This window comes from Lissotriton helveticus, chromosome 7, assembly GCF_964261635.1.
Source record: "Lissotriton helveticus chromosome 7, aLisHel1.1, whole genome shotgun sequence".
NCBI classification, from domain to species: domain Eukaryota; kingdom Metazoa; phylum Chordata; class Amphibia; order Caudata; family Salamandridae; genus Lissotriton; species Lissotriton helveticus.
In genome coordinates this window covers 638,131,566-638,203,654 of record NC_136068.1, presented here as the reverse complement: position 1 = coordinate 638,203,654, position 72,089 = coordinate 638,131,566, and the positions used below count along the sequence as shown (strand labels likewise).

General features: G+C 46.1%; 1 protein-coding gene across 1 annotated transcript; it reads right to left on the bottom strand.

The window, feature by feature from the left end:
* Positions 1-24,211: 24,211 nt before the first annotated feature.
* Positions 24,212-68,696, bottom strand: LOC144766940 (cytochrome c oxidase subunit 6A, mitochondrial-like). Its single transcript, XM_078650628.1, has 3 exons — positions 68,469-68,696; positions 30,029-30,171; positions 24,212-24,553 (listed from the first exon to the last, which is right to left on the bottom strand). The coding sequence occupies exons 1-3, from the start codon at positions 68,560-68,562 to the stop codon at positions 24,458-24,460; spliced, it is 333 nt and encodes a 110-aa protein (XP_078506754.1). The 5' UTR covers positions 68,563-68,696; the 3' UTR covers positions 24,212-24,457.
* Positions 68,697-72,089: the final 3,393 nt, after the last annotated feature.

The window sequence follows — 72,089 nt, the reverse complement described above, 5'->3', positions numbered from 1 at the left end:
TAGTGACCGCCTCTCATTTGGTAGGACGACACTACAGATGTGATGATGAAGTATTTGTAAATGCTTTCAGTAAATACTCTGAGTCTGAAGAACTGGACAGTTTACCTCAAAACTGTAAAAAGTTGAATACGAGGCTAAAAGAACACCGTATATAGTCCCCAACAAAGATGGCCCCCAAAAGAAATGACGTATCGCTTCAGGCGAAGCAGTGCATGTCAGCCACTTGTGTGCCTGTCTCCATGACAGTGCGTCATGACTGCATCCCAATGGCAATGCAGATTTCCCGCAGGGAGATTTCCTTAGCAACATTTTGTGACCGAACATCACGAATAGGGGGCATGTTCGAAAACATGCAAATATGGCTCCAGAAACAAATCAGGAAACACCCTTGTTAAAACGAATGCCAGCGACCAAAGCACTGCAGCAATCCAGAAACAATGCATCTATACCAATCCACTGGGGCAGAGCAAGGCTGGATACGAACGAAGAAGTAAATGGGTCAAGATAGCCAAAATGAGGGTGGGCTCCTGAAACGACCCCTGCTCATCGCCAAATATCTAGTGAGGCCTAATGAAGAAAAAAGGAGCCTCCAGTTTATACCAAACGTAAGTTTATTACTCCAAATACAGGACCCCATATTCAAAATGTCCTGCTGCCAAGGAATCAAAGCTGTAAGTGGTTTAACTGCAGTTGAATACCATGGAGAAGGATTGCAGCACACGAGACAGTATGAAAGTAAATATATACAAACATTAACAAGTGAATGTGCTTGCACTCTGAACAGATACATTGTAACTGTAATGTGATGGACATAAATAAAGGACAAAGTGTCACACTACGTCATACACTACTAAGAGGCAGAGTTACGTACCTGTCACACAATGCAGTGCAGCACCCATAGTTGCTGGGCGGCTTTGAGTGACTGGGAGAGAGGAGGAAAGCGCTGTGTCTACAGAGGTAGGACACTCTCCTCTCTCTCAAGCGCCAGCGACCTATCAGGCTACTGAGAGCCACACACACACCTTTTCAAAATAGTGCAAGGCAGTGTACATAAGTCTAGCAAATACTATGTCTAGACAAGCTTTAAAACTTTACCCACTTTGTATTTGTAATGTACAGTGCAGCACACTTGCAAAGTCGAAAAAGAAAGGAGAAATTACAGTATTTCTCCTTTAGCACCTGCTTCAAGGTGGCACTATTTTTTTGGCACAAAACTTTATTTACTATTGTTAGTAGATATGATTTTGCCTCAAACAGCATGGGTGGTTGCATGGGTATGCCCATGTAGCACACATGTAACGTCCCACTGACACAGAGTAATGCCAGTTTCAGACAACTTTGCAGTGCAAAACAAGATTTGCGCTGGAAAGTAAATCCAAAAAGAAACGTTTTGCGCAGGTACGCGTCACAACCCAGCGCAAAAGGTTTGGAAATCTGAGCCAAAGTGAGCGCTTCATGCAGCTGGTTGCAATGAAAATCAAAATGACTCCTCAGCAGTTACTCACCAGGAAGCTCACTGGGTGTGCACGCACAGCGCGCACACACCACAGCCTCTGCCCCAGTGTTAGCACACTAAACCATGAAACAGGACCATTTGCAGAATGTACAAAAGTAGATGTTGGAAACAGAATTTGTATTGTTCCCACTCGGTTATTCCTGTACTGACCTCTATATTTTGAACTTAACCTCACTGTTAGCACTTTCCTGTCTGCTGGACAATCCCTGTTTTAGTGACTCTGAAGGGAAAGTATGCTCAAGTTTATTCTTCGACCCTAAATATGTCAGTCCGCCACCATCATCAGATGCAACTGAATTCTCTAAATTGAATTGCATTTTACATTCTAAACTGACACTTGAGTCCAGAATTTTAAAACAGTCATGGAACGCAGGGCAGCAGCCAAAAATGCTGTGCTGCTTTGCAGTACAGGGAGGGAGCAGGAGAGCGCCGTATATACAGAGATATGACTCTCTACTCCCTTCTCCCTAGTGCCAGCTCAGAATTTAGCTGCTATGCACCAGGTATACACCTTAGCATCATAGAGCAGGGATGTGAGCCTGAGTCTATCCTAGGTTTTGTACTGAAAGGGTTTCCTTCCTGTACAAAATACTATGCTTAGACACACTTTAAAACTTTTCTTACTTTATATGTGTGCTGCACAGTGCAGCACGCATGCAAAGTTGGAAAAGAAAGGAGAAATAAAAACAATTCTCCTTTGAACTCCTCATAGCAAATGGCGTTAAGTTGTGCCTTTAAACCCTGTCTACTATGGTTTGTAGATAGGGTTTTGTGTCAAAGGGCATGGGTGGTTATATAGGAACACCCATGCACAAGCCATGTAAAGCTTCTTGGCGCTAAGTAATGCAAAGCAGTGCTTCATGCAGCTTTGCGTTACTTTCAAGGTACTTTCCAGTGCAAAACAGGTTTTGTACTGAAAGTAAATTAGGAAAAAAACATGTTTGTGCTAGTTAGCATCAGCGCAAAGGTTTTGTAAATCTACCCCCACGATTGTGAGCTCTCGCGCACACCATGTCTGTGACGCTAGTGCATTCTACATTCCAAGCTTTCACTCTACAGCCATTTCTTAGCCTTGTGTATGAAAGGTGTTAGAATTGCACATTTTATGTGACTCTATTTAGTTGCCTTGAAAAGCCAAGATTCAACCTCACGATTTACAGGGCACAAACGTATGTCCGCAAACATTGTTTAACCCACTCATCCATGTTGGTGGTTTTAAAAGCCGTCTTTCATTCGAGCATCCTTTCCACCGTCTCCTGCAGATAACCTGCTCTATGACAGAGTGTAACTAAATAAAGGAAGAATAAACATACATTCTGCAATCGTGTCAAATTATGAATATAAATAGCACCTCTCCTGTGTGAGGGAACTGTGCCACTGGATATTCAGGGACAAATATCTGTATGCCCCGGAACCATTAGACTTTACCACCATCCTGAAGGTTTGCTATTTAGCCCAGGACTGTGGGGCATATTCAGATGCCACTTTTAAAGATGTTCCTGTGGCGAGACGTGCTTCGCCTTATTTACAAGGCAGCGTTAAGCCACTTAACGTGACTTAACGTTTTACTTAGTGTGAAAGGGGTAGGCATTGGGTGTTGAGGTGGGTGTTCTGCCGCAACACCCATTGATTTTGACACTGCCCTATTTACAAGGGTGGCATAAATATGGGGCTGCGCCAAAAGGAAAAGACCAAAAAAAAACTGGTCTTAAAATGGCGCAACGAGGAGAAATGCTTTCTTTCTCCTCATGGTTGTTGTTTCTAAGTTTTCTTCATTGTGCAGCACACATAGAAACAGCAAAACACCATGCAGGATTGTTTATGTGCAGGAAGGTGTCTCTTCCTGACATAAACAATCATTTTCAAAATGACAAGTTGCAACTTCTATGTGTGCTGCACAAAGCAGCACACATAGAAGTTACAGATCGCCACTTAAGATTGTTTATGTGCAGCTGTAATTAGCATCAGCACGGGGAAACGCATGGCTGAATGTATTGTTGTAAATACTGTGCAGCCCTGCTTTTCAGAAAAGGCAGTGAGTGATGTTAAGCCAAGGAGGCTAACGCTGTGCTCCATCACTTCTTTGCAAATATTCCCCGATTAATCTATTCCTTACTCTTGCAAACCAAAGTCTTTTTTCTGCCTTCATTCTAAGACAGTCTTCTATATTGTTGCATTCTGGAGGCCATGTCTGTCTTTTATGTTTCTCCTTATAGTGTAACAAGTATTGCATTTGTGTTCTAAAGGAGAATGGCCTTCAGGCACCAAAGTGACATATTGTGTCAGATAGGTTTGCCTCGCTGTTTCATGCCTTCTTAAATAGTTTTTTCAGTGCTGGGCATCTTGATGCACTGGGAGTGGCGTGGAGACGGCATGGGGATCATCTTGTTGGAGAGGTGGGCTTGTTTCTTATTTTTTTTTTTTTGTCCTCATTTGCCCCTCCTCACCCTTTTCTCTTATGATGGCTCCCTAGGGTGGTTTCATCTCATATAATAGGACATTTTGCTCTCTTGAGAGGGAGTACACTCCCTTAAACCGGCCTACGTGAGAGATATTTCCACCAAGATTTCGGAGAGACTTAATCATAGGACTTTCTCCCACCCTTGCCTTCACCAGTTTCCCATAACCTTCACCCATAACAATTTAGAAAAGGAATCCAGAATCTATATCTCTTCTTATGCTGGCCGACCATATCCAACTTTGCTACAGCCCTCATAGATCTTATCCAGGACAAATCTGACGGAGGATCAGCAGAGACCCAAAGCTTGCAAATTTCCCTACGGGCCAACAATGTAGCATAGAACACCAATTTTACTTTATCATCGATGCTCTTACCTTGTAGATCTGCTCTTCCCGTGATAACAAGTTCGGGGCTTACCTCGATATGTTGGGCCAGTGCAGTTGACAAGCATTTACTCACATCACCCCAGAAAACTTTTATATAACGAACATATGCATATCATCCCCGTTTGGGCTGCTGCATTTAGGGCATTTCACAATTCCACCATCTTTGAATTTCGCCAATTTTTTGGGAGACCAATACGCCCTGTGGAGAGTAAACAAGTGGCTCCTTCTTAAATTCGCAGGTTTTACCACCTTGTATAGAATCAACATAGTTACTTGCCATTGGTCTTTTGTGGCGATCCTCGGCAAGCACTCTCCCCACGGCTCTCCGGCAATGTAAACAGTCCATCCTCCATTTCGACTATTGCCCAGTACCACATCGCCACTTCTTTTTTGATCGGAACCTCCGATGCCAGTTTCTCTTCAAACTCGTTATATAGCCCAATTAAATGTTCTTTGCCAGCTGCCCAGCTTTGTATCTGAAGATATTTGAATTTCGAAAAAATACAGCCCCACTCTTGTTCACAATATCTCCATGGCAGTAGACTGCGATCTGAAAACAGATCTCCCCATTTCTGAGGTTCCTCTGATTTTAATGTTTTTGCCAACGCATCTTCAGCCCAACTGGTGATTCCCATATCGGTGCTCTTATACTAAAATATGGTATTTTTGTGGCCCTCCTGATTCTATACCAGACCATCGCCAGATCTTTCAAAACTTTTAATCTTACTTTTTTAAAGTACTTTGGGTCAGAAAATGTATACATAAACCCATTCTGTCTTGTATTCTCAACTCTTAGCAATGCAGACAAAAGTTCACCAATAACCGAGCTCCCTGGTGTGCCCAAAAGCATTCTACAATTTTTAAGCAAAAAAGCCCAAGAGTATATCTGGAAATCTGGTGCTGCCAAACCTCCTTTCAAAAGTCTTCTACTGATTTTCTTCCAAGATAGGCGCGATCCCTTAGATGCCCAAATAAAAGACCCAATTTCACTCTGGAGTCTCGAAAAACCCTCTTTCTCAAACATAAGAGGAAGCACATCAAATAAAAAACCAAAGGGGAAAACATGGCGGCCAGCTAGGGAGTCGATCGCGAGTGCCTAAGGGAGTGGTGGCGTGTAGTATGCTAGACGGACCTATACATCGCGGTGCTAGATTAAAGAGTATCGCGGGTAAATCTTAAATTGAAAACAGAGTGTTTATCTACCTATTTTTGGGTTTCCGTGTTCCTGGATTATTGCAGCGGCGGCGACGGTTGTGTATGGCGGCAGAGGACGAGGACGCAGTGCAGGATCTCGGGCAGAGGGCGGTGGAGGAGGAGCCTCCTGTGGAGCCGCCAGAGGATCTGAAACTCGGAGGAGAGCTCTGGAGCAGAGCGGCGGTAGAGCGAGGCAGAGGAAGACGAGCCGTCACTAGAATACAATTCAGTGCAGGCGGGCGGTTGGAAGAGGCGCCGGGAGTACGAAGGAGAAAAGCACTGAGGTAGGACAAGCCCCCAGTCGGCAAACACGTCAAGCTCTGGATATTACACCGGGAAGTGTGGTTAGCAAGGGCACTGAAGATAGGGAGGAAGGAGCTCGGTCAAAAAACCTTTTAAACAGTGCAAACGATAAGAAAAAAGAAATTGCACGCATTAAGAGGGAGATACATAAAAAAAATACAGGGTATGCCTTGAGAAGTGCTGTAAAGGTGGCTAAGGAGGAACAATTTACTGTACAAAAGGGCTTTAGAAGGAATAAAGAAGTAAGTTTGAACAATGCATAAAAATATATGAGACAAGGCAATAGGATAGGCATACTGGAAAAAAAAGTAGTAGTCAATCCCTCGTTGAATGATTATTTTAAGCCCATTCCCAAGACTCTAGTACTCTCAAACGGTGGTGTCCTGGATAGCGCTCTACCAGGAATCCCTGAGGATTTAATAAAAGAGCAGGAAACCGGGGAAGAAACACAGGCTGAGGACAGAATTAATGGGGTAAAGGCGACCGGGCTGGAAAACAGTTGGGTGGACTGGGCAGATCACGAGAGCCCAAATAGGTACAAAGTTCTGGAGATGGAAGAAGAAAATCAAGAGGCAGCGAGGCAGGAGGATCCGGGACCAGGTCCCAGTAGTGTGCTCGGGAGTAGAGGAGAAGACGGCCCCCCCATCTTGTTAGTGGCGCTAAGTGGAGCTGAAAAACAAGGGGGTAGTGCAGAGAGTGAGGAGGATCTCTTGGGTGCTGAGAACTCTGATAGTGCGATTATAGCCTTATTAAAAAAGCTGGACTTAGATGTACATAGAGGCTTTGAGGAATCAAAGGCCAATCAAGAAGGGATCAGGGAGGCATGTGGACTGTTGGACTGTTGGAGGCAAAGTTCGAGGCGTTGAATACCCGCACAGAAGCACTTGAGGAAGAGATTAAGGAAATTCAGGGTAAGGTTGAGGAACAGAGCAGAGATCTAGAGGAGGTTAGACATAAAGAAAGAATGTATGAGGAGCGCTTAGAAAAATTGGAAAATATGCAGCGTAGGAACAATCTAAAAATTTTGAAGCTTCCGGAGGGGAAAGAAGGGGAAAATATAAAAGGGTACATAGTTCATCTACTAAAAACAGAACTGCAGATAGAGGAAACAGAAAAGGAGATCTCTTTGGATATTCAGAAGATACATCGAGACCCCTTCAGACTGAATCCAAACCACCCAAAACCCAGAAGGATTCTGATAAATTTCTTAACTTACAGTTTAAAGGAAAAGATCCTTGCCGCAGCTTTAAAGAAGGGTGCAATAATGGTGGAGGGCACGAGAGTAGAGGTCAGGTCAGACCTTTCTGTGGTTACTGCAAATAGACAGTGGGAGCTGGGCAAAAGAATGGAAGCATTAAAGAGTTTGGGGGCCACTGTACACCTGAAGTTCCCAGCCTTCTTAAATGTCATGTGGAAGAATAAAATGTATACTTTTAGGTTTGTGGAAGATGTAGATGGTTTCTTGGAACAGTGTCAGAGCGGAGCACTTTAAAAGTCTAGCAGGAAAGATAGATTAAACCGATATAAAGTTTTGAAAAAAAGCGTTAGTTTTGTTTTGTATAGGTCTTTTTATGTTAAAAACGCCATGTAGAGATAGACACGACCACCCAATAGGCACTCGAAGGGCCTAGGTTGGGCCTAAGGAAGCTGGTTGGGTTTTCCAGGGAGGGGGGGGGGGGGGAAAGGTAGGACTGTAGGGAAGGGGGATGAGTTAGGACCGGAGGGACAGGGGTGGGGGGGGGGACACAACATTTTTTCTCATAAGCCACCTTCTCACCTGGGGGATGGAAAGAAATTAGAGGCTCTGGGATGGAGGGTAGTGCAACGGTGGTAACTTGGATGTCTTGGAATGTAAATGGTCTACGGGTTAAATCCAGAAGAGACAGGATTATGAAATATCTGAGAGATCTCTCTGTGCATATTATGATTTTGCAGGAGACCCATTTAACAGAAGAGGAGGGTAAGAAATTTATTGGATCACAACGATGGTTAAAACATGTTTTTTATACACCACAAGTGGCGGTAACCAAAGGTATTGCAGTATTGGTTAGACAAGGCTTCGATTGTGTTGTTGTCGGTAAGGTGGCAGATGTTAAAGGTAGGTGGTTAATCGTGATTTTGAAGATAAACGGTCTTATGTATAATGTTATAGGTTATTATGGCCCTAATCAAGATGATGTGGGCCCCCTTGATGAGTTAATTAAGGAAATGATGGGTCTTACAGGTTTGTTTATTCTTGCTGGCGATTTTAATACAGTGCTTGACAAAAAATTAGATAGGTCAGACAACAGTAGGGCTCTGGCTAACAGTAAAATATCATCGAGAGTCAAGGGTTTGCTAGACCAGTTTGGTCTTTACGATGTATGGAGACAGAGGTCGGGGCAGGTATTAGGGTACACGTATTATAATAAAAAGTACAACCATAGATCTCAAATTGACTACTTTTTAATAGACCTTAGACTTAAAGATAGAGTGAAACAGATCATGCACGTGGGGGTCCATCTATCAGATCATTCAGCAGTTATTTTGGAACTCAAGATAGGAACAATTGGTTTGGGTTCAGTCTGGAGGCTGGATCGTACTGTTCTGTACGATCATGAGGTTATGGAGATCCTCAGGCAGGAAGTTGACGTATTTGTTGAGCACAATGTGGGTTCAGCAAGAATAGATATTGTATGGGAGGTGGCAAAGGCATTTCTTCGGGGGAGGTTGGGAGCAATGAGTGCTAGGAGAAGAAGAGCGTATTATAATACAGTAGAGTTTTTAGAGAAGGAAATCCGGCAGAAGGAGGCAGTAGTGGTAAACACGGAGAATATCTTGATAAAGGAAAAAAACGTTCAAGAATTGGAACATTTGAAAGAGGAGATAGCTACAGTTGTTAATAACAGGGTGAAAGAAAGATGGGAGGCCGTTAATTTGGCGCACTTTGAGTATGGAGAAGGCTCGAGTAAATTATTAGCTTGGAAAGCAAGGAAAGACCGGATCAGAAACACGATTAAAGAGGTGAAAGAGAGAGAGTCAGGCCGTTTAGTAACAGATACTAAAGATATTGTTGACGCCTTTCATAGCTATTTTGAGGAGGTTTATAGGGAAGATTTAGTCCTAGACAAGTATGAGGTAGAAAAGTGGATAAAAGCGCTAGACCCATTGACAGAAGAGCTCCAAGAGTTCTTGAATCAGGAGATCAGACAGGTTGAAGTAGAGGAGGTTATTAAGCAGGCCAAGAAAGGGAAAGCACCAGGTCCGGACGGGCTTCCTGTTGAGGTCTATAAGGTTTTGGGTGGGAGTCTGGCACCATTAATAACAAGGCTCTTTAGTGAGATTTTTGTTGGGAAGGCGCCTCTTCCCACATCATGGAATGAGGCGAACATTATAGTTATTCCTAAACCTGGGAAATCACAAAAAAACATGGATTCGTACAGGCCTATATCGCTGTTAAACAGCGACTATAAGTTGTTTGCTACAATTATGGCAGATAGGCTTGGCAGAGTAATTCCCTATTTCATTTATGAAGACCAGAAAGGGTTTATCAAGGGCAGATACTTAAAAGAGCTAACCTTCTCTTTAATAGCTGGCATTGATGTGGCTGTTACACATAATCTCCCATTGGCGGTAGTTGCTCTCAACGCCGCTAAAGCGTTCGATCGTGTCAATTGGGAGTTCCTAAGGCCTTAATAACACACTTGCAGCTGGGGGTTAATTATGGTCCGGTTTTGGCTCAAATATACCAATCACCTATCTCGAGAGTTCTAGGAAATGGGGTATTAACTGAGCCAATAAAGGTAATGAGAGGTACTAGGCAGGGATGCCCTTTATCCCCTCTCCTATTTGATTTATATATTGAACCGTTAGCTTGCAGAATTAGAGAGGCAGACATGATTTCCCCCTTTGAGTTTCAGGGATGGGCCAGAAAGATCGGGCTGTATGCAGACGACATAGTTATTTTATCATCAAATTTGCATCAAACCTTGGACTCCATAACGAGGAAATTTGGCAAAGTTTCAGGATATCAGTTAATTGTAGATAAAACAGAAATTATGTCCTGGAACTTGGCAACAGAAGATATAGTTTGCAAAAAAGAAATAAGATATCTAGGGGTTCAAATTACTCAAGACATAAAGGACCTAACTAAAGTAAATTTTGCTAAAGTTAGGAAGGAAATTTCCTCGGATATGAAGGGCTGGGCCCATCTGCCTTTAACATTGTATGGTCGTGTAGGTTTGGTGAAGATGATGGCGCTACCTAAGGTGGGCTTGTTTCTTGTACTCCTGTGTTCCATTGGCTCTGAGGGTTGCCACCTCAGAAGGGAGGAGGCAGTCATGCCTGAATCATACTACCAGACCTCCAGTCCTTTGAGAGGTACACCTTGTCATGCATACCTCACCTTTATTTAAGGTGTGTTCTTCCCCAGAGATCGGGTGCGGTGACTTCAACAACATGCTTACATGAGGGAAGCCTGAATTGCTTCTACCCATACCGTATCTGTTCTATTTGTGAGGGGAGCTTAGACTGCACTTTATGTATCTATGTATATAGTATTTCTATAGCGTAAACCTAACCAAAAGTCAGCAGAATGCTGTATATGGTCAAAGACAAAGATAAAGCCAATGAGTAATAGGAGAGGATTGGGTTGTGAACAGTGAATGTCTTGTGATGTAGTGTTCTTTAAAGACGGGAGCTTTCAAATCTTTCCTAAATTGGAGCATCTTTGGAGAGGTTGTGATGGACATGGGGATGCTGCTCCAGATCATGGGCACATAGATAGTCTGATGGGGACCTGGCTGTGGGTGGGTTGAGAACTATCAGAGATGGTAAGCTTGTCTGTAAGAAAAGGGAGGCTGCTGGTCATGATGGCATTGTATATGCTGCTGCTGGTTTTGAAGATGGTGTGGACCGACAAAGGGAGCCAATGGAGTTCTATCAGTTTTCTTTAGGCCCTGTTTGAGAAGTGATGTAGTGTGTATGATAAACCTAAGGGGTCTCACTGAGGAGTCTGGAAGGCCACTATCCAGATGAAAGAGCTGGTACCAGGACATCCTTATCTCTTTTTGCCGCTATGTTCCTCGAGGGTTATGTTGGTCTCCAGGGTGAATCCACGTAACTTGGCATTCAGTGAAAGTTGTGGTTCAAAGCTTTCAAGATACACATCATGGAACCAGGTTTGTATTGTATCTTGTTTGTTATAACAGGGATTCTTCCTTGGTTGGATTGAGCATCAGTTAGATACTGGCCACATCTAGGTCTGAATAATAAGCAAGCAGCGTTTGAGGGGTTGGCTGTCTAAAGGAGGGGAGACTTTCAAATAGAGTTGTGTATTGTTGTCATATTGGTGAATCTTGATACTGTCATCTGTGAGTAGAGCACTAAGTGGCAGGTGTGGAGACAAAATGGAACCTTGGGGGACTGCACAGATGATAGGGATATTTTATGATCTAGAGGTGCCCATATTAACAAACTTGTGTTGGTTGGAAAGGTAGGAGGAGAACAACTGACAGACATTGTCGGTGAATCTCATTTAAGACCTCACGGTGCTTATGAGGGTTGGATGGTCGACTGTGTCCAAGTCAGCTGAGGGGTCAAGCAAAATCAGGACACTGATGATCTTCATCTGTGGTCAGTCAGCATCATGTACGACATGTAAGGTAGCAGTATCTGTGCTGCAGGGTGATCTGAAGCCAGACTGGTAGTTGTGCAGATGGATAGCACTGATGCTGTCTTGGAGTGTGAGCGCCATCTTCTTTGTGGTCTTCAATGTCAGCCTGTACGGGAAATTGATTAGGTGAGAGTAGCATGCTGTACGAATAGCTCTCCATGTGTTAAAGTAGGTTGAACATTATTATCTGTCCTTTGATGCCTTTCACGGAAGTTTGCCCTGATACAGTGTGTGTTGGGCTTGTTATGTGGTAAAGTTTACATTTTTGCAGCCATTGAGTGCACAAGAGGGAGGATTGCACTACTACTGCTGCATATGGCATACAAGTTCCGTGTGCAATGGGATATTTAATGCTACTGCAAAGTGTGTGTGTGTGTGCTTGCGTTTTCACTGCTGCTGTTTGTGGTGTTCATCTCCTTTGTTCGTGAAACCTACACAACTACTGCTAAAGCTCACAATTCTAAACAGATTCTAACATTATCATGGAGCCCTCTCAGAGGGCTACAGGGTTACTCTGAATTTTACCACATTTGCACCACTGTGACATCATAAGTATCAGATAAAAGAATCAGTGCCCACCACTTTGACATTGATATGATGTCATCACACTTGTGCACAATGTGCACCACCATGACATTGCACATGCAGAATGAAACTGAGGGGCTTATTTACAAGCCTCTTGAGCTGCCGGTGCGTCTCTTTTAATATGGCAAAAAGTGACGCACCGGCGGCGCCACTAAGCGTGCACATTCTCCAATGATCGACCGTGTCCACCACTTTGGCACCTTTATGATGTTACATATGTGTGCAAAGGAAATCATTGTGCACAACTATGGTGTAACATGTGTGCAATGAAAACAGTTTTTAGCACTGTCACGTCAAGGTGCAGATAAACTAAGGTTTCTCACATTGTGTTGTGTGAAATGGCGAGAGCAGAAATGCCCCTTATCTACTAAGATATGGTACTCTGCTGCTCCCCCCATGTGCTGGCGCATTGTGTGCAGCCTAGCGCAATTGAAGGCACCCTTGCAACTTGATGCCTGGGGATAGGATGTGGCCAAATGGGTAGAGCGTTCAACTTCCAAGCTGGGGAGCCGGGTTCAGCCTCGGCAAGAATGTTCAAAATCCTGTGATTCTGTGCAAATCACTTAATCTCCTGTGCCTAATAAAAATGAATGTGTCCATCTGTAACATAACTGGTACTCATGTAAAGTGCTCTGATACCTTTCGGTCGAGTTTGCGCTATATAAAACTAAAAAATGAAAAAAAGGGTGCCTGCGTTATATACAGGAAGGTTTTTATGAAGAAAGGGGTACCTTCCTTTCACACATAGAAAAAGGAAGTAACAAGAAGAAATACAGATATTTCTCCTCGTCACGCCTGTGTCAGGGAGATGCACTATTTTGGAGCAATCCCAAATTTACTCATTTTAGTAGATATGGGATTGCGTCAAAATCCATAGGTGGATGCATAGGACGCCAATGTTCCACTCATGGAATGCCTCCTCGATGCAATATGACAAAAGACAGTGCTATGAGCTGCCTTGTGTTACTATTCTTTTTAACAAAGCTATGCAAGGCGCCATAAATCTGCTCTTGCATAGCGTTGTAAAATATTTCTCACATTTTGTGTGGTGCAGCCACAACGCGAAATTGTAGTACATTTGCTCCCAAATGCATTTTAGTGAAAGGAACACTCACAACTGACCTTACACTCTGACATCACACCTATAATAAATGATTCAGTTGCTATATAAATGCCAATATAATATGATACAATGGAAGTTCTGCCCCCCTTGGGCATCTTTAAGCATCCCACATGTGTACAGTGAAAGTCAGCGTGCACCAGTGTGACATCATATCGTTTCATACCATGCAGGATCACTGTCGTAACTCATTTGTGTACAATGAAGGCAATTTGCACCACTCTGCCTCACCATGCATATGAAGCCGACACTGTGTGCCTCTATGATATCACCTATACACAAAGAAAGTCAGTGTACATCATATTGTCAACAAAAGGGTGCACAATTGAAGTCACTGTACACATCTGTGAAATCACACGTCTACAATTAATTCAGTGGGGCAGATTTAGAAGAAAGTGATGCATCTGTAGAGATGGTCACTTTCCCTACGCCACCCTGAGAAACCCTTGCGCCACCATGGATGCACCATATTTAGAATACAGCGCACCATGGCGCAAGGATTGTTGGGGCAAAAGCCACGCCTTACTGGAATCATGTCACAAGCACAACGCAACTCCAGCCATGCATGGGGAGGTCTATTCCCACTAGACTGTGCCACTTCTTACGCCTGCTTCAAGCAGGCGTAAGGTTTTGACGCTGTGGCGTCCTAGAAGTGATGCAGTGAAATCTTGTAGATTTCACTACATCACTTTTACGAGGCTTTCCTGCATGGGAACGCCCACCCTGCATACATTATACTTGACTGAGGTATAATGTGACGAAGGGCTTTACATCGTGGTGCATCTCCCTAGATACGTCATGTTGTAAATTGACTGCATTTTTTACGCTGTCGCTGCGTCACAAAAGTGACGCAACGGCGGCACAAAAGTGTGGCAACAAGCTTGTAAATCTGACTCAGTATGCACCACTTAGACATTACACACGTGCAATGAAAGTCAGTCATACTACTGTGACAACACGTACACTTGCGAGCACTAATAGATGGAGTATGTTAGTTTGAATATTATTAGCAAGGGCAGCATTATTCATAATAATACTCGGAGTGCCAGCAATAGTATCAGTAATACACTTACAAGTGTAACAACTAGTGGGGTAGTAATAGTGTTTTTCACTTATAGTAGAAGCAGACTAGCCACTAAAGGCCGGAGCCTAGTTTGAGGCAGATGGTTGTCTCTGGCTCGGCTTGCGACCCTCTTGGACCCTGAGTGAAAAGACAGCCGAACCTTCATGTGACATGTGCATCCCTGTTGCATGCTGACTACACCCACCCTGGGGCATAGAGGAAGGGGGGCTGGGCATCAAGTGGAAGAAACACCACAAAGAAGAGCCATAGCTCTGTGTAAGGTGGGAAACATTGTTTACAACGCATGCAATACATCCCATGCCATTACAAAGCAAGTTGTTACAACGACGCGTTGTTACATCGCATACCATTACAACGCAAGTCATTACAACGACTTGCTGTAGGGGGCTAAAGGTGTTGGATTTGTTGGATTTTCAGTCCAACACCTTCCCTACTGCTGCACACTGAAGTTGGAATAGTAAATTATACTATTCCAAACTCCAGCGCCCCCCTACAGCAAGCCGTTGTAACAACTTGCTTTGTAATGGCATGCGATGTAACAATGCGCTCTTGTAACGACTTACATTGTAATGGCTTGTGTAGAAAACGCATGCGTTGTAATGAGTGCTATTCATGTAAGGGGGTCTGTGAGAGTGTGCTACAGACCCAGGACTCGCATTGAAGTCGTTGGGCACACAGTTTATTTGCTCACGAGTCACAGAAATGTATTTACCAGCCCATAGATATTTGTAGCCTTAACTGGTGATTTGGCTCTACGAGCCAAGCTGGGGCTTTGGCTCGGCACTCGCTCTCCCTATACATTCGCTCCCCCGCCATACACATTGCAGACTGTCTTGAATGTACCAATTTGAACCCACTCTCCCTTTTCTGGGTCCTACAAGAACTTTAATGTGCTGGAATTAACACAGTTTCAAGACGGCCTCTGCCTGCTGGTGCTTGCCTCCATCTTCCCAGGATTGCCTTCGCTCCCTCATGGTGCTTAAGTTGAGCTGGTGTTTTTCCTCTTCCTGTCTAATTTAGAAATAACAAAAACAACAGTTATTTAATATTCAATCTATATTGAAAATGAATAATACCTGCCGCCCAAGCCATGCTAATAGCGTTGGGGGCCTGTAATAGTCTGAACAGTCACACTTTTGTAGTGTGATGGTTAGTAGTTGTGTTGGTACTGGCAGGCTGGCAGGGGCAATGGGTGGTGCAGTCTGTAGTGACCTGAAGAAGGCCCTGGCAGTTGTTGTTTTACAAATTAAGACTGCTTCCCCATAACTGCCTGCATATCTGCCCCTTCCCCGCTCCCACCCATTATCACTTCAAAGCTGTGCCAGCATCGGAGAACTGCAGAATAGAGGCAACGTCCTGCAGTTTCAGTGCTTAATCTGAACTGGTGGCCAGAGCGGCCTCTAGGGCGGTGGGATCAGTGCCACTGCACCAGGCATGGACTTCGGAAGGGGGTGCCATGTTTGTGGTTTTAAAAGCACCTGATGACACCATTCCTTGACCCTAGCAATTTTCAGGCATCAATAAAAGTGTCAAGATAACTCCAGTGATTAATGTTTTTCCCAGAGAGAGACCTGAGTTTTGTCTGGTGGAAAGATTTGACTCATCCTAAGATAGTGCAGAGGGGTAATATGCCTGCTGCAAAGAATGTGTACCATGCAGCTAACAACGTGAATATAAAATAAATAGGTCAGTGGGTTACTGCTTTTGTCAGAGAGATCATTTTGTTACTTTCAGTTTATAAATTAAAATCCTAATGTAGAACAATGAGCTAATAATTAAGTGTCATCAAAGAGCTGCATGCAAACTGCAAGGACTATGTTAGAGCTATATGTTTTTTGCCTAGTCTTTCCTTATCCTAATTTTGCAAAAAGGGTTAATTTGGGTAGAAATCAATTAATATTATTGAAGAAAACCCCAAACAATGGTGTTACATTTTAAATTCAGAATTTGTACTTTTCCAGACCAAGTACTCTTAAACTATACTGCCTACCAGTATGGATGACATGTGACTCCTACACCTTGTAGGCTTCTGTCTTATGTAACATTTGCTATACACTGATTTACACATGTATGTTTGTCTTTGTGCAGTATGTGTGTGATGTAAAGCGTTCTGACACCTTAAACTGGTATTAGTGGTGCTACATAACTAAATGAATCGAGGAGATAGTGGTTATGGAGCATTGCGGCATCATTTGTTCCTTTTTCATTTTTCGCCCTAAGTGGGAAGGGTATGCCCAGATGTGGGTCCTGTGGTCACTGTGCCACTGGATTCAAGATAGCCTGGCTGATGAGTGATGTTTCCCCGAAACCGGTCCTAGGATGCTTGTTTCCGGTCCAGGGGGGACCTGGCCTGGCAGGTCAGGCTGAACTGTTCCCATAAGGAACAGGTTCAAGGCTGATTTGCATATGGCTGGGTCCACACTGGGGTGGTGTGGTGAGCAAAAGAGCTAAGGATTAAACCCAGATTTTGGTGACTGGGGTGATTGTTTGCATTGTTCAGCATTCTGTCCATCATCTGTTCCTTTTGGACTTGAGGGGCACTGTCAAATGGTGGTAGTGAAGGAATCCATGGTGGAGGTGTTCATTCGGGTGCACCAAAAGACATTGTCGCAAAGGGCACAACTAGTGTTCAGGCCGGTCTAGCCAGTGGTTGCCGGTGTGGGGGCCACCAGCACTCTTTTTGGGCACCAGCACTTATTTTCCCTCATCAGGTATTGACAACGAGCAAGAGAGGACAAAACATAGAAGAGGGAAAGAAGGAGGACGAGAAGATGGAGAAAAAAAACAAATGGAGAAATAGGAAGCTGCAAGAGTGGGGTAGAGGGGCAACAGAGTCTGGTAGTGGGTTAAGGAGGACTCCAGCAAATTATAGACTGTGCAGCCTTGGTACGCTGGTTTTTAATAGCACTTTGGAGTAGAGCTTTGGGCACCGGCACTCATACCTTTACAAATTAAGCACTCTCTATTCCTAAATTAACACCAGGCATTTGGCACGGAATTCTGGTTCGCCGACATGTAGATGAACAGAACCAGCAGGACAAGGGCTGGGTTTCCCAGTGTATGAATTTATTGTTTTTTTATCAATGGATTGATCTAAGGTTGAACGAAGAAGAACTGCAAAATATGGGCCATGCTGCTGTCCTAGATTCAACAATGGAAGTGGCGTTAGTCTCCTTCCGCTACATTGTCTCTTTTTTACCCTGTAATGCCAGCAGTGTAACAAGTAGCATGACGATTCTCTCCTGTGCAGGTAACAACGTACCAAGTGATTCATCCCTCACCCTATTGTGTGCTGGGTGCCAGTCTGGCTAGGGTGTGCGGTATTACCCTAAATAGGGCTCACTTGACTTGTCTTCCTTTGTCTTTGGGAACCTTCGGTAGCATGCTGGTTTTCTCCGGTCTGGCAGGAGGAGGTGGAACTTGGGCCTTTTAAAGGATTTTGTAGTTTTGCCTCAAATTTGCCAACCTTGGGCCTCATTTACAAACTTTTGACACACTGCAACAGGTATTCCTGCGGTGTTGCCGTGCGTCAAAAGAAAAGTGCAGGAATGCACCTTATCTACAAGATATGGCGCATTCCTGTCCTTCTCACCTGCACTGGTGCACAAACAGCAGCCATGCGCCATGTTGCAAGGGTGTGTGCGTTGGGGGTATGATTGTTTTAGTGCAGGAAGGGACACCTTCGTGTACAAAAATAATAATTGATGCAGGGGAATAACACAGGCCTCCGCATCCCCCATGGTGCGGGCGCTCCCCAGCTGTCCCCTCAGCACAGTACTTAGACCTGAGCGCTCCGTATTAAATCCGTAGCGGTGGGCCCTCCATGTACATTGCAGGGGGGCCCTTAAACCTTCGTTACACCACTGAATTGATGGCATTTTACTCTTTCTATGTGTGCTGCGGAATGCAGCATGCACAAAAAGAGGAAACAATGAGGAGAAATAAAAGCATTTCTCCTCATTGTGTCACTCCTATGCCTCCCTTGGGGAGGCGAAGGAATCTGGTGCATTCCCAGGTTTACGATTCCTCGTAAATCTCGGAATGCTTCAGATTCCATGGGTGTTGCAGGGAACACTCACAGCAACATCCAGTGTTCTGCATGAAAAGGGCACATATTTCCAATGCCATGAAAAGCCACTTAAAGTGGCTTTGCGTGACATTGTAAATATGCTGCGGCACAGCGAAAGTGACGCTCCGGCTGCGCAAAAGTGCCGCTAGGGCCAGGTAAATGAGGAGCCTTGATTGCTTTTCCACGTCTTTCCTCATTCATGACAGTAGCCAGTATCCCTACCTTCAAAAGGGAAGCATGGGTACTGCTCCCTGCCTATTAAGCCCCAACTTCCTTCCTATTTAGCACCATTTACTTGCTTGACAGCATCTCTGCACTGTGCATGTTGCTGCATGGATTACTAGGCCTTCTCTGATTGCACCACTTTTCAGTGTACATGCAAATAACATTCTGCTGCTCTTCTCCCTGGTACTGTGTAGATGACTATATCTTTTGGTCCTAATTATAATTCAGGCTTCCAGTTTTCTGTTTTTACTGATTTTAATAGATAAATAGAGAGAGAAACCAATCTATTTTCTGTTTGTATTTATTTTTAAAAGCTGAAAAATACAGAAAATTGTGCTTCTTGTAAGTGACTCTCCTTGCTGTCCTTCATGAATGTCAGACACCATGGGGAATTAAAAACAGGATCGGATTCCCTATAGATACAGGCATATGTTAACCTATGTTTATATCTAATGGTTATTTCTCCCTGTCGTGTAGTTTTTTTTTCATATGTGGCTGCTTAATTTGCTAAAATGCAACAGGTATGAGTGCATATTTAGCAGTTAAATAAATGATGAAATATACCATTTTACAATTCCATTTATTCTCAAAACATAAAATAATTCATGGATAAATGCCAATAAAAGGGCCATGAAAAAAATATGGATAAATCCAGACGGAAATGTAAAAAAAAAAATACCATAAAACCGGTAGCCCTAATTATAATTTGCACAGGGATCCCTCACACCTCCTCTTCCAGCACACTGCTACACAGTGTGTCTCAGGAGAAGGTAAGAGCACAGCCTCTGCTCGATCTGGCATGATACCAAAGCACTTCTCACATTTATTTTTTTTTTTATTTTAGCGATTTCTAAAGCGCCTGGTGACCCAAGGGCATCCCCGCGCTATGTAGCTTGAAGTCCTATTGAGAGGGAAGGCGGTCGAAGGGAGTTATTTGGGAAACAGATGGGTCTTTAGTTTTTTGCGGAAAGCAAGGTAGTTGGATTCCAGTCTGAGGGCGCGAGGGAGTGCGTTCCAGCCCTTAGCCGCCTGAACGGAGAATTGTCGACCTCCTGTGCGGGCTTTTTTGAATCTGGGGATGCAGACTAGATTCTCATTTTGAGATCGTAGTGATCTAGTTGCTGTATAAGGTGTGATCATTTTACTGAGGATCGCTGGACCAGATCCGTTGTAAAGCTTGTGTGTTGTACACATTGCTTTAAAGTGCACCCTTTGGCGCACGGGGAGCCAATGCAGGGTTTTGAGGGCTGGCTTGGCAGATATTCTGGAGGGGGTGTTGGTAATCAGGCGTGCTGCCGCGTTCTGTGTCCGCTGGAGTTTCGTGATGGTAGCCTCGGGGGCTCCCAGATAGACCAGATTGCTGTAGTCCAGACGGGACAACACTAGACCCTGGATAAGAAGCTTTCTGGACATAGGTGGGAGTAAGGGCAGAATTTTACGGGTCGTGCGCATGAATCCAAAACATATGCCCGAGGTTTTGGTTGCATGGGTTTTCATCGTAAGCTGTGGCTCAAGCCACACCCCGAGTGTCTTGATTTCAGATTTAGGGGGGGGAATTTCTCCGAACACATCGGGCCATAGTGTAGGAGGGATAGTTGTCCATTGCTTGCCGAGTAGCATTACCTCTGTCTTAGTCCCATTCAATTTCAGTGATGAGTCATTCATCCAGTTGTGGATATCTATGAGGCAGTTAGTTAGATTTTCAGGATGGTCAATCAGCTGGGACAAGAAGACGACTAGTTGGGTGTCGTCAGCGTAACTCACCATTTTGATGTTAAATGGTGTTACCACATCCTCGAGGGGGGCCATATAGACATTAAAAAGCGTCGGGCTTAGGGAAGAGCCCTGGGGGACGCCGCTGGTGAGTGGGAGGGTGGATGAGTGATGGATGTCGTCCCACACTTGAAAAGTGCGTCCTGTAAGAAAGGATTCGATCCATTTGATAGCTGTCCCGGTAAGTCCTGCATTTGCCAGTCTATGCAGAAGGACACGGTGGTTGACCGTGTCAAAGGCTGCACTTAGATCCAGGAGGATCACTGCCACTGATCCTCCTGAATCTAGTAAGCCCCTTGCCTCTTCAATAACTGCAAGGAGTGCGGTGTCCGTTCCATGGCCTGGGCGAAATCCGGTTTGGGATTGTCGGAGCAGTTTATTGGTTTCAAGGAACTGGGACAGTTGAATGTTTACCAGTTTCTCGGTGACTTTGCTAATGCCCGGGAGTAGGGATATTGGTCTATAGTTGGACAGGTCCAATGGATCTAGCTGGGGTTTTTTTAAGAGTGCTTTGACCACAGCACTCTTCCAGCTGTCAGGGACGGTTCCGTGGGTAAACGAGCAGTTGATAAGGTCCGTAATGATAGGCACAATTACTGAGGCTACAGTCTTGAGGAACCTTATAGGGGCTGGGTCCAAAGGGGATCCACTTTTCATTTTTACTAGGGTTCGCTCCACCTCTACGGGGGTGACAGGTCGGAAAGTCTGAAGCGAAGGACGACAGATACTTTCAGTCTGTTCGAGGGAAGTGCTACTTTCCGTGAGGCTAGGGGAGCTGGGGGGTGGGAGGGAGGTCAGGATTCGGGTGATTTTCTCGTTGAAGAAGTTAGCTAGCTCATTACTTCTGTCAACTTTGGGGGTGTTGGAGGGAGAGGTGGTGGGGACCTTGGTCAGCTCTTTGACGATTGAAAAGGATTCTCGGGCTGAATTGGATGCTTCTTGTATTCGTGTGTTGTAGTAAGAAGCTTTGGCTGATTTAATGGCCTCTTTGTAAAGTTTGACCGTGGCCTGGTAGGCTACTTTGCTGGCATGTTGCCAAGTCTTTCTCCAGAGTCGTTCGGCCTTTTTGCAGTTTTTGCGAAGTGTTCTTAGTTCTGCGGAGTACCATGGTGCTGAGCCATGTTTGCCGTTTTTATTTTCCCTATTTCTGAGTGGGAGTACTAGGTCTAGGGAGACGGTAATCCAGTCCCTGAATCTTCTGTCTGCCGTATTTGGGTCTTCAGCGTGAGCAGGGATGTTTTTTTCAAGGGTCTGAGCCCATTCGTCCGTGGAGAGTCTGGGCCAGGTCCTATCCTTGCTGAAGGTAGGGGGTGTACGGTTTTTCGTGAAGGTTCCAGGTAGTTGGAAAGGGACCAAGAAGTGGTCTGTCCAAGGAAGGGGAAGGGCCTCCTTTACTAGCATTGAGAACGAGCTGGTAAATACGGGGTCTAATAGGTGGCCCTTAATGTGGGTGGCTCCGGAGTTTAATAGACGGATATCGAAGGCCGCTAGATCTTGAATCAGATCATTGGCTACCGAGTCGGCCGGGTCTTCTAGGTGGATATTTAGGTCCCCAACTATCATATAGTTTGATAAGGAGTGGGCCTGAGTTGTGACTAGGTCCAGAAGAGAGCAGGTGAAGGGGCCCGGGGTGCCGGGGGGGCGGTAAATGAGAAGTCCTGTTAGAGAAGTGGTTGGGTTGAGTGTGACGGTAAAATGCAGACTTTCAGCGTCGGTAATCTGTGCGTTGTGGGTTTTGCAGTGGAGGTGTTCTCGATGGATGATAGCTACACCGCCTCCTCTGCCTAGAGGACGGGGTAGGGATTGAATACAGTAACCCTGTGGTGTTGCTAGTACCATGTCTGATTGTGAATGAGGACCGAGCCATGTTTCCGTGAGGAAGAATATATCGATTCCATGATCTTCTATGATGTCGGCTATCCGAGTCGCATGTTTTGGAAGTGAACGACAGTTTAGAGAGGCAAGGTTAAGGGTGGCGGGTTTGCTGGGTTTAGTGGGTAGCGTGAGCTGGAGTGGTTTGCATAAGGAGCAACGAGTGAAGGGTCCCTTGAGATTGTGGATGTAATCACAGGAGGGTGGGGGGGGTCTGAGGCTCAATAGATCTCTACGGGAGTACCTTATAGTTGGGTAAAGAGATTCGGGCAGGGGTTCTGGCCCTAAGCCCGGTCGTGCGCGGACGGGCGCAGACGGGCTTGCCTCTGGCGCGCCTCCGTCGCGCCGCCGGCGCGCCCGCTGCGCCCGCACGCTGCGCGGACGGGCGGTGTTGTTGTTTTTATGCATACTTTGGGCGGGGCGATAGGAGGGCGGGAGGGGCGTCGAGCTCTCCGGCGAGCCTGCCCAATCCAAGATGGCCGCCAAAGTTGTCAAGAGATGTTCCCTGCGCCTCAATGGATCGACGCTAAGGAAATGGGGTGCCCAGCGAAGTAATCTCGCTGATGGGGGGTCAGGGAAGTTTTAAAACGCTCCAGTTAAAATATAGTACTATTTTAAAACAAATTTTCAGTCGATCGTTTTTTTTATCAAAAGCAGGTGCAAGAGAGCACAGTAGACCTCCGGCTTTCCGCCTCAGAGGGAGCAGCAAGAATAACCTCGCGGAGGCGAGTTATGCCTTGTTAAATACCCAGGGAGGGCGGGAGGGGCGTCGAGCTCTCCGGCGAGCCTGCCCAATCCAAGATGGCCGCCAAAGTTGTCAAGAGATGTTCCCTGCGCCTCAATGGATCGACGCTAAGGAAATGGGGTGCCCAGCGAAGTAATCTCGCTGATGGGGGGTCAGGGAAGTTTTAAAACGCTCCAGTTAAAATATAGTACAATTTTAAAACAAATTTTCAGTCGATCGTTTTTTTTATCAAAAGCAGGTGCAAGAGAGCACAGTAGACCTCCGGCTTTCCGCCTCAGAGGGAGCAGCAAGAATAACCTCGCGGAGGCGAGTTATGCCTTGTTAAATACCCAGGGAGGGCGGGAGGGGCGTCGAGCTCTCCGGCGAGCATGCCCAATCCAAGATGGCCGCCAAAGTTGTCAAGAGATGTTCCCTGCGCCTCAATGGATCGACGCTAAGGAAATGGGGTGCCCAGCGAAGTAATCTCGCTGATGGGGGGTCAGGGAAGTTTTAAAACGCTCCAGTTAAAATATAGTACAATTTTAAAACAAATTTTTAGTCGATCGTTTTTTTTATCAAAAGCAGGTGCAAGAGAGCACAGTAGACCTCCGGCTTTCCGCCTCAGAGGGAGCAGCAAGAATAACCTCGCGGAGGCGAGTTATGCCTTGTGAAATACCCAGGGAGGGCGGGAGGGGCGTCGAGCTCTCCGGCGAGCCTGCCCAATCCAAGATGGCCGCCAAAGTTGTCAAGAGATGTTCCCTGCGCCTCAATGGATTGACGCTAAGGAAATGGGGTGCCCAGCGAAGTAATCTCGCTGATGGGGGGTCAGGGAAGTTTTAAAACGCTCCAGTTAAAATATAGTACAATTTTAAAACAAATTTTCAGTCGATCGTTTTTTTTATCAAAAGCAGGTGCAAGAGAGCACAGTAGACCTCCGGCTTTCCGCCTCAGAGGGAGCAGCAAGAATAACGTAGACAACAAATACAACTATTCTCCAATGTGATATAGTGGGCTACCAATGCGAAAATGTGCTTCAGCACCCCACGTAGGGGTATAAAGCACTGTATGAATAGTACTTTACAGTTGTGAAATTACTCTCTAAAATATAACAGTGGAAAGGCCTGGTAAATAGGGCGTGATTAGTAAGAAGCTTCCTATTGTTAGGCAAACTCCTAAAGCAGAACTAGTCACCTAGAAGCCCAGGTGGCCCTATACGATGGGGGACAAAAAATATGACTTTCCCATCTAAGTGAATATAAAGTTTTATTAATAATAACCACCACATTGAATGTACAATACCACAATTGGATAACACAGTATACATTAGTAGTTTTCATTGAACCGCTTTATCTTTTGCAGCGAAAGGCCACTAGGCCATTTTGAGGGTTTCTGTGACAGGGTTCAAGGTGCTGAGACATCTTCTGGAGTCTCCGAGGGATCCGCCATGGACGATCATTTTTGGAATCCCGCTGAACCCTGGATTTGGCCTCACTCACGGGCCGTGATGCTCCTTTTCGTAGCCCGTCGGGAGAGGGTTGGCGTGAGAGTTGTGAAAGAGGGAGTGGTTCCCATCTCCCCAAGGAAACGGCTGAAAAACAGAAGGATGGAACTGAGTAACTGGGGTCCAAGAGTCCACCACTTCAATCCCCCTCATCACAGGCCTGATCTACTTCCATCCGATTTATTCCACTTCCTTTGGTCCCCCGTTACAGCCCCATGCTCCCTCCATCCCCCACATTCAAATGTACCTCATTACTGACCGTGGCGCCCTCCGTTCCTTCCAAACACCCTCATATCCACAGACCACAGTCCCTCATTGCAGACTCGTGCCCCTCCAGCTCATACATACCACAGTCCACGATTTCTCATCGCAGACACGTGTTTCCTCCATTCCACATTGATGATTATCCTGGGGCATATTTATAATGATATCATGCAGCGTAGCAAGCCACCTTACTGCGCTGCTCTGCGTGATAGGGAAAGGGCAGGAATGCGCCATACTTAGCAATATACGGCGCATTCCTGTAATTTGCGCTGGCCCACAATGTGCTGCCTAGTGCCAATGCAGGCACCCTTGAACCATGGTGCACCAGTGCCTGCGTTGTAAGCAGGATTGTTTTTGTGTAGGAAGAGACACCAAAGAGTAAGTAACAAGGAGAAATAAAGATATTTCTCCTCGATTTGACTCACCTGGGACGCGCAGGCTTTTGACTCATTCCCAGGTCCACCACTAACGATAAATCTGGTAATGTGCTCAAATCATGGTGGCCATGTCATCAATACCAACCCTAGCCCCAGCAGTTGATTTATCAGTAATGTTGGCTGGGTGGCAACCCTATCCACAGTCCCTCATTGCAGACCTGAATTACTGCTATCCCACAGAGACCATCTGTTATTCACTGTCCATGGTCTCACATTACAGACCTGCACTATTTCCATCCTACAGAGACCACTTATCCCCCTCACAGCATACTCTCACATTACACACCTTTGCTTCTATTATCTCACAAAGACCACAGCTCATGGTCCCTCCTTACAGACCTGTGCACCCTCTATCATGCACACATCCACTGTTAACCACGGTCCATCCCCAATCGTCACATACCTGTCCCACAACCATTCAACCCAGATCTGTCTTATCTACAGTCTGTGATCCCTCATTATGGACCTCTGACCCATCACTAGAGATAAACAACAATCTATGGTCTCTCACTACAGAGCTGTACATACACCCACTTCCCACACAGACCACATGGTACCCCAAGGTTCCTGATCCCACGATGCAGACGCAGGTTACTTCCAACCCACACAGATCTGCTATTAACCACATTCCATGGCCCCCATAACCTAGACTCGAGACTTGTGTCCCTGCCATAACACAGAAATGGCAGCTGTGTAGGGACATCACATTACCTATGATGCTGCACTCCTGAGGCAAATAGCCGGGAGATACTTTTAAATTGTGTTTATTCTTGTGTTTTTAAAACTTACTTACCAGCACTTGCTTGCACTCTACAGCGGATTTTATCGCTGATAGTTTAAGGCGCAGGACGCTTCTACTAGCGCTTTGCCTCGCCCGCAGGCCACGCCCCTTTTGCAGGCCATGCCCACTTCCGATATCATAAAGGGACGCTGAGAGCAAGCGCCGCCATTATGATGCTGCACTCCTGAGGCAAAATAGCCGGGAGATACTTTTAAATTGTGTTTATTCTTGTGTTTTTAAAACTTACTTACCAGCACTTGCTTGCACTCTACAGCAGATTTTATCGCTGATAGTTTAAGGCGCAGGACGCTTCTACTAGCGCTTTGCCTCGCCCGCAGGCCACGCCCCTTTTGCAGGCCACGCCCACTTCCGATATCATAAAGGGACGCTGAGAGCAAGCGCCGCCATTATGATGCTGCACTCCTGAGGCAAAATAGCCGGGAGATACTTTTAAATTGTGTTTATTCTTGTGTTTTTAAAACTTACTTACCAGCACTTGCTTGCACTCTACAGCGGATTTTATCGCTGATAGTTTATGGCGCAGGACGCTTCTACTAGCGCTTTGCCTCGCCCGCAGGCCACGCCCCTTTTGCAGGCCACGCCCACTTCCCTGGCCCCCCCCCAGCTTTAAATCATGTGCTTTCCTAGGAAGCGCAGCGGACGAGCGCAGCGAGAGCGCCGTTTGCGCGCCGAAGGCGCGCTTAAGGCAAGCTCGTCTGCGCTCGTCCGAGACGAGGACGTGACCAGTGCCAACACCTCTGCTCAAATTTGCTCGCAGCCCCCTCGCTATACTCGAGAAACCCTGATTAACCTGCGAGAGTTCGCTCACGAAGGTAAACTCACCTTTGATGACACCGCCTTTCCACTGCTTGACTTCACCCATAAGGATCTGCTCCTGGGAGGCCTTCTGAATGTCAGATCACTGCCTAAGCATGCTAACGAAATTCATCTCCTCATAGAATCCCACCACCTGGACGTCCTCTTCCTAACCGAAACATGGACTCACGCAAACTGCGACATTGATTTAGCATGGGCGTGCCCTCAAGACTTCAAAATTTTGCACCTTCCCAGACCCAAAGGCCGTGGTGGCGGAGTAGGCATTATATACAGAGCCTCTTGGCACATCAACGCCATAGACATGGACTCTGTTGTGGGGACTGAGCTCTTTGGCCTTTCCATAAACGGCCACTCCGGAGGCATCTTCACGGCAATTATTTGCTACCGACCTCCAGGGTCTTTTACCCCCCCACAACAGCAAGCGCTACTTACCACCTTTACGAATATGGCAACCTCCCACAATAAATTAATCATTTTAGGGGATTTTAACCTCTGGCCAAATGTGAGTCTAGACACTGGTCTAGAAAACCTCCTGCTCTCCTGCGAAAGCGTGGGACTTTACCAGCTGGTTAAGCAACCTACCCACTCAGGAGGCCACCGTCTTGACCTCATCTTCTCCAGTCATGGTTTAATACATGTGGACGACATTCTGCCCATGAGCTGGACAGATCATGCTCTTATCAAATTCCACATTACCAGCACAAAAACTTTAAAGCTGAATAATAGCGCCCCATCAGAATTTTATTATAGAGACTGGAAAGCTCTGGAAAAATTGAGCTCCACTACCTCCGTCTTCAACGTAGAAGATAGCTTCTCCCCATTCAACCCGGTTGAAGACAACTATAGAGCCTTCTGTAAGAGGATAGTATCCTCCACGGACTCTATTGCTCCACTAAAAAGATGCAAACCTAAAGGTAGAGCACCAGCCCCATGGTATAACGACTCCCTGAAAATCCTCAAATTAGTCTGTAAACAGGCCGAGAGGAAGTGGAGACAAGGCTACCATGACTCAAACAAAATTATCTGGAAAAACAAGCTCCTAGAATACAAATCTGCCATCACGGAGAGCAAATCCACCTATTACTGCTCCACTATAGTCAACGCCGCAAATAGCTCCAAAAGCATCTTCCAGATCCTTGACAACCTTACCCACCCTGACTGTGCCAAGAAAACTATCCCCCTCGCACAGATCTTCACGAACAAAATTGAGACAATCATTCAGAATCTTGCAATTCCCCCATTACAAGATAACTTTAACTCCCCGGGAGCCGCCACTATCAACCTTGATCCACCGAGCCCAGGACACCTACCAAGGGAATGTCTACAGGCTCTCCCCCTATCCCCGAAGTAGATTTCGAGAGACTGGCACACGGAATCACTTCTGGGTCCCCCCTTGACCCACTGCCCCCTAAAACCTGGAAAGCGTGCAGAACTGAACTATTCCACACCCTCCGTAGGATCTGCAACCAATCTCTGTGCTGTGGATTTGTCCCCACTCCCTGGAAGCAAGCACTCATCACCCCGCTGCTGAAAAAACCCTCCTTGAATCCCGAGTGCCTTTCCAAGTTTCGACCTATATCGCTTCTACCCTTTCCAGTGAAAGTGGTGGAACGCTGGGTTAGCTCCTGTCTCTCGATACATCTTGAGCAGAGTCACATCCTGGACGACTTCCAATTTGGCTTTCGCCCAGCCCATGGCACCGAAACGGCTGTGCTTACAGCCATGGAAGAACTTCGGATGCGTGCAGACAGGGGCCACGCAGTGGCCGTGATCTTATTGGACCTGTCTGCCGCATTCGATACGGTTAACCATGTGATTCTGCTGAAAAGGCTCAGAGAGGCAGGGGTCGACGGCAACGCCCTGCTCTGGTTCCATTCATACCTGAGGGATAGGAAACAGGCTGTGTCCCTCCCCCCTTTTCAATCCGCCTTTTCTCCCGTGCTTCACGGTGTACCCCAGGGCTCGTCCATCAGCCCGATCCTTTTTAACGTTTATCTAAAACCACTGGTCACTTTAATCAAATCACACGGATTGAAAACTGTAAATTACGCGGATGACACCCAGCTCATCCTTTCCTGGGAGGGGGAAGACTCAATCCCCATGGAATCGTTCCATGACTGCTTAAGAGACACAGCCGGCTGGCTGCACTTGAATTCCCTGCAATTCAATTCCTCCAAGACCGAGGTCCTGTTCTGCTCTGGGAGCCGGATTCCTCGTCTATTTCCTACTGAATTCTGGCCCCCGGAAAATCCAGAAAAACCACAGCCGGTTACTAGTGTCCGCAATCTGGGTGTCATGCTAAACAACAACCTTAGCATGCAAACGCAGGTAACCAAAACAGTCTCTACCTGCTCAGCCCTACTGCGTTCTTTACGTAAAATCATGCCACTACTCCCCACCCAGGCCCGAGCACTAATAGTCAGGTGCACTATCCTCAGTCGCCTTGACTATTGTAATGCTCTTTTGCTCGAGTCCCCAGCTGTTCTTCTGGACAGACTCCAAAGAGTCCAGTCGGCTGCAGCCAAACTGGCCCTTGGTTGGACCAGGAGATCCTCGGCCACAGCAGCCTTAGCCGAATTACATTGGCTCCCTTTGAAGCAGCGAATAGCTTTTAAAGCACTCTGCCTTGTCTTCAAGGCACTACACGGAACGGGCCCCAGACCCCTACAAAAAATGTTTTCCTGGTACACCCCCACCAGAACTCTTCGATCCACCTCAGCCTGCCTTGTGTTGGTACCCAGATTTAACAAGGTAAGGACTGGGGGAAGATCCTTCAGAGTGGCCGCCGCCAAACTATGGAACAGTCTGCCGGTCGACATTCGCCAAACTCCACAACTCCTGCCATTCAGAAAGTGAATTAAAACTTGGCTCTTCCCCAAATCCGCTCACTTCTAACTCCCTTTTAGCCTCCCGTCTCTTTCCACCTTAGGAGTAAGCTCTCAGCGCCAGGATACCTGTCAGGTGACAGTTGCGCTTTACAAGTGTTTTAAATAAATAAATTAAATAAATAATAAATAAAGCAATATTAACCATGGCACCATTTCAGGAAAACAGGAACAACCTGTTTCATCTAAGTTCTGTCTACACTTCCCAGGTCACATATAGACCTGTTTTTCCCACTAGCAGTGGTTCCTCCACTGTACTGTTCTACCTCTTGCACAGATCTGCCACCATCCGCTGTCTATGGTCTACCCCTTCAGATTGCCCACCTTCAGTTCTTTAACTTGCACTGTCTCGTCATACCTTGGTGCGGATCCGAAGGTGGGTGTACGGCTTGAACTCCGGAGACTCGTGCGGGTGATTCTCCTTCTTGAGCCACGCATTCAACATGCAGATCCCCACGCCAGGCAGTGCTACCACGAAAGACAGGATCTTCCATGTGCGAGCTGCTCCACAAACACAGAGAATCAAAGGATGAGTAAATTAGTCGTATTAAGATATGTTCTTAAATCTTGTTATATTTCATTCATTCATTCATAGTAACGACAACTTCTAAATATATCTCTCACTCTTGCTTAGAGTGCTGAATAAATTATGCAAAGCAGGAAGCAAGGAACTCTGGGTAGTGCCCAAGTTTAGGCGAAGAGCAGCTTCTTTAAATGGAGCATCCTACAACACTAGTGGCACTCTGAATCTGCTTACCACCACTGTCTATTTTCTACCATTTTTTAAGCTTAGGATTAGCACAGTGCCATTCACGCCGAGCTAGAAGGGAGCCAAAGACTTCTGCTATTTTTCCAGCAAAGTTGTTATGCATAGGGTTAGCACAGTGCCATTAATGTCAAGCTGAAAAATGACAAAAGCCGTTTGCCACTCCAGGCACAGTATGACAGGGGTCATGGACCTTTGTAATTTGCACCATTTGTTTCAAAGGAATGTTCATCTGCAGGAATAAATTATTGAAAATCACCCCGCGGGTGATGTGACTGCCACAGAGGACAAGTTGAATTATGTATATATATATATTCACTGAAAAAACCATAGGTTATAGACCATATATAGTTAGGAATTAGCATTTAGAAAACCTTATTTTACTCACACAAAACCATTGAAATTCCATATATAGTTAGTTGCACTAACTATATATCGCGCACCCGCAATCCACTGCTGATGATGTCACATATTACATCATTCATGACATGGTCAGTGACATCACTGATGACATCACTGATGACATCTCAAATGACATCACTGATGACATCATCTAGTGTCTGTGTGTTTTTGTAAAGTTTAAATACGTTTTACATATTGAAGAATGACTGGATGTATGGAAGACTGAGTGTGTGTGTGGCTGGCTGGGAGGTGTGTGACTCTGTGCATATCAATGTGTACTTGTATCAGTGATTGTATAAGAGAGTAAGTATGTGTTAGTATATGTGTGAAAAGTATGGTGTTCTGTGTTTAACTATAGATGAGGAAATCGAAGTGTGATTGATTCTTCACAGGACTGACTAGGTGTATGAGTGCATATGATAGTGTTCTAATAATAAGTGACTGTATGTATGAGTAATTGTATGGGTGAATGAGTGAATGTGTGTGTAGACGTACGAATCAGTGAGTGTGTATGTAGTAACTGGTATTGGTGTGTCATGATGTCATCAGTGATGTCATTTGAGATGTCATCAGTGATGTCATTTCAGATGTCATTAGTGATGTCATCAGTGATGTCACTGAAGTATGGTGTTCTGTGTTTAACTGTATAGATGAAGAAATGGAAGTGTGATTGATTCTTTACAGGACTGGCTTGGTGTGTGAGTAACTCCATGGATGAGTGGCAGTGTGTGACTGTCTGCATAGGTGTATGAGTGCATATGATAGTGTTGTAATAATAAGTGACTGTATGTATGAGTGATTGTATGGGTGAATGAGTGAATGTGTGTGTAGACGTAGGAATCAGTGAGTGCTTATGTAGTAACTGGTATTGGTGTGTCATGATGTCATCAGTGATGTCATTTGAGATGTCATCAGTGATGTCATCAGTGATGTCATTTGAGATGTCATCAGTGATGTCATCAGTGATGTCACTGACCATGTCATGAATGATGTAATATGTGACATCATCAGCAGTGGATTGCGGGTGCGCGATATATAGTTAGTGCAACTAACTATATATGGAATTTCAATGGTTTTGTGTGAGTAAAATAAGGTTTTCTAAATGCTAATTCCTAACTATATATGGTCTATAACCTATGGTTTTTTCAGTGAATTTTCAAGGTTTTGTAAATGCTAATTCCTAACTATATATGGTCTATAACCTATGGTTTTTTCTGTGAATTTCATTGGTTTTTTAACAGCTAATATCTGTAGCTGTAAAATGTATTCTTCTTTAAATCCAAAAATATATTTTATATGTTTATGAATAATTTTTTTTTTAAATATATTTTTTTCTTCGTTCCCGCTTCGCGAATCAGGAAGCTTCCCGTTAGCTGACCTTGATGCCGCGAAATAGACCGCAAGCCGGTAAACGTTTCTTTACCGCAAGTGCCGCGTTAGAAAACAACATCGTGACGCCTCCCGTCCGCATGACGTTTCACGTTGTCGCGTGATACGTCATATGACGTACAACGTTAGCGAACTGGTACGCGAAGCGAGTCGCAAAGCGCAGGTTTCTGGAAGCAAACCGGGAGGCCCTGCAAAGCGCTTAACGTAAACACAGCAAGTCATGTGACTTGGTAATAACACTTTTCATTGGTTCATTTCACTTTTGGTTTCCTAATGATGTAAGACTAGGTCATATAATCTAAAATGAACACTTTTGATTGGTTGAGAACTCTTGTTTTTCCCAAATGATGAAAATCCCTCCTTCTTTCCTCACTCTGACTTTCATCATTGTGAGAGAAAGACCCTTTGTGATCACTGAGCAATGGCTTCTTTAGTAGCTTCAGCTGGTGCTTCCCCACCACCTCCACCACATCCAAGGAAGAGTGGACCACCTGCTCAAGTTATAATTCAACAAGGAGAGGAAGAAGAGGAACAGGAGGACGAGCACGAAGAGAGGCAGTTTTTGCCTGAGCAGCCCAGGACGTCTCACCGGAAAGAAAACTTCATTTGGCAATTTTTTAAAATTCCCAAAGGTCAGAAAAAAGTAAATGCAAGATACGTAACTTGCCTTATATGTCAAGATAGACTGTCCAGAGGGACCGACAAAAAATACAGTTTCGGAAACTACACAATGCATCGCCATATGACTAGGTGGCATCCTAACAACTACAGTGCTGCACAGTTTCGGAACGACCTAGATAATCTCCCTATTATGGCCAGAAGATCTGTTGTACCGGAAGTAACGGGACCAGAGGGCAGGGAGATGGTGCCAAATATACAAATGAGATTTGGTGATGTAAAACACATCTGCGTATTTTGCGATGGATTCATTTCCTACGGAGAAAAAAGCATCACTCTGATCAACAGAGCTATTGACTATCATATGCAAGTTTGTACGAAACGCCCAAAATAATAAATACTTCTTTTTTTTGTTTTGTTGCTCCTGTTGAGCCCTTTACAATGAATCGTTTTCATTGCCCCTTCCAAGAAAAACCCCAAAAAATATAAAACTGTTCAGAAAAATTCAAAAAAAGTAAAAAAATGTTCTGAAAAATAAAAAAAAAAGTTCTTTTCAGAACTACCTCCCCGTTATTAAAAAATTGGTACAATATTTGGAACTGTGCCAACCTCTATTTCTCTTAGTTCGCTTCCCAGTTCGCTCCCCGGTACGCGAACCGGAAGCGAACCAAAAACAGTAAGTATAAGGGAAGGAAACAGACACTTATGTTAAAAGAAAGACAGCTATAGGGGAGTAAACTAGAGATACTATTACCCGTAATCCACTGCTGATGATGTCACATATTACATCATTCATGACATGCTCAGTGACATCATCAGCAGAGGATTGCGGGTTTTTTGGCAACGTGCCTTATCCACGGTTTAATAACGCTGCCTTTTGCTTTATATAAGTTTTCAAATTGTATGAAATATATACCAATAGGTCGTTATGAACCTTTAGGTAGTGCTTTTCTTCATGAGGTCTGGTCGCTTCCATACACATACAGATGTTTCAAAGATGATCAAGAAGTTTATCTGAATGGAGAGGAATGCACTGAGACGCCAGATCATTCACTAATGTGTAGGCACATACAGTTACACGGTTCATGCAACAAACACCGACCAAATATGGCTTGCGTGTTGCAAGGCACGCCAGTTCCTGCTATCATCCCCACGTTCAAGTTGTTGGAAAATGGTAGTTATTTGATGCTCAATAATGAAGATTGTTCTGAGTTAATTAAAAGTATTCCTTTTATCGTAACAGTAAGTGAACGGGTTATTTGCTGCAGAAATGTTCTATTTCCTCCCACACATGAACATAGGGAGTTTTCAATCTGGCCACAAATACCAACCTTGGGACAGATTTCAACGGCATGGCAAGAATAAGAGCTCTTTTGTCTCAGAGAGAGGTGGCCTTGAGTTCGGCCCGTGAAACTTTCGTGCTTCACATAGCGAACACCCGTACAGAGGTGCACACACTTTTCAATTCAGATTTGCCTTTCAAATTCAGCAAGATGGTTCCGACTATCTTTAACGCATCCTCCGCAAAGTCCCTGGCGCACTTTTTTAAAGTTGTTACCAGTGGTCTCGTGACTTCATTTGAGAAAATCTTTGGACTCATCCCTGCTTCCTTTCATTCTATTTTCTCCACTCTGGTTCGTGGATTGGCATTTTTACTTGCATTACCAGCGGACGCTCTTGTGCTTTTTTACATTTTTAAATATGGATGTCCCTCCTATGCAACCTCCCACCCTGCAGCTGCTGACACTGTTCCGCAATCGCATGCTAGAATATTATGGCACAATGCCGTTGGCGATATTAAGCACGGCATATGGATTATCTTTTCGATTCTCCTACTTCACCTGTGTCCAGCCTGTATTTCACTGCCTGACCTGTGATTTCGATTGGGCCATTGATTTGTGTCTCTGCGGACCGGTTTCTCCTGACGTCGACTTTAATCAGCTGATGACTCCTATCATTACTCACGAGTTGGTTTGTCCTGGCGAAAGGATTATGGCTGTGGCATTGATGCATGGACTACTTGGTCCCTGGAATTTACTGGCGGCAGCACAGTCTTTCTTGGAACAGAGCTTTCTTGAAAACCCACCGAGCTGTCCTCTGATGGTGATAGAGGATCCGGTGCTGGGAGAGCACGTATGTTCTTTTCCGCTTTTAAATTGGATGGCTGAACTGTTTTCGGATGAAGACGGTGACTTCCTATTGGAGGCTGTTGCAGCCTATTTTGCATACACAGTTATGTCATAGACCTTTTTCATGTTTGATATGCTGAGTACTAGCATTTCATTGACAATTCATTGACTTATTTGTCAAGTTTTTATTATTTACCTTGCCTATTGGCTTAAGACTCGATAAAGTACTTGGCTGTTTTATTTTTCTTTAGCATTAAATTTTCCTAGTTTTTAATGCTTTACCTTGCGGACCGTCCACATATAAACTTGCAATCTGCTCTCATGAGATGGCACTTCTATTATCTTATTCAGTTCGTTTCCGGATCATGGGGAGGTGTCATCTAGGTCCTGGATATCTTTACACCGTGTTAAGTTAGCATGGGCTCATTACCGGTTTAAACGCCATTTTTCCTTTTTTGCAACTTCTGCACACGACACTTAGTTGTTGCTTTAGCTTTCCACCTAGTAGTTCATCGTGGTTTACATGAGAATAATATGTTATTGCTCTACTATCTGCTTTGCTTGTTAAACTATATCTGTACAGCGAGTGCTAAAGTTTCAAGAACAACACGATACAGAATTGTTATGAGGTCTGATCTCCACGACTTCATACTCATAACATAAGTGCAACTTCTGCCAATTCTGGGCATGAGGCGGGTTTTATATTGCATTGCCGAACACACATACACAACAGTTGATGCGGCTCACATGAAGAGAGAGCTGGTGTATGCTGATGTGATTCCTTCAAATCTAAGACACTAAAGTATGGGCACGCCCTAAACCAACACAAAGAGACCTTCTTAGCAAATAATATAATATGTGTATTAGGGAGGGTGAGATATAAGCAGCCGCGGGCCGTGGAGGGAGTTACGGTGAGGCAGGGAGGCGGGGAGGGGGAGAAGCAGGGTGGAGCCCTCTCTACCTTGCCCCTCCCCCTCCCCGCCTCCCTGCCCCACCGTAACTCCCTCCACGGCCCGCGGCTGCTTATAAGTGTTGCTAACTCTTATTCATTTACAGCATGTTAACATACTATCACCATTCGCTTTTTATGTACTAGTAACTATGCTGGTAATTTTGCTACTGATAATATGTGTACTTGTATTATCTAAGATACTACGCCTGTGAAGACGGCATTAGTAAATAAACATTTCAAATACACATGTGTTCTTCTTAACTCCATGTTCTGGTTTCTAAGAAATATATAACGACCGACTGTTCATGAGTTCCACGTATCCTGAGGTACTATAAGTTCATATTCTGGATTGTCTAAACATTGAGAGTTTGTTATATCCAATGTGACACTGTACCTAGCTTGCTAAGGAGTTTTTGATTACTAACGTGAGTTTTGGGACACCCTAATTCGCCGAGGTTCCAATCCTCTGTCCACAGTTCTGTGTGAGAACAGAAACCCTGCGACAGGGGCACCCCCGACCCTTGCTGGAGCTTCATCACACTTGCGATACAACTCCAGCAATGCGCCACCTTTACGGCACAGATACATCACGCATCTGTGCTGTTTTTGCCCCATGATGCGCCGCATTGTAAATGCAGCACACCATAGGTGACGGAACAGCGGCACAGAATGACTAACACATCCCTGGTGATGCGCCAGTCATCATAAATGTATCCCTATGCTTCTTATCTTGTTAGAGATGAACCGCCATATGTATCATCAAAGTTTTTTGCATTTCCTAAATAGCGAACTTTAAGGAATAAATAGCGATTCTTTACCATTCCTAGTTTGCGATGAGCTATTTGCTAATTACAAATTACCCATTCATTTCCTTCATTTCCATAGGGCGGTTGGACTCACTTTTAGCTCGAACGGCTGAATGGATTTCCACGAAACTTGGCAAAATTGTAGGGACTGGTAGCCCGATGTGCCTTTGCTATGTCTCAAGATATATGCTCCAGTGGTTTTTACGAAAATTAACTTTGAAAAATATATATTGGGCTACATTGGCCTATATATATGTTGGAGCCCAAATGTAGCCCAATGTAGCCCAATGTAGCCCAAAGATGGCCGCCAGACACACAAAAAAACAAATGTAGCCCAAATATCAGCCAGATGTAGCCCAACTATAGCCCAGTGACAGAATGACCAATCAGCTTCGCAAACCTCCGTTACGCGAAGCGGAGCGCTGTTACAGATATATATCTTTTTTTGAACGTTAATTTCTTAAAATCCACTGGAGCACATATATTGAGACCTAGCAAAGGCACATCGGGCTACCAGTCCCTAATATTTTGCCAAGTTTCGTGCAAATCCATTCAGCCGTTCGATTATTATTATTATTATTTTTTTTTGCCCCGCGGGGCCCTTTTAAAACCTCCACATCAAACCTAGGGGGTCAGCGAGGATCTACTATGCCCCCTTATAGTTATTTCCCCCTTTGTTTTGACCTCCTCTTGTCTCTCGATCCTACAGAGAGACAAGATGGCGGCCGCTACGGACTGTTTGGAATGTTGACAGACGCCGGAGAACCAATCAGCTTCGCTTCACAAAGCTCCGTTGCGCGACAAGTACGCGTCCTGGGCCGCTGCCCGGTCCGCTGTTACAGATATATATCTTTTTTTAAACGTTAATTTCTCAAAATCCACTGGAGCACATATATTGAGACCTACAAAAGGCACATCGGGCTACCAGTCCCTACAATTTTGCCAAGTTTCGTGCAAATCCATTCAGCCGTTCGGGCTAAAAGTGAGGCCAACCGCCCTATGGAAATTAACATGGGAAAAACGCGTTTTGGGACCCCCCTTTTTTCTCGGCCCCCCCTTGACGAACCCCCCCAAAATTTTCAGGGGCTGCTCAGAAACAAAATGTGCCATTTTCCTGAAAATTTCAGCCAATTCCGTCCACAAATGCCAAAGTTATTAGACATAGAATTTTCAAAAATCCCATAGGGAAAAAATCCTAACTATATATACCTACTGGCGACCGCCAGTAGGTAATATATATATATATATATATATATATATATCCGTGACTGTGCAAGTAATGCTAAATAAAAGAAAAGTATGGTGTTTAAAATATAAGCATGTTCTGTGTTTCCGGACCCACGAGGGTTAAATAGGGACTCCAACTCCTGTGATTCATTTCATTCAGGCCCAGCTGGGCAGGATATAAATTAGATGGGATATGTCAGTTGGAGTGATTATGGAAAGAACACTGTTTGGCATGCTGCCTCTGAGGAAAGGGTTGTTTACTCTGAAACGCGTCAGGCAAGGCATGCGATTATTATTTTATTTGTGCTTCACGAAGGTTGTTCCTGTGCTTCTGAAAGACTTGTTGGGAGTGCACTCTAACAAAGGCAACTTGTGGTGTGGAAATGTATATATATATATATATATTATATATATATATATATATATATATATCCCACAAAAAAGGTTACCCCGGTGTAATATTGTTCTCTGTATTTTATTTCGCGAAGGCTGCATGCAGTTTTCAGCAAAAGTCATCATAAAAATGCTGCCAGGCGCGTTTCGGGTACTTTTGACCCTTAATCATTGGCAATTCAGCATGAAACAACAGGATCAGCAGTTATGCAACTCAATTTAAACTTTAAAAAGACCTCCCTAGTGGGCGTGGCCACTCCCGTGGCCTTATTGTATCTGTGGTTGTACATTTTGAAACCTCACTGAGGGTAACCCTTTTTGATGGGAAATTAGCGGCTCACTCTGGCCGCAGAAGCATCATCACGGCGATGAATTTATGCTAAGAAAGAGCTCAATCTGGAAACTCTTCCCAACTGCTTTGGGACTATGGTGTGCAGGCGCCGGAATCCATCACAGGTCACACTCAGGCTCCAGTGAAAGGTACCAGCAAGCGACCAGGCCTCCAACCTACAGTGGGTGATAGCTGACATACAACATAGCACAACACAATGTAGTAACAACCAGGCGCATAACTCCATTACAATAATAGAACATAGTGCAGCCGAACGTAACACAAGAAACAACGTAAAAAAGGCATACTACAATGCACAATCGCAGCATAAAAAACAACACAATACAAAACCACAACACAATGACAGAACAGAATGAGGACAGAATAACAAAACAACAGCACATCAACAAAACCTCACCACAATGCAACAACATATCAAGACAAGACAATAAAAAAGACAGGAACAATGTACGAACATAACATGAAAAAAGACAACCTTTAAATACAGCAACACTCCAATACTAAACCCAAATACGAAACACCAAGATATCACAGCAACACTGCAATAACCAGCTCAACACAGTATGTTCACATACCCCAACACGCAGTACATCAGCATTATACAACTATACAGCATTACAATGTCAAAACACAACAAAATAACAGACATAAATGGATGTTTGCATTGTTGTGCTGTTGTGTTGCTGAGTTATTTTACTGTGTTGTTTTGCATGTGTGGCTGCTGGTGTTCTGTTGCTATTTTTTAAGGTTGTGTTGTTTTTTTCTTTTTGCGTTTGGTAGTGGTTGTTTTCTTGTGTGTTTGTGGTCTGTTATGCCCGGTTACTCACCGGTAATAACCATTACTCCGAGTCCTGGTCTCCCCGTCCCATTCCTGATACGTGAGCAGCTAGTCTGCTCTACAGAACCCCTACCTAGCTGAGCTGTTGGCACTTCCCCCTAGGATGACGTCACCATCACGTGACTACTAAAGGGGGAAGTGCCGGATGAATCATCCTGAAAATACCAAAGACAACAGAACGAAACACATACAATCACCCACGGAAAACCCAAACCAGGGAGGGAGGGAAGGGCTCAGGAATGGGACGGGGAGACCAGGACTCGGAGTAATGGTTATTACCGGTGAGTAACCGGGAATTACCTCCTCGTCCTGGTCTCCCCGTCCCATTCCTGATACGTGAGCCCATACCCAAGCATGATTGTAAGAAAAAAACAGACCAGAAGAATGTCAGAAAAACAGGTCCATTTTAATCAATCAAAACAGTACAAAACTACAAAACAAGTACTGCAGACAGAACACTAGTCCCAAAAGCAGCCGAGGCCGCCATCCCCAACTCCAGACGATAATGGGCAACAAAAGTGTGGGGAGAAGCCCACGTAGCAGCATTGCAAATGTCTCGCAAAGAGGCACCCCTGAACATGGCCCAGGAGGACGAAACACTCCGAGTCGACCGACCCTGAACAGAAGAAGGCAGGGGGCAGTGGACCGAATCATAAGCAGAAACCACTGCGCCCTTGACCCAACGAGACAAGGTGGACAAAGAAGGGCGAAGCCCCAGACCCGACAGGCCGTAGGTGAGGAACAGGAAATCAACCTTACGGAAACCAGCCGTACGCTCTAAGTAGATGCGGAGAGCCCTCAACACATCCAAAGAATGGAGCAGCTCCTCCTCAGGAGAGGCAGGAGCCGGAAAAAACACAGGGAGAACAATATCCTCCTGACAGTGAAAAGTCGAAATCACCTTAGGGAGAAAAAACTGACTCGGACGGAGAACGACCTTGTCAGCGCAGAAGCGCAAGAAGGGGGGAGAAGCCATCAGCGCACCAATCTCACCAACCCTACGCCCAGAGGTAATGGCCACCAGGAAGATATCCTTGGCAGAAAGGAACTTCAGGGCCACGGAGTCCAAAGGCTCAAACGGAGGACCCGTCAAAGCCCGAAGAACCAAGGGCAGATCCCAAGGAGGCACAGGGGAACGGGATACAGGACGGTGAAGCAAGAAACTCCTCAGAAGGCGAGCCACCAACGGGGAGACAGAAGAAACAGAGGAACCCCGAAAGGCAAGAACGGCAGCCCATTGCGCCCGCAGGGAAGAAACCGCCAGTCCCAAGACAAAACCATCCCGCAAGAAGTCCAACACCCGCACGGCCTCACAGGAGGCAGGAGAGAGACCCCTCCCAAGACACCAGGTGGAAAAAGACTTCCAGTGACGGGCATAAGACTTCAAGGTGGAAGGACGCCGGGAAAGCTGAAGACACTGGGCAACCTCCAACGAGCAACCCAGACCCAGCAAACTCAACCTCTCAAGTGCCAAACCCCCAGCCGGAGGCGACGCAGGGAGGCAAGACTGAGAAGAGGAGCCCGCAGGGGCAGGGAGACAGGGGAAACCTCCAATGAGGGCAAACGGGAAAAGTCAGCAGAAGGGGAAACCAAGACTGCCGAGACCACTCCGGAACCACCAGGAGAACCTCCGCCCGATCCAAACGAATCTTCCGGAGGACCCTCGGAATTAAGGCAAACGGAGGGAAGGCAAACAGCAGACCCCCCGACCAAGGAATCGAGAAAGCATCGGTCGCCCAAGCCAACGGAGACGGAATGATGCTGCAAAACAGAGGAAGAAGGGCGGAATCCTCCGAGGCAAAAAGATCCAGCCAAGGGAGGCGGAATCGAAGGACAATCTGGCCAAACAGATCCGGGGACAGACAGAGGGACACTGAGGAGGGGAACACCCTGCTCAAAGTATCCGCAGGCCCATTCTCCTTCCCCGGAAGATAGACCGCCGTCAGAGACAACAGATTCGACTCGGCTCAAAGGCCGATCTCCTGGGACAGGAGAAAGAGAGAATGACACATGCCCCCCAGGTGATTCACATAGGTGCGAACCACCTGATTGTCGGTCTGCACAGAGACCGCCCGACCCCGAAGGAGAGGAGCGAACCAAAGGAGAGCAAGCCAGACCGCCCTCAGCTCCTTCCAGTTCGAGGACTGGAGGGACTCGAATCGGGACCACCGACCCTGACCCTTGGAAGAACCCAGAACAGCCCCCCATCCCAAAGCACTCGCATCCGTGGACAACACAACCACAGACCGAGGGGGAAGGAGATCGAACCCCCCGGAAAGGGAGAGAGGAGACAACCACCACTGGAGATCCGCCCGAATCCCCGGAGTGACAGGGATCAGAGTCTCGAAGACCAAGGAGGCGGGATCCCAGTGAGACAGGACATGATGCAACAGGGGGTACAGATGCAGTCGGGCCCAAGGAAGGAGATGAAGAGTGGACGCCATCTCCCCCTGACTCCGCAACCAGAGACGGGCAGACACCTGCGACTGGGAAAGAAGCCAAGAAAGGTGGCGAAACAAAGTCAACTGGCGCTCCTGGGAGAGGAACACCATGCCCAGGTCCATCCGGAAGAAAGCCCCCAGGAACTTCAGGGACTGAGAGGGCACCAGGGAGGACTTCCGGTGGTTGATAAGGAACCCAAAGGAACCCAGCAGATGACACACCTGGGCCACATCCGACAGAGCCTGCGAAAAAGACGGAGAGACAATCAACCAGTCATCCAGATATGGAAACACCAGCAGCCCCACAGAATGAAGAATACCCACCAGAGGGGCCAGGAGCTTGGTGAACACCCTGGGCGCAGAGGACAGGCCGAAAGGCAGCACCCGGAACTGGTAGTGATGGGTCCCCACAGCAAAGCGCAGAAAACGCTGGTCGGCAGAATGGACAGGAACATGCAGGTACGCATCCATCAAATCCAGGGACGCCAGGAAGCCACCCGGAAGGACCAGAGCAGGATGGACTGGAGGGTCACCATCTTGAAAGGGCGATGGACGACGAAGCGGTTGACACGCTTCAGATCCAGAACAGGACGAAGATCCGAAGTGTCCTTCTTGGAAACCAGAAAGAGGATTGAGTAGCAACCCTCGCCCCTCTCCAGCGGTGGAACCTCCACAACAGCCTGTTTCTCCAACAGGAGTTGAACACCCGCCAACAAAGACACCCTTCGCAAAGGAAGACGGGGCAGGGGAGTCTGAACAAAACCCGGAGTAGGAGGAGAGGAAAACTCTATCCGGCAACCTTCCGAAACAGTCTGAACCGCCCAGGCATCCGGAACCGACAACCACTGGGCGCGGAAGCGCTGGAGTCGACCACCAACGGGTAAATGCAGACAGTCATTGAGAAGAGGAGGAAGCGGGGGTGGCAACACCGGCAGCGGCCCGGGGCTTGGCACCTCCAGGGGCCCCCCGGCCACGACCCCTGCCACGAAAGGGCTGAGCAGCGCCACGAGCAGGAGGCCCAAAAGCGCGACGATAACCAAATCCACGCCCCCGAGCAGGAGGACGGATCGGAACCACCAGCTTGCGGTTCTCCGCGGACTGCTTGACCATGCCCTCCAGCTGAGGACCGAACACCTTAGAACCTTCAAAAGGCAACTTAAGGAGGACCGACTTCTGCGAAGAGTCCGCCTTCCAGGAACGCATCCAAATATGACGCCGGGCAGCAATGGAAGCACCAGAAGCGGCGGACGCCGCCCCCAAATTGTCAAAGGAAATGTCCGACAGGTAACACACCTGCAACTCCATCAAAGACAGAAGAGGAGTGGCATCCTCGCCCTCGGACAGCAGAACAGACAGGGACTGGAAGTCCTTAAGGAGAGACTGAACCATATAGTTGGAATACGCAGTCGCCCGGACAGAGAAATTAGAAGCAGCATAGGAACGCTTCACCGCCCCCTCAACACGCTTATCCACAGCGTCCGCAGGAAGGGCGTCCTCAGAAACAACCAATCCCTGAGAGGAAAGGCCAGCCATCAAATTGTCCACTTTCACAGCCTGAGGGAATTCATCAGCAAAACCCTCAAGAGGGTAACGTCTGGACAGGAAACGAGGAAAAGAAGACTTGTCCACCTCCTTCCATTCGTGGGACAGCACATTACGCACCGCACCATGCAAAGGCAAAGAATCCGGAGCAGGCTGGACATACTGCGTAAAAAAGTCATCCTCAACAACAGCATCCGCAGGAAGAGAAAAACCCAAGTTGGACCTCACATGGGCAAACAGGTCAGCGAGCTCAGCACCCTGAACAAAACGACCACGGACACCCTCATCCTCACCAGGATCAACGTCACCCTCAGGAGCATCTTGTGGATCTAAAGACACACGAGGCACCTTGGGAGGAGGCTCAGCCGCGTCCCTAGCCAGGAAAGCAGCAGCCACAGCCTCATTAATAATGAGGCGCAGGGCATCCAGAGGGGTCGCAGAAGAAGAAGCGACTGAATCCATTGCAGAAGAACAAGTCCAAACAACACTCCCAACAGGCAAAAAACAAGGACAAAAAACATCCCAAAAAGGACCCCAGATATAGGCGAGGACCCTAACACCTGTGGGAGGGGAAAGAAAACTGGGCCAGTATAAGAAGCCCAGCCAGCCGCCAAAATCGCCCCCTCAAATGGTGCAAGACACCAAACTCCATGGAAAAGCCCCTGCCCGCTAAAGCAGGGCGAAAACGGACCGGAGAATGCCCAAGAACGGCCGCTGGAGCAGGCCAACCCAAGCCAGGTGAGCACCCAGAAGCACAGAGCACAGAAACGCCCGCTAACGCGAGCCGCGTGCAATCAGGCGCCCCCAACACAAAGCCGGCCGCTAACGCGAGCCGCGAGGAACAAAAATGCCCCCATGAGGAAAGGAAGCCCAATGTAGCTCGGGGGAAGCGGCAGTGAAAATAAAACAGAGGCGGCCGCTAGAGCAGGACGCCGTACAAAACAAACAAACAGCAGGGAGACTTACCCGTTTTCCTTCTGTCAGAAAAAGGAAGCCTCCAGGAAACAGCCCAGCCAGCAACGCGGTCGTAGACTGCAGAAAAAAGAAAACAGGATGATTCATCCGGCACTTCCCCCTTTAGTAGTCACGTGATGGTGACGTCATCCTAGGGGGAAGTGCCAACAGCTCAGCTAGGTAGGGGTTCTGTAGAGCAGACTAGCTGCTCACGTATCAGGAATGGGACGGGGAGACCAGGACGAGGAGGTAATTGTGGTTTGTGTTCTCATTGGATTTGTGTGTCTCAATCCATGGGAGCCCGGATGCATTGCATTGGTGTAGGATGGCGTGCAACACATTTCCGCCCTCGGCTCTCTAGCGAACCACTGGTTGGACAGGAGGGCTGTGTTCTGTGAATGCCGACTGTGATGCTTTACAATTGCGCAGATTCATTTCTACATACCCCGGATGTAATGCAACCCGTTTCCCTTGATCGCGTTGCTTGATGACCGTCCCGGTGTTGCCCCACGCTGAGACAATCTGTCCCGCCTTGGAAGTGAGATGCGATGCCGGTCATTTTGTTAGCTGCGTTTGTCCCGAAGAAAACCACGAAAATTACATCAGTTCGTTGAAATCTCACTTCCTGGTCACGCAGATTGACTATGCGCCCCTGAACATAATTAAGCTGATAGTTACGTCTGTACAAACTGGCACTGCTTTAACGATTGCTCGTTCAGTTAGACGACTGTAGCCTGCCCGGGCACTCTCTGCTCCAAGCACTGTGCCAGCTCAGCTGCCTCTTTTGAAAGTACCACACTACACTTCTCTGTTCAGTGCATGTGTACAGAGGCCTGAGAGGCTCACCAAACGCTTTTTAGTGCTGCAATTTCTAATTGAACCAGTGGCCGGGGGATGGAATTTCCTTTCTAGCATTAGGGCAAGAATGTATTTTTCTTTCCTAGTAGCGTTGGGTGAGTAAGCGGAGCTCACTCACCTCATAGCTAAGGAAAGACGGGCGAGGTGCTAATAACTCTAAAAATCAGCAAGTACAGAAGTGTAAAAGAAGGTATTTGCTGGCTCCATAGTTACCCACTGTGCATGTGGCTGATTTCACGAGTGAGCGGGGATGATAAACTGATTCTAGACAAAATTTGGGTCCATGTCACTGGCCAACCTAATAAGCCAGGGCAATGTATTGTATTGTATTGTACTGTAATTGCATTCATATAGCGCTTACTACCCCTGACGAGGCATCAAAGCACTTTTTCGGTGAGTAGCACGCTACTCCGGAACCCGTTAAGGATTAGTGTTGAATTAGTATAGTGAAATATGAAAGTAATTTGAGTGGTGGATAAGTTAATTGGGACGTTAATCAGTGATTTGGATTGAGAAAGATAGCGGATGGATAGAAGAGGAAAAAAGATTTGAATTTATATAGTGCTTATTACCCTTGATGTGGTGTTTGATCATATTTGGAATTTTTTTATCAGTCTATAGCGTTTGGATATGTACAAGAATTTAAATATAAACTGGTTAATGTGCTTAAAGAATATTGAGCTTAGGGTGAGATCTAAAACCTCAAATGTAGTAGGAAGTAGTGGATTAGAAAGGGTGCCTAGAGATCTGATGCAAAAAAAGAAACAGGGCCCCCAGACACCACACCCAGAACAGGGCGACCCGGAACCCCTCTCTCATTGTCAGGTTTGGCACCAAATACAACTATAAATGGAGTGCAGTGGGTCCCTCAGACCCGGGTCTTGGTGCCACTGTACCAGCTGCACTACTGACAGCCACGCCTTTGTAAGGGAGTGTGGTGGGCGTGCAGTTCAGAGGGAAGAATTCTTAGAACTGTGGCTATGAATTTGTACCCTTAACTCATCCTGCCCTGCAAGGATGAGAAGGACCTGTTTCACACGTCTTGATGCAATGTTGTGGCGATTGTAATTAGGGCTCCCAGTTTTATGGTATTTATTTGTTTTTTTGACACTTTTGTCTGTATTTATCCAAATTTGTTTTCCAGTAATTTTATCTCCATTTATCCACATTTATTTTGGATTTTGTGAAAAAATGAAGGTGATATTGGTATATTTTCACAATTATTTAACTAGTAAATATGCACTCATGCTTGAATGCCTCCCAGGTTTCAGTGATATGAACACCCGCAGAAGATAAATCAATGCACTTATATGAAAATATATGCAAAATTCGTTATCAACCTTGTGCATATCCACTGCTGTTTAAGCCTCTTTACTAAAATGTCCTTCTTTTTTAACCCGTTACCTATCAATCCACACAGCTTTTGGGCTGGCAGTCATGACAGAGGGTATTTAGAATCACTCAAAAAACAACCCAATTTCCGTTTTTATCCACATTTAAAAATATATCCAGAAAAAAAACAAAATTGAATATATTTATCTGTAAAAATCAGTAAAAACGGAAAACAGAGAGCCTTAATTGTAATATATGGGAGACAGGAAAGGTAGGTGACGGTTTTATGGTGAGACAGGGGAATGGCAATGGCTTCAGGTGACTTTAATGTGAGGTGAGAAAGGAGAGACAATGGAGGCATGTGTCTGTAATGCGGGGAGAGAAGCCATATAGGCAGGTTTCTGTAAAACTGGGAGGGTGATAGAAAAGCAGTGGAGGCAGGTCATATAAAAGGGGGTGGGAAGAGAAAGGCAATGCGCTGTAATAGGTGGGAGGGAGAGTGAAATGAGGTATGTCACTGTAATATGAGGAAAACATGGAATGGCTGTGGAGACTGGTGACTATTTTGTAGAGAGGAGCCCAGCATTGGAGAAAAGAACCTAGGTGATGGGCCCCAGGGTAGGAATCGGCGCGTAATAAAGTGTTGCATTGTGTAGGTGGGTGCAACGGTGACTGAAGTATTGAGAGACATTTCCAGGGCTGTAGCCGCACCAATCTCTCTTCCACGTCATCCCCTATGCCCCTCCTTTTCCCCCGTAAGTAACTATTTGGGGCAGTAATGCAAGAGGGCCCACTGCTCGGAATGTGCACAATTGTTCAGAACATTAAACCTGATAAACATGGAGGCGGTGACCCCTCTTACTCTCTGGGCAGTCAGGCAGGGAGAGAGTCTGTGACACACCTCCCTCGAAGGGCATGAGGAGGTACCAGGACAGAGGGTAGAGTGAGGAGGTACCCAGCTCACCAGAGAGCTGGAGCGAAAAAACAAAGTTCCACCTTGCCCCCAGTTACAGCCTCTCTGCAGCCATGGCGTGTCTGTAGAAGACCGACTTGGCTCATTACTACAGTTATTTTAGAGTTGAAACGTATTTAGGCATTAAGAGATGATCCTGTGCCTGTTACATTGCCGTTGTCGTCCGCTCTTCTTCCTGCACCGCTGCTCATAGCTTCTGCTGCTGAGTAGTGGGGGCGAGGGGAGGAGGTGTCATGTGAGTTGGGGACGCAGCAGTGCAGAAGGAACAGGGCACGTCCACTACCATGAAAGTGAAACCGCAACCGCTGTATGGACCCTTTTAAAAGTTCAGAAATCAATGTTTGTAAAGTTTTTGGCAAGTCCTGCATTAAGAAAACAAAATTGTGGCCACCTTGTTACATATTATGGACGGTCTGCTTGCTACTATAAAAGTGAAAGCGCACCATGGCACACTGTAAAAAACGAAGGGAAAAAAAGGCGCGGCTGCCAGGTGCGGCATGCTGTGCTGGTTAAATACACTTTTTTAAAGTGTTGTGGAACAGCATGCAGGAGAAAGATATTTAAGAAAATAGTGCTCCGAGGCAATAATTAAAACATACTGAGTAGCACCACATGTAACAGGGGTTGTCCTCATGGGAGGTTACAAGAAGAGAAAAGGTTATACTAAAGCGAGACTATTAAGCCTATTGACCAATGAATAGCTACCATTTACAAAGGATAAGGGACAGGAGCCAATTAAAAAGATGGCTGGAAAAGTTGGTGGAGCTTCAAGTCCATCCCTGAATACAGCATGTCTTGAAAGAACAGCGCAAGCGCTGCCTAGGCGAGACCCAAATATGTGAATTACGAAATAAGTGAGAAACCAGAGTGGGATGGGGAAGATGGGAGTAGTGATGAAACCATGGTGGTTAGGAAGGAACAACAAGGAGTACATGGGGTGGAGTTGAAATTTCAGTGGGGAAGCAAGGAGGAAGTGAGAAAATAGCCACTCACATGGAGTGCTATAATAAAAAGAACAATCATTGGAAAAACCAATAGGTCTCTCCTATGCAAGCTATTGGCTTTGTCAATGTTTTTAGTCAGGTTGTACAGCCGCGTAGCTGCTATGCAGCATGTCTGACATTTTTAAAGTTAAAAACAAAAACTATGCTGCAGAGGTAGAGAGCACAACAAGGAGGGTGGGTAGATGCCATGTGTTCCTGCAAGTAATAAAAGAAAGCTCTAGATGCAGCCAATGCTGGACTTGCCCTAGCACTTTATTTTAAAAAAAAAGTTCAGCCATAACTAAAACAAATGTGCAAAATTGCTAAAAGCACAATAGGTCTCATTTAGGCAAGACCTATTGGCTTTGCAGATGCTTTTTTCTGGTGGGTTGTGAGGGAGGGCTGGCGGATTGTGAGGGAGGGCTGGAAACAATGGCGGAAAGGTGAGATAAATGGAAGCAATAATGGGAGGGCCAGTAGTAACATCACACAGGAAGAGAGGGTGGCGGGGTGAAGCAACACATGGCGGGCAAGCAAGAATGTGGGATAGTAGGGGACAAGCAACAATATGGGAGGGGGTGGAAGGACAAAAATCTGCAAAAAAATAAATCTGACCTCTTGTAATGCAATCTGTTGCTCATGTAAAGCGCTCTAATGCCCTTCGACCGATTCCATGCAATATAAACAAAATGCAGAGCAGAAGGTGAGGCAGAGGAGGGGGACAATAGGAGGGGCAGTGGGATGGTAAGAGTTCCGTGCAACAAACAAATGCACTCTTATGGAGTGCTTCCACAAAAACAAAAAAAAACTAGGCCTGCTATGAAAGTGTGAGCAGTGAAAGGACACTTACTTGAAAAGGAAGCATTACTTGGGCTTTTCTCTATGAGAGAGACAAAGAGGAAGTGAAACCAGCATGTACTGACCAAACAAAAGCAATGAAATGAGAGTGATGATTAAGCCAACCAATGGTAGGCAATTGGCGGGCTCTAAGCTCCTTGGAAGCTAACAAAAAGTTTCACAAGCGACAGCGAATGTGGTCTCCCAGACAAGACCTAAAAAGGTAGTTCCCTGAATGTAAGGAGTGGAAGGATGCAAGTCATCAAATCACGAGGATAGGAAAGAAGCCATGTTTCTGGGGAGGGACAAATACAAGAAGAGGAAGGAAAGCCACTGAATAAGAAGCATGCAAATAAGATAGGCAAAAAATGAGACCAATGGAATGCAGCAGTTTCACACAAAGTCTACTGTAAGCACTTTTACTGACCACAATAAGTCTTCAACAATAGGCAGCTAAAAGCTGCCTGTTGTCTAGTCCTAAATAAGCAATCCAGCTTCTTTCGAATGGTGATGATTTGGTTAATTATTTTTTAAGTCCAAATTCCATGCATCAGGGACGCTTAGACTGCTCTATATATCTGTTTTCTGTGAACAGCTGAGCTTGTACTGATGAAAGCAACACTGCACCCAATCTGTGTATGTGTGCGTGTGAGAGAGACAGAGAAATGAAGCTTGGATTGCTGCTTATGCTTCCACTGTAGCATTCAATGCTGTCTCTGAGAGAGCACAAATCTGAAAAAAAATGTATAAGTGCACCATATTTACAAGCACGTAGTTAATTAACATATACCTTGCACCAGAGTGTCTTATATTTAGTAGTGAAACGTATAGAGTGTTCAAGTAGAGTAACAATAATCATAACAGTGTGAGATTAATGTAGAAATGTTGGAATGAATATGAAAACCTCACGTTCTCATGTTAAAGGAATCATGTAAGAGTTAAGTGGAACTCTACAAACCAGTTATATTGTGTAGGCCTCATGGCAATTCACAGCAAATCTAAACGTGCTGCTAAAATAATGTGAGGTGGGGTTAACGTGGTTCTTCCAAAATGTATTATCGAATTTAATTTGAAATATATGCTTTATAGATGTGTGTTTTAAGAAACGTATGTTAGTTAAGAATGCTGTTTAAATCAAGTTGAATGTTTTCAGAGTGCAGGGACCCGCTTCATGTAAATCAAGTAGGCCCGAACTGATAGGGATGCTCCTTTGATCTGTAATGTGCTCGTTAGAGGAGAAGTCGAGAGGTGCCAAGTACAGAGCTTTCCATATGCTTTATGACCTATAGATATGGTGGAGTTTGGAATTTGAGGCCCACTGTAGGATGGCCTGCATGCAGGTGCGAGGGGTCCTAATCAGTCGAAATGAATAGAGCCTCGTTCAGTGGCGCTTGGCGCAGGCCTGTAGGAGTCTTCAGGAATTTCAGGAGGTACCGGCGCACTGAAGAAGAAGCCTGGGAACCAAGGTCAACTTTAACGAGGGTCTTGAAGAGTACCATCATGGAGTTTACCGCGCAAAGAAGTACCACGTGAGGGGCGTCCCAAGGGGCGTTCCTATCGGAAATGTGATTTTGTATTAGGGAAAGCGACCCGGGAGGAGAGCAGAGCAGATGATTTTGGGAGCCTAAGGAAGCGGATGGGTAGGCAGATAGACTGATCAGGAGAGACCCATTATCAGAGAAGAGACAAAGAGAAGTTTGTGATCTTCTTAGGAAGTCACCACGGCTGACACCTAGAGGGGTAAAGATCTTGTTAAGTAGGGATGTCACTTAGAGTAGTGTAGGGACAGACTAACCTGAATTTTCTTTTCTGTAATGACTCTGAGGTTGCAACTTGTATCCATTTTGGCAACTCTCATGATATTCGAACTTGTACTCATTATTCTGTTTTGTAGACTCAGATTATTCAAAGAATTCATGTTCATAGTGATACCAGTTTACCTTCTGAATCTCATTTTAAGAAGTTTGTATCTTCAGTTATCTTTGGCCTTATATTAAATCTTTGAAACTTAATCTTGGTCAGTGGTCATTTAGAGTGGTGTAAGTTCTTAATTAATTGACCTATTGTTAGATTGCCTTTTACTCAATGACAGGTACCAACGATCCAGTCGATTTGGTTTGGGATCTGGTAAGGTAACTAGTAACCAGTAATCCCGCGTTAACAGTTGGTAGCAGGTAGGATGGTTATCTTCTTGAGGAAGGTAATCTAGAGAGGTTAGTTTACCCCAAGGCCCCTAGACATCGAGAGACGAGCAGCGGAAGAATCGTGAGACGAGGGTGCAGACGGTGCGAGAACAGCAGCAGTATCGGAGGAGAGTGAGTATAACAAGGGTCATGCGTGAACAGATTGCGGTGTTTTGTGTTGTATTTGTAGTGTAATGCCTTGCGGAGTTGAATGCCTGTAGTGTGATTGAGAGAAGGTTGTGAGCGCGCGCAACCTGGTGAACTGGTAAACCTGGTAAACGGGTGAACTGGCAAATCTTAAGTTCAGGCCAGAGCTTAAGTGGTTTGGGTGTATCGAACATCCCGAGTAGTTGTCGACCGCAGTACGGAGGTCACGCGGTACCATTGACCGCCATGGGACCGAGATAGGGGGAGTGTAAGAGTGAGCGTATGAGTAACGGACGCTGGTCGAAAGTTACTGTGTGTGAGTAACCTATCAGAGAAGGCGATTGTCTGGACGGAAAGACATTTCGTCAAGTTAAGGTGACAACTACAGAAAAGACTGTGGGCGTACAGTCGAGAAAGGTGATCGCTTGGACGGAAGTAGTAATTTTTCAGAGTATGAATGGGACGCGTGCATGACCGAGGAGACGAGCTGAGAAAGGAGGGGAACTGCTGCGAAGGGGGACGGGTGACGTCGGCTAGAGCCGCGCTGTGATTGAGCGGTTGGTGTGACGTTAGCTAAAGCCGCGCTCTGGTTGGGCGGCTAGAGTGACGTCGGAGGAAAGCCGCGCACGGATAGGCCAGTTAGTGAGAACCGCGCTGAGATTGGTGGATTGTCATCAGGAAGTAAACGAAAGCGGAGAAAAGAGAAATCATGAAGTGCTTTAAGTGTTTGAAAGGGATTTTTAAAAGAAAAAGAAGTGAACATTATTACGGGGAAGAGGCTCCGCCGGAGGGTACACCAGCTCATTATATGGCAACGAATGTGGGGCTGCATACCATCTTATGGATTGGGGCTTGGAATAAGCTTACGGAAGGGGGTGAAGAAATGCAGTTCCCGAAGTACGGGACGTTTAAGTTAGAGGTGTTGCATCGGCTAAAAGCAACCATGTCCTCATTGAAACCCTCGCCTAGACCAACACAGTTTGAGGCCCTTAATGCATGGATTAGGGCAGCGCACGACCGAAATTTGAACAGGCGTCAACAAAGACTGACGCGATCGGTAAGAGCAGTGCGAGATTCCAAATGGGACGAGGAGGCAAAGAGGTGGAGGGTACAGGCTATTGAAGTAGAGAAATTGTATCCCATGAGGGAGGTGGGAGGAGGAGGAAACCTCATGGAGGAGGACGAAGAAAGTGAGTCGGAAGACAACCTGATAAACAGGTTGCTGTTAGATAGACCACCTCCGAGAGTTGGAGAGATTGAAGATAGGGGACTCGCAAGGGAAGGTGGAACTGTCATAGAGGGGTATACACCACTCCCCCTAACAGAATGGACACCTATCAAAGGCGAGGAGACACCTCATAACAACACGGTACAGAGTGTAGTGGGAAGGTTTGTGGTGCAGAAAACGCCAACCACCGAAAGGGTTGAGTCTGTTGGATTGCCAGATGCTCTTCAAGTGCCTGTTACCATAGGACCTATAGTATCGATCTATAACTCTGAGAGAGATAGAGAGGAAGAACAGAGGCAATTGGATAGAGAAAGGACTGAGATGGAAAGGAGGAATAATGTGACAAATGCATGGAAACAATTGCCAGGATCGGTAACTTGGAATACCCCATTAGATACAACTGTAGGTCCCAATTTAGGACAGGGAGGTCCGAGAGGACCAATGGATCTAAGGGGACCGCGGCCAAAGTCCTATACAGAATTAAGAGCTGATTTGAGGGAATGGGATGGGTCCCCGGTAACCCTGAGTAACAGGTCAAGAACAGAACCAGAGTGGGAAAACAGAGGTAGCGGGACTGTATCCCATTGTGGGGCCAGCGAAAGCAGTCAGGGCCGAGAAGGTCCAAGTCAAGAGAACAGAGGAGTTACCTGTCCGATGAATGGGAGGGAACAGCAGGAGCAGAGTGGTAGGAGTATGGAGTGTGAGGAGGTGTCTCGCCTCATGCAAACAGAGGGAGACCAAAGAACGCAAGAGTACAGGGATAGGTTTAGGTGCACTCGTCACACACACGCGCCTGGGGAAAATGTGCAGCATTGGCAAAGAGGGAGCAGTGAAAGGTCACGTCATACATCGAGTGATCGGAGGTCACAGACGCATGAGGAAGAAAGAGGGAGTAACGGAACACCTTACCAGGTATCCCGTGAAGTTAGACAGGATGGGGAACGCGGGGCTATGAGGCGCGAGGGAGTGTTTCACTATCCACCCCGAGAAGATGGAAAGGCATGGGACCTAGAGAGATGAAAGCATGGGAGGACTCCATATAACTCACCAGTGCCTAGGCGCAGGACTAGGAGCTGGGACGGGAGGGATGTGGAAGGAGCATCCGGAGCTGAGGTACTAAAGGCTGCGATAAAAGTCAAAAGGCTTGATGTCTCCAGTCTAAAATCCGATCTAGACGAGATTATAGAAGGGACGGTGCCTTTAGAAAGGATCGATTTGTATGAACAGGATGAGCTACTGTTCATAGCGAAGGATATTACTAGGAAAGCTAGAGCGTTTCATGAGAAACTGACCAGTTTGGCAGACAGGTATGCCGTAGATCTATCTAGGACAAGGGCATTGCAGAGTAACCACAGATTACAGTACTCGGACCAAGACTTAGATGAGAAGAGAACTACCGGATTAAAACACACATAAGAGAATTGGTATCGGGAATAAGGGTGTGGAGAGAACTGGACAAATGGGAAGAGAGATGGTCGAAAAAGGGCACTGTTAGGCGGAGTACAAGTGTGATGACCCCAGAGGGAAGGGTAATGCAGATGGAGGCATTCCCTTTGCGAGAGATATCAAACGGAAATTATGTACATGTGCCCTGGAGTAGAGGAGACTTAGCTGCATTTACCAACTCATTTCCGAAGTTGAGGGAAAATCCAGTAGAGTGGTATAAGCAGGTAGAAAGGTTTGTAAAGATCTCCAAAGTATTGTGGATTGATTTGAACACCTTGTTCGACATTGTGGTCCCAGGGGATTTGTGGGTAACGTGCAAGATTAGTGTCCAGTGGCCAAATGAAGAGCCTGAGAGGAATGCTAGAACTAATGGACCATCGGACAGTGTCATGGAGAAGTACGAAAGAGTAATAGCCTGGTTAAAGGATAAAGTGCCTCCACAGGATATAGATTGGGTAAAAATAGACAGAACAAGGCAGGAACCCAAGGAGACAGTCCACGAGTTTTATGAGAGATTACTGAAAATATTCAAACAGTATAGTGGACTAGATGTAATGGACCCCAAAGACATAGGGCAGTTTGTGTCAAAATTCGTTTTGGGGCTGAGGCCAGATATCTGTTTGATGATCCAACAACATTTAATTTGCTGGCAAAACAAACCACTAGATGAGATCCTGCGTTATGCGAGATACTGTAGTGACGAGATAGATTCTAAAGCCAAGAATCTAAAGGAGAAATTGATGGTGGTGCAAATGCAGTCAGCCGGAAAAGGTGGACAGCAGAAGCAGGGGATGGGACGAAAGCCAAACGGTCAGAACAAAGACAATGAAGAAGGGCAGAGACCTAGGGTAGACTTCGCCACTTTAAAGAAAACGACAAAGTGCCATTTGTGTCACCAGGTGGGACATTGGCGACGCGAGTGTCCCTTTAACCCCGAAAATGGAGAGCTAGAAGTCGAAGAGCAGGTTCAAGAAGTTCCAGCTCCAAAGGGGACAGTTACGGGAAGCAAGGGGACCAAAGGGGGGACTTCGGCTCCACGAGTCCAGTTCCCACAGCCACCGAAAATATCGACAGGGGGAAAGGTTTTCAAACAAATGCCTCTCTTTATCGAGGAAGAAAAGTGTTATTACATTGATCCATTGACAGGACAACGTGTGAGTAGTGAGGAGGATTGCACCCTCGGGGCAGTTTTAGAGGTGGATCAGAGAGGGCCGTTTGTTGAGGCAGAAGTGGCAGGGTGTCCTACAACGTTCTTAGTGGATACTGGGGCTACTCGATCAACTCTGAGATCAGCGGTGGTTCCAGACTTGCCGATGTCAGGGGAAACAATTCAGGTGGTAGGAGTCGCAAACAAAAGGCTGACTAGTCCTTTGACAGAACCAGTGTCTGTGAAGATAGGAAATCACATGAACGAACATCAGTTTGTGGTTTGTGACTCGAGTCCTGTATGTCTGTTAGGAAGGGATTTACTGTGCAAATTGAACTGCACAATATACTGCACCCCGCAAAGGAGTGGAGGTACAGACTACAGATGATGATGCTACTTTCAAGGTAGCCAATTCAAAGTCTTGTGTAGAACTATATCCTACTCTGACAGTAGAAGATCTTCCCCAAGACTTACGAGATGCGGTGGCGTCAGAGGTATGGGATTTCACAGGAGAAGAAATAGGATTGATTAAAGGGGTAGAACCAGTAAAAATACTGGTAAAGCCAAATGCCGAGTTTCCAAGAACGCCTCAATACAAATTGTCCCAGGAAACGATTGCAGGAATAAAACCTGTGATCGAGTCAATGATTCAACAGGGAATACTGAAAGAAATTGTGGGTAGTCCTTGTAACTCCCCGATTATGGGTTTGCAGAAACCTAGCGGGAAGTTCAGGATAGTTCAGGATTTACGAAAAATTAACAACATAGTCGTTTCATATTGTCCCGTGGTACCGAATCCATCAGTGATACTGTTTCAAATACCATGTCAAGCAGAATGGTTCACAGTGATAGATCTCTGCCAGGCTTTCTTTTCAATCCCATTGGATGAAGAGAGCAGGTATCTTTTCGCTTTTAAAATGGAAGATCGCGTTTTAACATGGTGTCGAATCCCACAAGGATTCACAGATAGCCCATCCATCTTCAACCAGTTGTTGAAGAAGAATCTCGAAAATCTAGTACTGCCGCAGAATTCGGTTCTGGTCCAGTACATAGATGACCTACTTGTTGCGTCAGAGACTGAGGAAGCTTGTAAAGTAGATTCCATTGCCTTATTGAACCATTTAGCTGAAAACGGACATAAGGTATCTCCGAGCAAGTTGCAGTATTGTCTGACAGAAGTACAGTATTTGGGGCATCGGTTAGAAAAAGGAAAACGCAAGGTGTCCCCAGAGAGGATTGAGGAGATAATGAAGATGAATGCGCCTACAACACAGAGAGAAGTTAGAATGTTCCTAGGGATGGTGGGTTACTGCCGACAGTGGATAGTTAACTTTTCACTGAAAGCGAAACCCTTGCAGAAACTGACTCACAAGGAGGTGAGTGATCCGGTACCATGGGACGACAAATGCCTGGTGGCGTTCTTGCAGCTGAGAGACGATTTGTGCCGTGCTCCGGCTCTGGGAATGCCCGATTACGAGAAATCATTTTCACTCTATTGCTGTGAGAGAGAGGGATGTGCTTTGTCAGTCTTGGCACAGACCCACGGAAATGCCCGTAGACCAGTTGCATATTTTTCGGCTACATTAGATCCAGTAGCCGCAGCGTTGCCCGGATGTCTCAAATCCGTTGCTGCAACGGGTGTCAGCATTGAAAGAAGTGAAAGTATTGTGATGGGACATCCGTTAGTGGTGTATGTACCGCATTCTGTAGAATTGTTAATGACCAGGACGAAGACGCAGCATCTGACCAATAGCAGGCTCACGCGCTACGAGCAAGTTATTCTTGCCGCGGAGAACGTGACCCTCAGGAGATGCTCTGTCTTGAATCCTGCTACTTTGATGCCATTACCTACTGTAATAGAAGGCGAAGGATGTGAAGACCACGATTGCCTTGATGTGACTGAACTATGCACGAAACCCAGACCAGATATTGTGGATGAGCTGTTGTCTGACCCTGATGAGATTTATTTTGTTGATGGCTCATGTTTAAGAGACGATACTGGTCGGTTGAGAGCAGCTTATGCTGTTTGTACCATTACTGGAGTTGTGGAAGCCGCTTGCCTGGAAGGAGTACATTCCGCACAGGTAGCAGAAATTATTGCCCTAACTCGTGTCTGTATAGCAGGAAACGGAAAGAGAGTCACCATATACACTGACAGCCAATATGGTTTCGGTGTGGTTCATGATTTCGGGCAGTTGTGGTCTCAGAGAGGTTACATGACCTCCTCTGGTTCGCCCATTCGAAATGGAGAATTTGTACGATTATTGTTAGAAGCATTACAAGGTCCAGTTGCCATAGCGATAGTGAAATGTGTAGCTCACACCAAGAATACAGACTTTGTATCACAAGGCAATAGGTACGCTGATGAGGTCGCACGCTACTGTGCGGAACAAAATTATTCTTTCTCAAAAGTGGAAATTGATGGTGCTGAAGAAAAGACAGAATTGAGCATGATGTTAGAGACCGTGGATACCTGGGAAGATTTAAGGGTAATGCAGGAGAACGCACCAGAAACTGAGAAAAAGGCATGGGAAACAGCAGGTTGTGTGCGAAGTGAAATGGATTTTTGGGTTTCAGCAGATGGGAGGGCTGTGTTACCTGAAGAATTAGCTAATCCCATGGCGAGAGAAATACATGGTCCAGCACATTTGGGAAGAGACGCTATGATGAGAGTGTTTAGGCAGACTTGGTATTGCCCTAAATTTAGAATAGCCGCAGAATCAGTATGCAAACGATGTGTTACCTGCCAACAACTGAACGTAGGCAAACGGACACCAGTCACGCTGAGTCACATTGGGAGGTCGGGGGGGCCTTTCAATAGAATGCAACTAGACTTTATTGAAATGCCAAGAGTTAACCGCCTTAGGTATGTGTTGGTGGTTGTCTGTGTATTTTCCAGATGGGTTGAAGCGTACCCTACACGTAGGTGCGATACACTCACAGTGGCTAAATTGTTGCTCAGGGAGTTGATACCGCGCTTCGGGGTGCCTGCCTCTCTGGAATCGGACAGAGGAAAACATTTTAACAGCGAAATAGTGAAGATGTTGTGCTCCACACTAAAGATTGATCAGAAACTGCATTGTAGTTATCGACCAGAAGCTTCAGGAATTGTGGAACAAGTGAACGGCACTCTGAAGAATAGATTGGCTAAAGTAGTGGCATCCACATCTTTGAGTTGGCCAGATGCTCTTTCTTTAGTGCTCATGAGCATGCGCAGCACCCCTGACAGGAGGACAGGTCTCTCCCCACACGAGATCCTGATGGGGAGGGCCATGAGACTTCCCACGGTTCCAACTGCTGCCCTATTGAATATTACAGATGATCTGATCTTGGATTATTGTAAAGGACTGTCTGACGCCATCCATTCTGTGTCCCTTCAGGTGCATGCGGCTGAAGTTCCAGCATCAAGGAATCTATGTCATGATCTGAACCCAGGAGATTGGGTGTTGGTCAAGAAGCACGTCCGGAAGAACTGCCTAGATGTACGTTGGCGTGGGCCCTTTCAGGTAATCCTGATCACGAACACCGCGGTGAAGTGCGGGGGGCTGCCAAATTGGATCCATGCATCCCATACTCGAAGAGTTCCAGCACCTCTAGAAGAAACAGCTCCCATCCCAGGCGAAAGTCCAGAAGTGGAAGAAGAGTCACAGGAGGGGATCGGATCGGCTGAGGGGGTGTCGGAAGAAGTGGGGAACGCATCGGATCCAGAAGAAGAGAGAAGACAGGACGGCAGTGAGACTGAAGACGCAACTGAAGGAGAGAGCAGCAGTGAATACGATTCAGACACAGATCAGTATCAGAGCGATCAAGAACCGAGTGTGAGGACAAGAAATAGGAGAATAAGGCTTGGAGCTGCCACTTGGCCGGAAAGAAGAAGGAGGCTAAGCTTAAGGTCGGCCCAGGAAGAAACTCTTGCTCCTATATCCGAAGACTCGGATCCAGAAGAAGATACCCAGGATCAAGCCCAGGAAGGTCCTAGGAGGTCAAGGAGGGTGCGAGTGCCTAGTAGAAGATACTCTACTCCTGATTGGACCTACCTCGTTGCAGATGTCCGTGGGACACAGAACCGGGAGGGTCAGGGAAGTGAACCTGATCAGAACTGATCCGATCATCACAGTGCAAATACTGTTCCTGCTACCGGGGGTGGAGGCCGAAAGGTTGCTGACACTCAACATCGTCTACCCTCCTCTCTTGAGCGGGATAAGAAAATTGATTTTAGAGACAGTTGATTTTCCAGTTTGCTGTTTACGATATCCAATATTGGAGGGAACTCTTCTTCGCTTGGAAATGCTTGAGCGAGTAGTGGAAGTTCTTGGAACGCTCATTGTCTTGGATTAATACCTTATTGTAAATGTTTTCAAAGGGGCGCAGAACTGGGAAAGTGAAGAAAGTGATCTTGGTCAGAACGGACCCCTTTGTAACTGTGGATGTAGAATTGATAGTACCAGTAGTGGAAATTGAAAAAACGTTAACTCTCAATTTCGTCCGTCCACTTGTCCAGAGTGAAATAAGAAGAATAATCCTAGAAACAGTTGAATTTCCATGTTGTTGCAAGAACTGTCCAGAATTTGAGGGAATACTTCTTCGTATGGACATTTATGAGGATGTGGTGTCCCTCTTTGAACCATTTATAACTTCAGGCTGATAAAGAACTCTTGGAAAGAACTTGTAAATATTGCTGCAAGATAACCTAGCGCCGAGTGGAAGAAGAAAATGGTAGGGTCTTCCTTTTAGAGGACGGAGAAGGGCTAGGGTTGTCTATTTTGTACAGGACTTCAAACTGTTGTGCGAAGCCAGTTATCAGCTTCCAAGTGTTCAAAAGAGAGACATTGATTGAAAGAAAGACTTTGTTCGGAAAAGAAGGAGAAGTTGATGCTAGAAGAACGTCCAAGGTTGCACTGTTTGAGAACATGGAGGCTGGCAACCCGAACCGCAGGGCAAAATGTATAGTTGGCACACTTTTAGGAGTAGTGATTTCTCTGATAGTTTTAGTGGTTACTGTCTCATACATAGTGGGACACGAGAGGGATGCAACTGCAGTCAAAGAAGTCAAGGGAGTGTCAACACCGAGAACTACTACTGTTAATTATAAGGGAAACATCAATGATAAAGACAAAACGTTGTTAGATGCAGAAATAAAAAGGTTACACACAGACGAGTCACAGGGAAATTTCAGGTCAAATGCTTATGCCAAATTACTTTACGAGTACATTGATGTCATGGAGGCGAAGAATTGCTACGTTTGTATGCAATTACCGGCTTCTGTGGATGAGGGTATCAGATACCATCATCTTCCATTGACATATGGAATCACATGCAGTTTGTTGTTGAGCATATTCTATGGACGAGAAGGATTCGAGTATTATTTCTCGAACTTCGACTCGACATTGCCAGAGGTCCCAAATTACAAGCATCTGAACAAGTGGGACTATTACAAGAGCGAAGACAGATTACACAAATGGTTCATTCCATGGAGAACGTTAGATACTTCACATGCCCGAAGAAATAATCTGACTTGTCAAGTGTCAGAAATTGAGAAAAAGTTTATAGGGCAGGTGGATACTCGATACAGAAGGCAGAATATTCAGAAAGCTTCAGGACAATGGGAGACAGATTGGACCAAGGAAGAAAGGGAACACCAGAGGAAAGGTAGCAAGGGTCCAATTGCTTTAGATAAAGAGAAAAGGGGGAAACTATGTATACACAGAAGTTACACCTATTATGAGAATTTGTTTGTAGGGGAAGTTAGTTGTGAACATGCTTTCCACTTGGAGTATTACTCCAAAGACTTTTTGAAGGAAATGCAAGCCATACCAAATGTATATTTTGTATGTGGAAGAAATGCTTATGTGAGGTTACCAGATAATTGGTACTGATCATGCTATCTAGCAATTGTCTTCCCCAAAATATATCATGTTGAGAATTTAGAATCGACCAAGAGAGGAATACCAACAAGAGGAAAGAGAGGGTTAGGAGCTGAAGAAGTAATTGGGGATGTATTTGGTGCTGCATTCCCTATCTTGGGAGTGATACTGAATGACATCAAAATTAGAAGACTAGCTACAGTCGTAGATAGGTTATCTGCCAGTACTGCTAGATCATTAATGCTGGTGGAAGGTGAGATGCAATCGATCAGGGCAATGGTTCTTCAGAACCGACTTGCTTTAGACGTTCTGTTAGCCAAAGAGGGAGGAGTCTGTAAGGCTTTGAAGGTCCAGGAGTGCTGCACTTACATTCCGGACAATTCAAAACCTTTAGAAAAGTATATACGAAACATCACTGCCATACACCACGAAATTGAGGATTTGACAAAAGTAAATGTGTGGGAAAAAGTAGGTCATGGAATGGGTAAAGTTGGAAGTTGGTTTGCCAATCTAGGAAAGGGTATCGTTTGGTACATATTGAAGCCCATCATCATAATTGTGATTTGTGTAATCACTTTGTGGGGATTGGTGCGTTTGTATCAGTGGTATAGAGCAAACAGATTGCAGAGATCTATGAGAGAACAGGAGAAAAGGTTGACAGCAATGCAAGATACACAATATAAGAGTCTGAAGGCATTGGAGACAATGAAAAGAAGTGGTACTGCCACGACTTCACTTTGAAGAGTCCTACATTTTTGTGATGGTGTTTTGATGGTGATGACCCCTGAAGGTCATCAAAGGGGGGACTGAGAGAGCACAAATCTGAAAAAAAATGTATAAGTGCACCATATTTACAAGCACGTAGTTAATTAACATATACCTTGCACCAGAGTGTCTTATATTTAGTAGTGAAACGTATAGAGTGTTCAAGTAGAGTAACAATAATCATAACAGTATGAGATTAATGTAGAAATGTTGGAATGAATATGAAAACCTCACGTTCTCATGTTAAAGGAATCATGTAAGAGTTAAGTGGAACTCTACAAACCAGTTATATTGTGTAGGCCTCATGGCAATTCACAGCAAATCTAAACGTGCTGCTAAAATAATGTGAGGTGGGGTTAACGTGGTTCTTCCAAAATGTATTATCGAATTTAATTTGAAATATATGCTTTATAGATGTGTGTTTTAAGAAACGTATGTTAGTTAAGAATGCTGTTTAAATCAAGTTGAATGTTTTCAGAGTGCAGGGACCCGCTTCATGTAATCAAGTAGGCCCGAACTGATAGGGATGCTCCTTTGATCTGTAATGTGCTTGTTAGAGGAGAAGTCGAGAGGTGCCAAGTACAGAGCTTTCCATATGCTTTATGACCTATAGATATGGAGGAGTTTGGAATTTGAGGCCCACTGTAGGATGGCCTGCATGCAGGTGCGAGGTGTCCTAATCAGTCGAAATGAATAGAGCCTTGTTCAGTGGCGCTTGGCGCAGGCCTGTAGGAGTCTTCAGGAATTTCAGGAGGTACCGGCGCACTGAAGAAGAAGCCTGGGAACCAAGGTCAACTTTAACGAGGGTCTTGAAGAGTACCATCATGGAGTTTACCGCGCAAAGAAGTACCACGTGAGGGGCGTCCCAAGGGGCGTTCCTATCGGAAATGTGATTTTGTATTAGGGAAAGCGACCCGGGAGGAGAGCAGAGCAGATGATTTTGGGAGCCTAAGGAAGCGGATGGGTAGGCAGATAGACTGATCAGGAGAGACCCATTATCAGAGAAGAGACAAAGAGAAGTTCGTGATCTTCTTAGGAAGTCACCACGGCTGACACCTAGAGGGGTAAAGATCTTGTTAAGTAGGGATGTCACTTAGAGTAGTGTAGGGACAGACTAACCTGAATTTTCTTTTCTGTAATGACTCTGAGGTTGCAACTTGTATCCATTTTGGCAACTCTCATGATATTCGAACTTGTACTCATTATTCTGTTTTGTAGACTCAGATTATTCAAAGAATTCATGTTCATAGTGATACCAGTTTACCTTCTGAATCTCATTTTAAGAAGTTTGTATCTTCAGTTATCTTTGGCCTTATATTAAATCTTTGAAACTTAATCCTGGTCAGTGGTCATTTAGAGTGGTGTAAGTTCTTAATTAATTGACCTATTGTTAGATTGCCTTTTACTCAATGACAGGTACCAACGATCCAGTCGATTTGGTTTGGGATCTGGTAAGGTAACTAGTAACCAGTAATCCCGCGTTAACATCTCCTTGTTAAGACTGTTACGCAAGGTTGCATAGCTGCTGCCCATGCTTTAAATGGCTCTATGAGGGTAGGGTTTGCTCTGCTGCACCTGTTGTTGTGTTGGGGAGCTATTATCTGCTGCTGCTCACGCATTAGCTGTTCAATGCGTGCGCTAAGTCTGTAGGGCTATCAGGGCTGTAACACAGGTCGCTGCAGCCCCTGTGGCTCAGGGGGATGGCAATTCTTGGGGGGGGGGCAATACCGCCCCAACCCATCAGGGGAGTCCCTTCAAGGCTCTCCTTCAGCCCAAAGCGCATGAATAACTATGAAATATGGGAGAATCAGGCCCCTCGTCACATTCTGCAAGGGGGCCCCATTATTATGTGTTACGTCATTGATGGCTCCTGCATGTGCTATGCCCCTGAGTGTAGAAGAAGCTAACCTTGTTATTAAATGTGATGCGAGCCGGACGGGCCTTTTATTCCAATGGGCATTTTCCCGGTGGGCTGGACCTCTCGGAGGTTGGTTCTGAAAGCCCAGAGCCGCTCCTGGTGCCTCTTTCACTCTACAGCTCCCTGAGGTTCATGGCAGAAGGCACTGGGGGATTCAAGAGAGAGGAAGGGCGGGGGAAGGCAGAAAGAAAGCGGCCAGAGAAGGAAAATAGAGAGAGAAGGAAAGAGAGAGGAAGTTGGTAGTTGGAAAGAGAAAGACTACCCAAGGAATGAATGGAGCAGGCGGGATTTTGCCGGAGCATTTTTAGGTCTCGCCTGTCGATGCGCATGCGCATCGAGCAAGGCGAGAGTATTGGGACTTATCCGCTCTTTATCCACACTGCAAGGAATCGTGGCGATTCCTTGCAGTGCCCGTGACTTTTAAGCTCAATGCGCATGCGCATTGAGCTTAAAAGCGCGTGCACGTCCGTCTTTGTTTACCCGCTCCGCCCCCTCCCCTTCCCGCCGTCTCGCATTTCCCCTGTCGCACTTCTCCTCCCCCCTCCCCTCTCTTCCCTCCGTCTTGTTTATTGTACCCGCTCCGCCCCCTCCCCTTCCCGCCGTGTCGCATTTCTCTTCCCCCCTCCCCTCTCTTCCCTCCGTCTTGTATGCCACTCGCAACGCTCCCTGTCTCACACAGATCCGACATTAGTTCATGTTAACTTTGTATGTGGTCATCGATTCTTTAGGATGTTAAAGTTCACAAACTGTTCTCCTGCTTGCAATTGACAATGTACATAACATGTACTGTATTGCGCAAAACACATCCTGCTGACAAATTAGTTAATCCCTAAGCTATAACACGCAATTCTCTGGACTACAAGTTTTTACCCGCTCCGCCCCCTCCCCTTCCCGCCGTCTCGCATTTCCCCTGTCGCACTTCTCCTCCCCCCTCCCCTCTCTTCCCTCCGTCTTGCATTGGAAATGCAATAGGTCTCGCAGCATTAGAGTTAGTGCTTTTAGAATTGTTTATGGGTTTTTTTGTAAATCTTTAGCACTTTTGTTTCCTGTAGCCAATGCTAAAGAATAAAAAAAAAAAGCCATAAACATTTCTAAAAGCTCTAACTCAAATGCTCCGAGACCTATTGCACTGTGTGAGGGTGAGGGGTTGAGGGTGAGTGAGGGTGAGGGTGAGTGAGGGTGAGTGAGGGTGAGGGTGAGTGAGGGTGAGTGAGGGTGAGTGTGAGTTAGGGTGAGGGGTTGAGGGTGGGTGAGGGTGAGGGGTTGAGGGTGAGTGAGGGTGAGTGAGGGTGAGGGGTTGAGGGTGAGTGAGGGTGGGTGAGGGTGAGTGAGGGTGAGGGGTTGAGGGTGAGGTGTTGAGGGTGAGTGAGGGTGAGGGCGAGTGAGGTGTTGAGGGTGAGTGAGGGTGAGGGTGAGGGGTTGAGGGTGAGGGTGAGGGTAGGTGAGGGGTTGAGGGTGAGTGAGGGTGAGGGTGAGTGAGGGTGATGCTGAGGGGTTGAGGGTGAGTGAGGGTGAGTGAGAGTGAGGGTGAGTGAGGGGTTGAGGGTGAAGGGTTGAGGGTAAGTGAGGGTGAGTGAGGGTGAGTGAGGGTGAGGGGTTGAGGGTGAGTGAGGGGTTGAGGGTGAGTGAGGGTGAGGCGTTGAGGGTGAGTGAGGGTGAGTGTGGGTGAGGGTGAGTGAGGGTGAGGGGTTGAGGGTGAGTGAGGGTGAGTGAGGGTGAGTGAGGGTGAGTGTGGGTGAGCGGATCTAAATAACCAATTACACCACATCAAATTAGACAGATGCAAAAACGCTGAGCAAATCCCCCCACCGGCCAGAGCTGGGAGCGTTTATCGTGCCTATAAATTAAATTATTGATACCAGATTGCAGACGATGCGATTGGACGGAGGGAGGCGGCGAGTCTATCTGGTCCCTGCCCCTCCTCCCGCCACGCTCCGGGGCAGCTGTGGGGGATAATCTCCTTCGAGCCGAAGGCGGGCAAGATGCGCGGTGCTGTCAGGGAAGAATGCGAGCAGCGGGACACGGCGCTGCTGTTTTCGGGGGGTCTAGGGTGAGTGCCACAAACTAGTGATGCTGGGACGCGTCCGACAGTTAGGGTAGTGACGGGACTGTATGTGTGTGTGCTTCGGTACTGGGACATAAGGGGGCGCTGCAGGTCAGGTTGCAAGGCTGGACAACTGCTTGGTGTCCTGGTAATGAAAAAGTAGGGAGTTGTGCAAGTAGGGATTAAGAAGATGCACTGCTTGATCTCAGTGTGAGTACGAGTACAGCGGCAGTACGGCTGCTGCAAGTCTGGATTGGGCTGCACTGGGTGCTTGCACTGTGAGTACAGGTACAGGACAGTAGGGCTGCTGCAAATGGGGGGGGTGGGGGTTAAGTGCAGCGAAAGCGATTACCTGCGGGGATAAAGAATAGGAAAACCTAACATCAGAATGTCTCAGGTAGCTCATAATGCAGTTGGTCGGCCATATGTGCCACTCGTTGAAAACAATAAACATGCAGAATAAGCGTCATTATAGTAGGCGCGGGCGGAGTTCTTTTTACCTAGCGTGATTCAGGAAGTGTCTAAAGAGAGGACCAACGGTAATTGTTATCCTCATAAACATTGGGTGCAATCAGTTAAACAAACCGTGAGCTGTTAATACGGGTCTTTCGTGGACTTGTGCCGGTAAGGTGTCTTGTTTAAAATGGTGATTTCTGCCGTCTAGCGAGAGCAAAAGTGGGGCAGACTTACTTTCGAGCAGAGCTGCAAGGGTCTATCTCCTTCTTGATGTGGCTGGTGATGCGTGAAGTGCCGCGTGTGAGGTCCTGTTTAAATACTGCGTGGCGCGGCCAACGTGCTAGCATGCACGTTCTAACCTGTGTATGGCGCTGAGTTTAAAACCTGGAACTGGAGGTTTTCTCGAGCATACCTGTTGAAATTAACTTGTAGTCCAGAGAATTGCGTGTTATAGCTTAGGGATTAACTAATTTGTCAGCAGGATGTGTTTTGCGCAATACAGTACATGTTATGTACATTGTCAATTGCAAGCAGGAGAACAGTTTGTGAACTTTAACATCCTAAAGAATCGATGACCACATACAAAGTTAACATGAACTAATGTCGGATCTGTGTGAGACAGCAACAGGGAGCGTTGCGAGTGGCATACAAGACGGAGGGAAGAGAGGGGAGGGGGGAGGAGAAATGCGACACGGCGGGAAGGGGAGGGGGCGGAGCGGGTACCCATGGTCAGTGGTCATTTAGAGTGGTGTAAGTTCTTAATTAATTGACCTATTGTTAGATTGCCTTTTACTCAATGACAGGTACCAACGATCCAGTCGATTTGGTTTGGGATCTGGTAAGGTAACTAGTAACCAGTAATCCCGCGTTAACATCTCCTTGTTAAGACTGTTACGCAAGGTTGCATAGCTGCTGCCCATGCTTTAAATGGCTCTATGAGGGTAGGGTTTGCTCTGCTGCACCTGTTGTTGTGTTGGGGAGCTATTATCTGCTGCTGCTCACGCATTAGCTGTTCAATGCGTGCGCTAAGTCTGTAGGGCTATCAGGGCTGTAACACAGGTCGCTGCAGCCCCTGTGGCTCAGGGGGATGGCAATTCTTGGGGGGGGGGGCAATACCGCCCCAACCCATCAGGGGAGTCCCTTCAAGGCTCTCCTTCAGCCCAAAGCGCATGAATAACTATGAAATATGGGAGAATCAGGCCCCTCGTCACATTCTGCAAGGGGGCCCCATTATTATGTGTTACGTCATTGATGGCTCCTGCATGTGCTATGCCCCTGAGTGTAGAAGAAGCTAACCTTGTTATTAAATGTGATGCGAGCCGGACGGGCCTTTTATTCCAATGGGCATTTTCCCGGTGGGCTGGACCTCTCGGAGGTTGGTTCTGAAAGCCCAGAGCCGCTCCTGGTGCCTCTTTCACTCTACAGCTCCCTGAGGTTCATGGCAGAAGGCACTGGGGGATTCAAGAGAGAGGAAGGGCGGGGGAAGGCAGAAAGAAAGCGGCCAGAGAAGGAAAATAGAGAGAGAAGGAAAGAGAGAGGAAGTTGGTAGTTGGAAAGAGAAAGACTACCCAAGGAATGAATGGAGCAGGCGGGATTTTGCCGGAGCATTTTTAGCCAGGGCTGCCTTCAGTTACCCGGTCCGGCCCTGATTGTGATGTCGTTTTTCTGCCTGAGCAAAGCTTGCCCTGCTGCTGCCCGTGTTATACCTGTTCTGTCTGTGATGTGAGCCTTTTAACTGCTATCACATGTGCTGCCTTCGTTCGGGGAAGAGTTCATTCCCCAGGCCCTGTCCCTCGATACTCCCTCACCTGTGCCCGGTCCCTCGCCGTGCTGTTTAACAGCAGACCTAGTTGCCATATTCCGCATGGGCACCAGCCATCCCAGCTTTGCCAGCTGCGCCATCCTGGTGTTCCCAGGTGAAAGTGGTGCAGGGAGAGCGAGAGGTGCGACCGTCGCAGAGGAGCTGCAGTCCGCAGACTGAGCGCTCCCGGCCACCTGCAGCACTTTTCAGTCTGAGTGAAGGACGTCACCAAACCTTCCAGAACCGTCTTCCACAACCTTTCCGAGTGGGGTGGGGAAGCGAGCCATGCAGAAAGCTGATCGCGAGGTGACATTTCGGATACTTTCTCCGCCCTTCACCCAGCGCTGGACACCCGCTGCCCTGATGTGCCCTCGTGCTCTGCTATTCTAGGCCTGGCCGGTGGCCACGCGCCTCACATAGCAGCAGCAGCAGGAGCGAGGCCAGAGCGACCTCTAGTGTGCGCAAGTGGGGTTAAATCAGTCAAACTCTCTCTGCTCGTTGTCCATCCACCCACCCACCCACCCACCCATCCATCCATCCAGATATCGTTCGTTCACTACCCCCCTTTTCTCGTCCATCCATCTCTCGGTCGTTCTCTCATATTTCTCTAGTTCTCGATAGAAGACGGCTATAGTGAAGTGAAGATCTCTCCTTTTCTGCTGCCTTTCGCTAGAAGTGCGTTTGTCATGTGAAGCGCTTAGAGGAGCCACACATCTCTGATGTGTAAAGTTCCACAGCTCTTGAAAAGAATGGGCTCTTAATCAGAGAGTTTGTGAAGGTCACGTGGAAAAATGCAGGTATCGAGATGTGGCCGGTTCCTGGCGCCCACGTACAAGGGAGTAGTTTTGAATAGTGCAGCAGGTGCAATGGCACCGGGGCACATCTTTATTGGGGGCCAATTGCATATGGTTATGTTTTGCTGGTCATCCACCAGACGTGAGTCTCTTTGTCGCCTTTGTACCAGGGCCCACGGAAACGTTTCTACGTCACTGGCCATGCACACCCCTGGAAACCCCTGGCACTGCCCTTTTGACCTCTGGCCTCAGGAATGGTAAACGCAGTGCCAGGAACAGTAGGTAAACACTGCATTCGTGAGCAATGCTCATGTACTGTGGCTTCCTACCAGCGTCATTAGTTAGGATGCATGTTTGATAACATAAATACATTTAGCAATGCAATGAGCACGTGTCAATATAGATGAAACAAATGCTGCTATCCTGCAACCTGAAAGGAATACACTGGTCCCTTGGCTGGGTACCAACAAAAAGGCGGGGCTCTCATTCAAAACACATAAATCATGTGTTTTCAATATTTAGGAAGAAAGCGAAGATATTACTTATCTATATCTTTTTGTGTTTTGTTTGTTTTCTAAATTTATTGCCATTTGCTCTGTTGTGAACATGTTAAAATTAAAGAGAATGAAAACGGCTTCCTCTGTGCCTCACAGGAGTGATAGACAGTGCCTCACAATTGATCATGAATCCAAAAGTGTTCATTGATTGATACTATTTAAAGTCAGTAACTAAGTTAAGATCCGCAACATTAGCTGTAGTCTATATGAAAAAGGGGTGTCCCTCTTCGGCCCAACGGGATGAGAATAAAGTGGGCTGGTGTGGACCCGCCAAAGATTCAAGTAGAGGTGGTTACTAGATGTAGGGATGCTATTGATTGTTGCTTAAATAAGGATGTTACACCTGGAATTTTATTACCTAATTTTGCAGAAATAAATAATGTAATCAAGAAAGTATTAACAAAAACCCCTAGAGTGGATAAACAGGGTGGCACGAGGTGGTTTGACTCAAAATGCACCCAGGCTCTACAGAAACTTAAAACGGCGCTAGGGTCCAAGCCCCGTAATCAACTGTTAATTCAGGAATTTAGAAAAAGTTACAAAATAATTTTGCTGACACATAAAAAAGAATTGAGAACTGCAGCCTGGGACAAATTAAATATGGCTGAGGATACCAAAAACAGCAAACTTTTCTGGGAAACTGTTAACAGTCCCTTTTTAAAGAAGAACTGTGCACCCAAACTAACATCTTACGTAAACTGCACCAAATGGATTCAACATTTTTCTAACATTTTTAACCCCCGATAGGTTGGTGCTAAATTCATTTTTAGATAATGATTACACGTGGCCAAGACTACCGCTGTTAATCGATGTGGAAGAGGTGCGGGAAGGGCTGATAAATAGCAAAGTGGGAAAAGCACCGGGACTGGACGGCGTTCTGATAGATCTTTATAAGGATCTGATGGACTTTTGGGTGCCGATCCTTACAATAATTTTTAATACATCGGCTTTGGGGAATTTTCCTGTAATATGGGCACAGTCAATCATTGTCCCATTACATAAAAAGGGATCACGCTCAGAGGCCTGTAATTACCGGCCAATCTCATTACTGGATTCCTCAATAAAGGTGATGAGCAGGGTACTCTTAAAAAGAATGGAAACTTGGGCCACAGATTGCAGAGTATTAACTCCAGCCCAATTTGGATTTCGGAAGGGTATGGGTACGATCGAACAATGTTTAAATCTGGATCTACTCATCAGCAAGTACACAGTTGCCAAGGAGGGTAACTTGTTTTTGTGCTTTGCTGACTTGAGTAACGTGTTCGATCTGGTGGACCATGCCCTGTTATGGAAAGTATTGCTTGAATCTGGAGCCACTGAGGAGATAGTATTCTTCTTGGCGCGAGTATACGAGAGGTTAACATGCAGTGTGCGTTATGGGCCCACAGGTGAGCGAACCCCCTTCTTCCCTGTAAAAAGAGGTATAAGGCGGGGTTGCGTATTGGCACCTCTGTTATTTTCCCTCTTTATCAACCAAATAGCCACAATTTTAAATAACATCCCGGCAGATGCACCTAAAATTGATGATACAGTGGTATCGGTCTTTTTATATGCTGATGATGCTGTTTTAATCTCCCGCACCACTCTAGGCCTCCAGTGACTTATTAATGAATTTGTAAATTTTATTAAGGATAGAAAACTTTTAATTAATAAATCAAAGACCTATACCATGGCCTGTGGGAAAAAGAAGAAGACATTAAGGACTTTTTTTCTTGAGGGTTCAAAAATAGAAGCCGTTACATCTTTTTGTTATCTTGGTGTCACTTTTGAATATAACAGTAAATGGGTAGGCGAGCAAGAAAACATTAGACACAAAATGATAAGGAACACAAATGGAATTTTTCGTTTTGCTAGCAAATTAGGGGACCGTAGATTACAAGATATGGTAACCATATATAATGCTAGATGTGTTTCCTCAGCTCTGTATGGAGCCAGTATATGGGACCATTCACCTACAGTCCAACTTCAAAAAAACGAAAACTGTTTTTTAAAACGTTTATTGAGTGTCCCGGTCTCGGCTTCTATTGATTTAATCCATCAAGAAACCGGCCTTAACTACATATCGGATCTAGCAGCTTTACGCCCACTAATTTTGTGGCGTTCGATCTGGTATAAGAGCGAGACAGAGTTCAATCAGAAAATAATCCAAGATTGCCTCAAATTAGAGTATGCTTCCCGCATCCCATGGCTGAGTTATATTATACTTTGGTATAGTACATTGTTTGATTTTAATATTTTAAAGGCGTCTGAATACGCAATCTCCTTTACAAAGAAGGA

Bases quoted from the DNA above. Each gene is read 5' to 3' on its own strand.
- LOC144766940 (XM_078650628.1), bottom strand. From the start codon at position 68,562: ATGGCGCAGCTGGCAAAGCTGGGATGGCTGGTGCCCATGCGGAATATG. The intron at 30,172-68,468 runs GTGAGGGAGTAT...TTTGTGGAGCAG, and splicing joins CGGCGAGGGACCGGGCACAG to CTCGCACATGGAAGATCCTG. The intron at 24,554-30,028 runs GTATGACGAGAC...TCTGTTTTTCAG, and splicing joins ACCTTCGGATCCGCACCAAG to CCGTTTCCTTGGGGAGATGG.